This window comes from Balaenoptera physalus, assembly GCF_965194825.1.
Source record: "Balaenoptera physalus genome assembly, chromosome: 1".
NCBI lineage: Eukaryota > Metazoa > Chordata > Mammalia > Artiodactyla > Balaenopteridae > Balaenoptera > Balaenoptera physalus.
Genome location: NC_138882.1, coordinates 192,487,006 through 192,559,094, shown reverse-complemented (window position 1 = coordinate 192,559,094; position 72,089 = coordinate 192,487,006).

Genomic DNA, 72,089 nt, shown 5'->3' with positions numbered 1-72,089 from the left:
ATGCATACACACACACACACACACGAAAGATATCAAGTCTTCTCAAAGTCCATAGGGATATAAAGGACCAAGCTTTAAATAAGGAAGAAACAAAAGGAGTTATGGAAGGCCAGGCAGGAAAAGTCATGAAGGAAAGCTTCCTGATCCTCATGCCTACCACTGCCACTGCTGAGAAGACTATAACACACGAATTTTCCCCATGAGTGAGAAGCACTCAATGTAGATTCAACAATCTGTGATTGAGCATCTGATTGGCTGAGAGTAGGTCATGTGTGCACCAACTGGCATCTGGTTGGCTGAAAATAGGTCACGAATACACCAGCTGCCATCTGGTTGGCTGAGAGTAGGTCAAGAGCGCACCAGCCGGCGTCTGATTGGCTGAGAGTAGGTCATATGTGCACCAGCAGGCTGTGTGGGAGCAGGGAGAGCACTGCCTCCCATCAGGTCCACACTCAATATGGGATTCTTTAAAAAGGAAAATCAAGATCCTACAAGGAAGCCGACATCTATCATGAAACAGTTTAGAGAGGTACCCATCTCAGCACCCAGGGCCTTGTTCCACACATGAGAACCTTGGTAACTTTGGGAACCAGAATGCCTTTGCTTTAGGAAAATAGGAAATATTGAAACCTCACAAATTTGGACCCCACGCATTAAAAAATTCAAAACAAGTAAGGCTTGGGTGTCTCAGCAAAGCAGCCATTCTGATGGGGGCCTGCTGCCAAAAGAGAGCCTGTGGCTTGTTTCCCAAGAACTTGCTAAGGAAACCTTCATTGCTTTAGAAAATGTTCCAGAACATGGTCTCGCTCTCAGTCTGCAAGCTAAGAAACCAAGAACATGCCCAACTTGCAATGTGTATCCTAGTGAACAACGCTTGTAGGTTGTTTGTTTATGACTTAAACACCAGTGTAATGGTTTACAGGGGTAAATAATGCAGATACAGGAAGCAGAATACTCTCATGTCTGCAGGACCAACCCATTCTCTCCCTGGAGGAAGACTGACCAGGAAAGCCAATCATAACCAGAACGTTGTTTGCTGAGCATGGAGTCAGAACAAGGACAAATATGTAGCTTGGGAGAGCCCGAGGCTTCCATCTCATTGTAGAGATGGACTCTCCAAGGCCCTAGAACACCCCAAATCCACCTGGACAGCACATAACAATTCAATCATTTGGAAAATATTTCTTGAGGGCATATCATGTGCTACAATCTGTCAGCCTTGGTGATAAAATGGCATGTTCAGGGGACAGAAAGAAGTCCATATGGCTGGGACACACTGAGATGGAAAAAGAGGGGTGGGGGAGGGGCGAGGCAGGTGGGGGGAGGGGAGAGGCAGGTGGAGGGAGGGCATGCATGACTCTTAGGCCCAAGGAACTGGGTTTGAAATTTATCCTAAGGAAAAGGGGAGCCCACTGAACTTGATTTGTATTTCAATAAATTGAAGGGAAAGCAGGCAGTTCCATTGGGACACTATTAAAACAATCAAAAAACACTGGTTCAGCCTGGGGAGGAAGCCGTGGACAGGTTTGAGATTGATCTGGGGGAAGAGCTGGCATGACTCACTGAGAGATTGGGTGTGGGCTGAAGAGCAGAGAGAGAAGGAAGGAAGGACTTGGGTCTCCGACTTGAACCACAGGTACAAGGTGGTGCCGTTGCTCAAGATGAGAAATGTGGGGTCTCCAGGGCACCTCCCTGACCTGCGTTCTCAACTTATTGAGAAATAAAAATAAGAAGTGGCCGATGGAGGTCAAAAATGTCACTTTGATGGGGGACCATCAGAGAACTGTGCACCCCGGGGTAGAGTGCTCCTGAGAGAAGAGGGAGGATGGGTACCACTCTGAGTTCCTCCCAGATAAGGGAGCCGCCCCCCTGGAGGGACTGACAAGACAGGAGATGCCTGAGCAGTGGAGCTCCCCCACCCAGAGAGAGGCTCTGGAAGTGGGGAGGAAGTGCCCACCCCACCCACTACCAACAAGGAAGATGGAGTGAAACTGGGTGGGGAGGTGAGTCAGACATCCAATCAGAGCCCTCCCTCGAGGACACAGTTAAGTTGGGGCTGGAGGAGGCATCTGGGATGGACTGGCAAATCTGGACTCATGCACACACGGTGCTGTTCCAAGCTGTGACATCAAGTGAGATCCCCGGGGTAGAAGCGCAGAGGGACAGCAGAAGAGACCAGGCTGTTGGAGGAGGCCTGGAGACGGGGAGATGGGGACCCCCCGTCTTCTGTTCCCTTCCAAGCAAAGGAGCCCCATTGGCATATGCTCCCCCTGGCCTTTCTCTGCTCCTCCCTCACTCCTCCCCAGGGCACAAAGTACCTCATTTGTGGGTTTGGGAGGAGGAATGATGTGTATTTACAGCTGTAGCCGTCCCAGAAAGCATGCATTCTGCTCTGCTCCCCAGGCGGCCAGTCTCACCAGGGCCCTGCCCTGCAAGGGATGCCTCCAGTACCTAACACAGCCAAGGGGCTCCAGGGAGAGGAATCTGCCTAATTCTGGGGCTCACACCCAGGAAGCCACCAGCCACACCCTCCAGTGGCCAGCGTGTCACGTCTATAACAAAGACAGCGGCCTCATTCATTCCTGTCTAATTTCTCAGTATTCAGAGCTCAGGTACGGAGGGGCTTGCTATTTATTGGGCCAATGTGAACCCCAACCCAAGCCCTGGTGAAAAGCCACACTGATGGGCCCAGAGACAATCCTATGTCCGTGTCTCTGTGGGGACACCTGCCCATGCCTTGAAGCACCAGCTGTCACGCTCAGCTGGAATTTGGCGTGATTATTAAGGGGACCAGGAAGACATTTCTTCAGGAAGTGTCTTCAGAAACTCACAACAAAGGAATACTGTCAACAGGCTTCTAAGTGGATTGGGACAGTACTTAAGAAAGGTCTTCAGACGTTCCAGAAGGGAATGCAGCCTTCCACTGGAAGTGCTGGTTACAAATAATGGTTATATTCAGTAGCCTGGTTGGAATTACCCTACATACTTGGAAATAATAAAAACTTTGCTTCATTTTAAAGAAAAGCACATTCCACACTAAAATTTTATGAATGCCCCTGTCCCTGCCCTCCATTAAGTAGCTCAAGTTGGTGATGTTGACCATGCACCCTATTTTTGTTATAACATAAATACATATGGGTGCACAGACAAATCATTCTCTGCTTCATGAAGGAATCCACCTTGGGACAAACCTGGTGTCATCCCAGCTCGTTTACACCCTGATTCTTTTTGATCAGAACTTCATGCATTGAAGCCATCACCTGCAATCCCTTTCCCGGAAATAAGCATCCGATGGACTAACCCTTCAGTTGCCTTGTTCTAGAACATTCTCTCACCTTCTTGTGGGCTGGCCTTTCCTCCTCAGCTCCCTCATGAGCGACTTCTCAGAAGTTTTGCCTTTTACTTCTCCTGCATTTCCAGCAACACCTGACGTTGTTTGATAGATGGTTAGTACCCAGCCTTGATTTTTATTAGTATTATCTCTGGAGGAGTCTAGAAAGAAGCAGTTTAGAGCCTGGACTCTGCAGCCAGAACCTGGGGTCAGAACGCTTGGTCTCACACCTGCCAGCTGGATGTCCTCCAGAAAGTTGATCAAATTCTCTGTGCCACAGTTTCCCCTTTTATAACAGAGCAAGAGTAATAGTACCTATTATCACAGAATGTATTATTGGAAACCTAAGAAGATAGATAGATCTCCATATAGCTATACATGCACATAGGTGTGTGTCAGAATACTGACCCCCAAGATGTCCACGTCCTAATCCTTGCAGCCCGTGGATATGTGACCTCGCAGGGCAAGAAGGGACTTTGCAGATATGAAGCTGAGGATCCTGAGACAAGAGACTGTCCTCAGTTATCCAGGTGGCCTGATGTCATCACAAGGATGGAGGGAGCAGGAGCAGTCAGAGAAGGAGATGTGATGATAGAAGCAGATCAGAGACAGAGAGTGAGAGAGAGAGATTTGAGGAGGCTGTGCTGCTGACTTGGATGACCAAGGAAGGGGCCACGAGCCAAGGAAGTCAGCAACCTCTAAAGACTGGGAAAGCCGAGGAATCATTTTTTCCCTTCGTGCCTGCAGAAGCAGTCCTGCCTCTAGGACATCTGACCTCTAGAACTATAAGATAATTTGTATTGTTTGAAGCATATGTTAGTACACACACACACACACAGAACCTGGCACGGAGGCTGGACGCACCAAGCAGCCAACACAAAGGTCGTGGAGCCACCTGAGCACGAAGCAGACATGTGACTCCCGGGACAGCAAGCACCACCGCGGCCTGGATCAGCTGGACAGAGCAGCTGATGGGGAGGCGGAGGGGCTGAGCTTCCCGAGGAGACTAACCTCACAGCCAGCAGTGTGAGCAGGCACGCGCCGACTGAACAGTCTCCAAACCCTCTTCCACAGGTCACCTAAGGAGGGCTCTAACCTGTGTGGCTGAGGCAACAGTTCAAGCTCAGTTCTGGGGTCTGGGTCGTCTGCCGTGAGCACCACACAGGGCATGTTTTCCACCCATTTGGGGAAGGGGGAGGCTTCCACTCTCAGTGCAGTGGTCTGAGTTTGCTGCATTAGCACCTGCTGGGGGTTCAGTCTGTAAATAGGAATTCTCTCTCTCTCTCTCCCTCTCTCTCTCTCCCTCTCTCTCTCTCCCTCTCTCTCACTCTCTCTCTCTGTCTCCCCCCATACACCCAATTCTCTTCCTCACCTCCCACCTCATCCCACTGCAAAGACCCCTCCCTTGGGCCGTGTATGTTCTTCTGTACCCATCTCCATGCTCATCTACTCATAAACAGGAACATCACAGGCATGTAAGCACTCACTTATAAATTTTAGCTGGTTTCACTAAAATGGGATCATACTTGTGCATTTCTCTTTGGTGGACAGAATGTCTAGGGCTGTTATATGTGAGGGGCAGGGGCGACCACTGTGGTTCTGGGGAAAAAGGAGAGGAGGCTGGTGACTGGCCCCATGAGGGTGACCATGACAGTGGGGTGACAGTGCTGAATGGGACGGCATCCCCAGAGGGGTGGCGTGGAAGGGACATTTAGAAGATCCTGGTTTGGTGTAAGAAGGAGGAGGGAAAAGGGGGCGGGGGGAAGGAAAAATAGAAACTGAGCCCAAATCCCCCATCACCATTATGAATCGGTGCTGTTTGCTGTGGCAGAGACAGAAGTGCCCACGGCTCTTGAAGTGAAAAAGGGGTGAACAGCCACAAAATTCACTCCAACAAGACGGACCCAACCCTACAAAGCCCAGCCCAGAGCCCCTCTGAAATCGCCATCAGGGAGTCGCATGCCCAGAAAGGACGGGTTTCACTGTCACGTCCTCGTGTTCCATTTCACATCCTCCCTCTGTAAGCATCACTTTCACACAGTGTTGGGAAGTCAGATAGAGAAAGACAAATACCATATGATACCACTTTTATGTGGAATCTAAAAAAATGATACAAATGAACTTATTTACAAAGCAGAAATAGACTCAGACACAGAAAACTAACTATGGGTACAAAAACGGAAACGTGGGAGTGGGGGAGGGATAAATTGGGAATTGGGGATTAACAGATAATCAACAAGGACCTATTGTATAGCACAGGGAACTATGCTCAATATCTTATAATAAACCATAATGGAAAAGAATGTGAAAATATATATATATATAAAACTGAATCACATTGCTGTACACCTGAAACTAGCACAACGTTGTAAATCAACTATACATCAATTTAGAAAAAAAAAGAAAAGGACATACATGGGAGGGAGGCTCCAGTAGAAGGGACATGGAAGTGGGTGTGTCAATTTGAAGGGGAGGGAGTCAGTTGCTCTTATGTCATCAATTTAGTTGTTCCTTTTACCAGCAAATTCCACCAGCAGAATTTTGGACGCATTTACTTTATCCCTTAAAAAAAACACAGAGACACATTTCCTGGCCCTGGCCACATGTCCTTCCCTGTTAGTTAGGAAAATAGAAGAGTTTCCTGGGCCAAGCCCATCCAGCCCAGGAATTGGTCTCCAAAATTGGTGCCCCGGGATGATTTGAATAGGGATCGTCTTTCGATTAATTACAGATTTCTCACTTGAGGCCAGTAGGTTGAACTATCAGCATTTGTAGAACAGGAAATTGCAGAAGGCAGCTCTCTGGGCCCTTGGCTCTCCAGCGGGGTCCCATAAGTGGAGATAAACTAGCAGTTGCCCCACAGGCCCTGAACTCAGCATTCCAGCTGGGACTGCTGCTCAAGGCTTTGGCAGGGCTGCCGCGTGACGTCCTCCCGGAGCAGGCGGGCTGGAGGAGGGGTAGCCCCAGTGGGTGCCGGGTACAAACAGAGCAGAAACTGCCCTGATCCCAGAAAATCCATGCTGGGGGACACCCCACTGCACCTCGCTGAGCCCAGGGGCCTGCGTCAGTCAGTTCAGGCTGCCAAAACCAAGCACCACAGGCCGGGGCCCGGAAACAACAGAAATCTATTTTCTCCTAGTTCTGGAGGCTGCAAGTCCAAGATCAAGGTGTTGGCAGGGTTGGTGTCCTCTGAGGGCTCCCTCCTTGGTGTATAGGTAGTGCTCTTCTCACTGTGTCCTTACATGGCCTTTCCCCTGTTCCAGCATCCCTGGTGTCCCTCTTGTAAGGACACTAGTCAGATTGGATTGGGGGCCAATGGATTCATTTTACTGGGTCGGCCAAAAAGTTCGTTCGGATTTTTCTGTAAGATGTTACGAACTTTTTGGCCAGCCCAATAACTTAATCGCCTCTTTAAAGACTCCATCTCCAAATACAGTCACATTCTGAGGTCCTAGGGTTTGGGACTACAACGTATATATTTGGGGAATAGGATTCAGCCCACAACAGGCCTCACCAGAATGGTCCAGCTCTGCACTCAGCATGGGAACCCATCAGCTTCCTTCCTCTCACAACAAATCAGTAGCTACTGCTTGACATGTTTTCTCTCCCCCTTGTTATCTTTCAGAAGAAAGAAGAAGAAAATAGGAACTGACAGGAAAATTTAGCAAAGCTTCCATCACCTGGGAGCCAGCCAGCAACATTCTTGAGTTACCTGGGAGTGGTTTACCCCATCCTGCTTTGGGGAAGAGAGAGGCAGCAGAGAAGGAAAGCCAACTCCAGCCAGAGGGCTTGTTTGAAAAGGGAAATTGCTCAGAGGATGTGTCCTGGGGCCAGAAGAGAAGCAGCCTGAATCCCCAAGACCTTCCACAGGACCCCTCAGGAAGAAGATGCCGCGTCCAGAATGAGGACCTGACCACTGCCGCCACCCCAGACTCCATCGCCATCCTACAGTGGGTCCTCCCTCTCAAGGCAAGGAGGGGAAACCATGACTCAGTGATTTTCCACCATGAAACCGTATTGAGGAGGTGTGCCTCTCCCCCAGTGAACTCCGAGGTGACCAGAAAATTAATGAGGCAGAATCCCCAGTTCCCTGGAATTCCAGGGACCAGAGGCCAAACTCTATGTGATGAGGGATAATTAGAGGCCCAGGGATTAGCTGTGTGTATTGATTCGGATTCCAGGAGAATCTTTGATTTTGTGCTTGCATTCTCCTCCTGACTCGGGCCCTAGCCTTTGTGTAACTCACTGCATCTCTCCCAGAGTGAAGCCAAGGCTTAGTTAATATTTGCAGATAGAAAGGACTCCCTCCAGAATAAACATGAACACAATTACGCCTGGGTCTCCAGCCAGCCTGAGATCCAATTGCAAAGCCTGCTCACCCTTTTGGATGGACGTGGAATAAAGAGAAGGCAGCATCACTTGGGGACTCCGGCTCCACCTCTGAAGCCAGGGCTCAGAGCCTCCTCCGCCCGGAGGGAGAACGCACATGCGTTCTGGAGTCGGCCCTCCGGTGAACGAGGGACACACAAGCCGGGCAAACTTGCTTCAACGCTCCCCCCGGCAAAGGTGAGACCACCAGGAAAAATGTCACCATGAGCATAGTTCTGCCAGGATGGGGACCCTCGTGGGCAACCCAGAGAGGAAGGGGAGACCTCCGGGCTCGGGGCAGGAAAGCTCCTGCTTGATGCACTGATGCTCAGACTTGTGTTGGCAGCCCCAAGCCATGGAGCCCAAGGAAAAGCAGAGAATGCACTGCGAGCAAGTGGGTTTCATTCCTTCGTTCACCCGGCAAACATGAGGCCCATGCCTAACATCGGCGGGCCCGGGACAAGGGAACCAACGAAGGCCCAGGCATAAATCAGACTAGCCAGCATGAAGGAAGCGGGGTCTGACCTCCTACCTTAACTTCCCGATGGCCCCGAAGGCCAGGCTCCAATTGAGACCCCCCACTCCTTGGGGTTAAGCAGCAGAGCACACAGGGAGACACAGGAGAGCTGGTCCTGCCTTGGCTCAGGGCTTTAGAGGCAGAAATTCTGGAGACCCGGGTACCAGAGGATGAGCTAAACTGGGGAGAGGGCGAGGAGGACACACAGACTCCTGACTCGGCTGGAGGAGGTCAGGAGGTCAGAAGGGCCTCCCCAGTCTGTGGCTGGACATGGCACTGGGCCCGGCAGGCAGGTGGGTATCCCTGAGCTGCCTCGGCTGATGGCCTCTTAACCAAGATGTGGCAGAGGGACGTAGAAGCAGCTGTCTCAACTCCCCACAGCAAACCCTTTGGGTACAAAGTGAGATGTAAACAAATTAATAATGAGAACAATGAAAATAACACCACGTTTCCTTGATTCTAAGACATTTTTCCGCCTCTCTTTTTAGCTTGTCTGGAATCGGGATACGTTTTAGAATCAGGATGAATGCCGAATGTAATGGGGTTTCACGCCCTGTCCCGGGAGGCTGTTCTTAATTCACTGGAGCCCCCTACAGTCAGGGGCATCTTAGAATTGGGGCTTTCAGGGATCATGATGGAGCCCTTTTCTGGCCCTGGCTCTGTAGAGTGGAGACCCTCCCTGGGAATGTGAGGGCCAGAGGTGTCAGGTGGGGGCCACTTCGGGGCTGTGAAGGACCTGAGGATCTGGGGGTGAGGGGAGCGGACTGGAGGGACAGGCTAGTGTCCCCCTCCTCCTTTGGGTCCAGAAGACGTCTTACCTGAAGCAGCAGCACCTGCGAGAGATGGGGAACCTGGGTACCTGGGTTTCCATGCCAACCTTACCTCCCACTGGGCGTGCGATGGAGCCACCCAGGGCCCCAAGGCTGTGAGTTTGGTCCTATTTCACCTACATAAATACCATGGATGCGGGGGAGGGGGGAGGGGGGAGTGGGGCTTGGGCTCACTTCACTCAGCGTCTCTTCTCCCCTGGAGCTGACAAGCTGTCTCACTCAGGTAAGCAAGTTCTGCTTCCCTCTGAGCAGTAAATATTCCACAAAGAGAAGGAGTTCATTTCCTCAGAAGCAGGCGGGAGCCATGGCTCACCTTCCAAATAAGTAACTGATTATCTTGCTTGCAAATTCAATTTACTGCCTGAAACCAGCCTTTCCTGATGAGTCCTGACAAGTCCGATGGTCTCGGGAGAATCTGTCAAAAGGAAAGTCCTCCCAGGGCTGGTGGATTCCAGGCGGACCCAGGTGTGGGGGGAACAGGGGAGAGTGGCCACCTGCTCCATACCCTTCTGGGACCCGCCAACCATGAACCCCCGACCCAGGGATCCCCCATCTCAGAAAAGCAGTAGATCCCCCAAATGCCTTCATCTATGTTCAGCTTTCTGCTCAAAGGCCTAGGCTGCAGGTGAGAGCATCATTGAGGGCCCCACCAGTGAGGGATGGTCCAGGGAACTTCTGACTCAGCTTGGCTCCTCCAAGCCAGTGGGCAACGAAGGTTGCAGTCTGGGCTGAGGTTTGGTCATGACGGGTCACTCTGGGTGGTCTTCTAAAGCCAAGGACCAGGAGACGAGGGTAACAGGACCAGCTTCATCCCCTAACAGGGATGGGTGTTGTGAGGCTGCCAGGAAGCAAGGACTGTCTCCATTCATAAAATCACCCACTGATTCACGACCGTCTCCCAGGTCCTATGCCAAGTGCCCTGGACACCGAAAGAATGACCATTCCTTGTCCTTGAGGGGGGCCATACATTCATTCATTTATTTACTTCCCAGATACTTATTTTAAGCCTGTAACAATGACTCTGGAACTTTGTTCGGCTCTAGTTTGGGATGAGGACTCAGTCCCCACCTCTTGAAAAACTCATAATTCAAAACTACCTGTAAAAAAACAAAAACTAAAAGAAAAGAATAATTACCTAAGTCCCTCCATCATTCATAATTCCTGTTAATGTTTATGTTTTGAGGCTTTGGAAACCTAAAGAAATTTAGCTTCCTGTAACAGCATGACATGAATGGGCCTTGCATTAGTTACATGAAAAATTAAACATGTATATGGTTCTCAAATTTAAAGGCAGGATTTCCTTCTATTAAATTAACCAGAGACTTAGAGATCTATTTGGTTATATGTTAAAAAAGAGAATTCCAATTTTCAAACACGTTCCAATTAAGAAACCTTTCAGCAGTCAAGATTTTTATCATTTTTACATGTTTCCAGAAAGGTACAATATTTGTCACGTATCCTTGGAATGAAGAAAACAGACTGAAATGTTCATTGTTTTTCTGACTACGAAATAAAAAAGAGGTCACGAAAAAAAAAAAAAAGCCACAATCCAAGGCAGAGTGAGAAGAGGGTTCCAAACGGGCTATAAAAGGTAAGTTTTCAAACCACATAGCCCAGGACCCCTCAGAATTTGCTCAAGGATTCCAAAAGTGATTTTACAAAATTTCACTGTAATTATATTTGAACTATTTTTAGATGTAATAAAAAATCAGCACATTCAGCAAGGTGTTAAATGGAAAGTTTCACACTTCAGGGACCAGCAGCCAGTTTCCCGGCTGACAGGTTACCTCCTTCCTGGGGAGGACTTGGAGCAAAGTCTCGACCGCCCTCCCTGTGGCTGCATCATTGATTAGGTGTGTCATTGACTAGGGAGGTTGCAGGTGTGATGTATTTGGGAAATTAGTCCACACCGGCAGCACCCACATGTGGGCTTCGGTTAATGCCGGGTGGGGGTCAGGATCAGGGTGCAGGGCTCATTCTCATTACAGATAATAACCAGGGGCATGGGATGCAGGGGTTGCTACCACTCTGGAGATGGTTAAATTCTTCCTTAAACCCTGAAGCCTTCCTCTCCAACTTTGGTCTTGAAAATAACTGTAAATCTGTCTTTCAAGACTCAGTGCCAGTTTAATTGAAGAGAATCTTGAGACTGCAAGGTGGACTTGAAAAAAATTGTTCTTTTTTATAACTACATTCCTGGGAGAATCAAGACTTTCCTGTCAAGGTCCAACTGAGAAGCTTCTGAAATAAGTTGGATGCTGGACTACCTTCCATAACCCCCAATTTCACATGTCCCAGGCATCAGTATAGCTTCATTGTTCAGATTTGATAAGTAAATGTGATGAATCTGAACTATTAAGATCAATTGATACCAATAAAAAACTGATTTCATCTTTTATTTACTTTTTCTTATTTTTGTTATGAAAACTTTCAAACACACAGCAAAGTACAGGGAAGAGTAAGATGGACACACACATACCCACAAAACTGGATTTAACCCCTGGGGCATTTGATCAACATGACAGCAGGAACTCTGTGTGTTGTGCCCACTGGCAGATCCCCAGCAGTTTAAGTGCACAATGACTTTGTTGAATGAGTGAATAATTTTAACCACTATTACCATTTTATGAAGGAAAATGGGGTAATGTTGACAACCATGGCTGCTAGCACCATGGGTTCAGATCCTGCCTCTGCCACACATAAGCTGTGTGACCTGGGGCAAATCCTGAACCTCTCTGTGCCTTGTATCCAATGGGCCCATCGTTGACCATCTTCTCCTGAATCGATTATTCCACTAGGGATTGAAATATGGTCCTTTTCCAGTTCTAACAATCCTTCCACATTTATTAGCTAAGATTCTTCTCTTAAGAACTGTCATCAACCAGGGCTAAATAATTCTTATAGGGAAGGAAGGATACATATTTATTTCCTTTTAATTGCTAGTTTTCAGAGTAAGAATTTTGTGCTTCCAATGGCTGCCAATACACTGTCCACCTGCCTCTCTCGCTCTCTCCCTCTACCTATACTTATATCTCTCCTCTATCTCTTTCTCTGACACTCTTGTTTTGTCTTGTTCCTCTTTCTCTCTTTGGAATATCATTATAAACTTATGGGTTTCTTTTAAACATATTCCCTGTGTTGTAATCAGTATTTTTTAGGCTCAAATAGTCCCATTTTCAACAACGGGAGTCCTGTCCTGTTGGCTCTTCTGTTCTTTGACAGAACACCTACAGTCTTTGATAGCTTCCTAGCTTTGGGCCACAACCAGCTGTTCTAGGGCAGGTTCATTTGTATATTTCCTGCCCCAGACCAGGAATCAGACAATTTTTTCCAGAGCCCTGGTTCCTATTCATGAGGAATGAAGTATAGAGACCATAAATTGATTGCTAAAGATACTTTTTGCTTCTGGGCAATTTTAGGGGACAGCAACAGCACTTGCATTTTTTAAAAAACAAAGATCATAAGATCATACTGATATTTCCAATTCAAACTTACCGTTATATGGATTTTATTTAATCCTTTGATTTCATAATGGTGTCTCTTTTTTTAAGCTGAAAATCTTGGGCCTTAACAATATAAACATAATTCATGAACTTGCTTCATTTTCCTATATACTTTTTAAAGACTAATACCAATATTACTAAAAATAATGACTTTCAAAATGAAATTTAATATTTTTTGCAGCCCTACTGTACCTTGAGTATATCAGTGTATCAATTAAGGATGTACAATCACAGTACTGTATTCTAAAGCAACGCTAAGTAATTCTTTTCACTGTGTTGTTTTTTTTCCCAGCTCTATTGAGACATAATTGGTATTATAAGTTTAAGGTGTACACTTTGATTTGATACCCTTATATATTGTAAAATGATTACCACCGTAGTGTCACCTAACATCTCCATCATATCACATAACTATCATTTCTTTTCCGGGAGTACATTTAAGGTCTACTCTCTTAGCAACTTGCAAGTCTACACTACAGTGTAATTAAATATGTATTAAGAATTACTAACTAATAGTACATGCTGTACTATATAGTTCTTTCACTTTTTTCCAATTTACATTTCTCTTGGGATTTTAAATTTTATTTCCTTATTTATAAATTTAATTTTATAAATTATACCAAAGTAGAAACCTAGACCAAGATAAATTCAGAAAAGTATCACTTCCATCCTGTCACTTCCTCTGTCTTCTATCTGTCCTTTGAGAGGTAATCATTTGTATTAGTTTTATTCAAAAATTATCTGACTGTGGACTTCCCTGGTGGCACAGTGGTTAAGAATCCGCCTGCCCATGCAGGGGACACGGGTTCGAGTCCTGGTCCGGGAAGATCCCACATGCCACGGAGCAACTAAGCCCGTGCATCAAAACTACTGAGCCTGCACTCTAGAGCCTGCGAGCCACAACTACTGAAACCTGCGCTCCTAGAGCCCATGCTCTGCAACAAGAGAAGCCACCGCAATGAGAAGCTCACGCACCGCAATGAAGAGTAGCCCCCGCTCGCCACAACCGGAGAAAGCTCACGCACAGCAATGAAGCCGCAACTAGAGAAAGCCTGTGCGCAGCAACGAAGACTCAATCCAGCCAAAAATAAATAAACTTATTTTTTTTTAATTATCAAACTGTGTATACAGATTTACACCTTGATTTTTTTCCATTTAACAATTTATCCTGGATATCATTTCATATCTGCAAATAGATATCCCTCTCATTTATTTTAATTAAGGAAAAATTTAAGTTCAGTATTTTGCACAGATCTTAAGCATAAAATTCAATGACTTCTGACAAATATATATGCTAATGTTACCAACATCTGAATCAAGATATACATTTTAAAAAATATATCAATCAAGATTAATATTTATATACATCATCTTAGAAAGTTATATTGTGCCCCTTCAAGTCAATCCCCATCATCACTCCAACAGGCAACCAGAAGTATACTTTCTATCACCAGATAATTTTTGCCAGATGTTAAATTTCATACAAAATAGAATCAGCACGGAGTCTTGTTCAGTATAATGTTTTTGAGATTCAAATATGTTGCTACGTGTATCGGTAGTTTATTTTTTATTTCTGAGAAGTATTCCAATGTGTCGATATACTACAGTTTGTCCGTTCACTTATTGATGGATATTTGAACTGTTTCCAATTTGGGGTTAGTATAAATGAAACTGTTACTGACATTCTTATATGCATCTTTTGTGAACATGTGTTTTCATTTCTCTTGGGTGAATACCAAGACTGGAATTACTGTATCATATAGCAAGTTTATATCTAACTTTTTGATAAACTGCCAAAATGTTTTCAAAAGTATCTGTACCATTTTGCACTCCTACCATTAATGTGTGAGAGTTCCAGTTCTACATCCACATCAGCACTTGGTATTGGCAGATTTTGCTTTTCCTTTTTAACCATTTTAAAAGGTATGTAGTGGTATCTCATTGTGGTTTTAAATGGCATTTCTAATAATAACTAGTGATGCTGAATCTTTTTCATGTGCTTGTTTTCTTTCCACATATATTCTTTGATGTATCTGTCAGATCTTTTGCCCATTTTTAATTGAGTTGTTTGGTTTGTTTCTATCGAGTTTGAGAATTCTCTACATATTCTGAATATAAGCCGTTCATCGGATAACTGACTTGCAAATATTTTCTCCCTGTCTGTGGCTTATCTTTTATTTCTCTTAAGTCTTTCTCAGAGCAGAAGTTTTCAATTTTGAAGAAGCCCAAGTTATCCTTTTTTTTTTAATTGATCACACTTTGTGTCATATTTGAAAAAACTTTGCTTAATTCAATGACACAAAACTTTCTCCTGTGTTTTCTTCTCAAACTTCATTGTCTAATATGATAGCCACAAACTACATGTGGTTATTTAAATTTAAATTAATTAAAATTAAAGAAAATTTAAAATTCTTTGGAAAGCACAGATATAGAATGTATACCCATTGTAGATGGGTATGTTTTATTGAACAGCACTGTTCTAGAAATTTTAAAGCTTTAGATTTTACATTTAGGGATCTTAAGGAGAAAAGTATGGATTTAGGTTAGATTTGTTTATTTGTTTTTGTTTTGTTTTGTTTGTTTGTTTTTGGCACACAGATGTCCAATTGTTCCAGCATCATTTATTGAAAAGACTATCCTTTTTATATTGAATTGTCTTTGCACTTTGTCAAAATCAATTGGCCATATATATGTGGCCTATTTCTGGACTCTGTAGTCTACACTATCCTCCAACATAGATACACACTGCTAAATATAAAATAGATAAACAGAGACCTTCTGTATAGCACAGGGAACTATATTCAATATCCTGTAATAACCTATAGTGAAAAAGAATCTGGAAAAGAAAAAAAAAATAAAGATTATTAGATCTTGGTGAATGTACCTCTTTATAATTATGCACTGTCTCTACTCCTGGAAGCATTCCCTGTTTTGAAGTTTACTTTGTCAGGTATTAGTATAGCCATGCCAAGCTTTCTTTTTATTTGTTTTTGCATGAAATATATGTTTCTATCCTTGTGCTTTTGATCTATTTATATTTGTATATTTAAAGTGGATTTCTTGTGCATAATATGTAGTTGAGTATTATATTTTTATCCTATCTGACAATCTCTGCCTTTCACTTGGAATACTTAATCATTTACATTTAATGTGATGATTGATATGGTTAAATTTAGGTCAACCATGTTATTATTTATTTGTTGTTTATCTTCTCTGTTTCTATTTACTTCTTCTAATTTCCTGCCTTCTTTTGGACTAGTTTAGTACTTTGCAGTATTTCATTTTAGTTTCTCTATTGGATTATTGGCTATATCTCTTTGTATTATTTTTTAGCGTTTGATCTATGGATTATAGTATTTTTACCTAACTTATCATGGTCTACTTAGAATTAATATTTTTGTGTCAGAGTTACTCCTCATCCTTGCCAACCCTTAGTATGGAGAGTCTTTTTAATTTTAACCAGTGTGGTTGGTGTGTAGTGACATTTCATTGTGGTTTTAGTTTTCATTTCTCTGTCTAATGATGTTGAGCATCTTCTCATGTACTTATTTGCCATTGGTATGTCATCTTTGGTAAAGTATCATCTGTTCAAATCTGTTGGTCATTTTTTTTTTTTTTTAATAAATATGCTATCTTATACACATTTATTTTTAAGACAAGCATTTTTAATTTTATTTATTTATTTAGTTTTGGCTGTGTTGGGTCTTCGTTTCTGTGCAAGGGCTTTCTCTAGTTGCGGCAAGTGGGGGCCACTCTTCATCGCGGTGCACGGGCCTCTCACTATCGTGGCCTCTCTTGTTGCGGAGCACAGGCTCCAGACGCGCAGGCTCAGTAGTTGTGGCTCACAGGCCTAATTGCTCCACAGCACGTGGGATCTTCCCAGACCAGGGCTCGAACCCATGTCCCCTGCATTGGCAGGCAGATTCTCAACCACTGCGCCACCAGGGAAGCCCTGTTGGTCATTTTTTAACTGGGTTGTTTTCCTTATTACTCTTGAGTTGTATAGATTCATTATCTATTTGGGATAGAAGAGCTTTAGCAGATACATGTTCATAATACCTTATTATCTACATAATGCTTGTAATATCTGCAGATTTCTTCCCTTTTCCTTTTTCATTCCTCATATTGGTAATATGTTTTCTCTCTTTTGTTATTGATCAGTTTTACCAGGAGTTCATAAGTTTTACTGGTCTTCTAAAATAACCTACTTATAGGTATAGAGGGAACTTACCTCAACATAACAAAGGTCATATATGACAAACCCACAGCCAACATTGTTCTCAGTGGTGAAAAACTGAAACCATTTCCTCTAAGATCAGGAAAAAGACAAGGTTGTCCACTCTCACCACTATTATTCAACATAGTTTTGGAAGTTTTAGCCTCAGCAATCAGAGAAGAAAAAGAGATAAAAGGAATCCAAATCAGAAAAGAAGAAGTAAAGCTGTCACTGTTTGCAGATGATTCCCTATACATAGAGAATCCTAAAGATGATACCAGAAAACTACTAGAGCTAATCAATGAATTTGGTAAAGTAGCAGGATACAAAATTAATGCACAGAAACCCCTTGCATTCTTATACACTAATGATGAAAAATCTGAAAGAGAAATTAGGGAAACACTCCCATTTACCATTGCAACAAAAAGAATAAAATACCTAGGAATAAACCTACCTAAGGAGAAAAAAGACCTGTATGCAGAAAACTATAAGACACTGATAAAAGAAATTAAAGATGATACAAACAGATGGAGAGATGTACCATGTTCTCAGATTGGAAGAATCAACATTGTGAAAATGACTATACTACCCAAAGCAATCTACAGATTCAGTGCAATCCCTATCAAACTACCAATGATATTTTTTCACAGAACTAGAACAAAAAATTTCATAATTTGTATGGAAACACAGAAGACCCTGAATAGCCAAAGCAATCTTGAGAAAGAAAAACGGAGCTGGAGGAATCAGGCTCCTGGACTTCAGACTATATTACAAAGCTACAGTAATCAAGACAGTATGGTACTGGCACAAAAACAGAAATATAGTTCAACGGAACAGGATAGAAAGCCCAGAGATAAACCTACACACATACAGTCACCTTATTTTTGATAAAGGAGGCAAGAATATACAATGGAGAAAAGACAGCCTCTTCAATAAGTGGTGCTGGGAAAACTGGACAGCTACATGTAAAAGAATGGACTTTGAACACTCCCTAACACCATACACAAAAATAAACTTAAAATGGATTAAAGACCTAAATGTAAGGCCACACAATATAAAACTCTTAGAGGAAGACATAGGCAGAACACTCTATGGCATAAATCACAGCAAGATCCTTTTTTACCCACCTCCTAGAGAAATGGAAATAAAAACAAAAATAAACAAATGGGACCTAATGAAATTAAAAGCTTTTGCACAGCAAAGGAAACCATAAACGAGATGAAAAGACAACCCTCAGAATTGGAGAAAATATTTGCAAACGAAGCAACTGGCAAAGGATTAATCTCCAAAATATACAAGCAGCTCATGCAGCTCAATATCAAAAAAACAAAAAACCCAATCCAAAAATGGGCAGAAGACCTAAATAGGCATTTCTCCAAAGACGATATACAGATTGGCAACAAACACATGAAAGGATGCTCAACATCACTAATCATTAGAGAAATGCAAATCAAAACCACAATGAGGTATCACCTCACACCGGTCAGAATGGCCATCATCAAAAAATCTACAAACAATAAATGCTGGAGAGTGTGTAGAGAAAAGGGAACCCTCTTGCACTGTTGGTAGGAATGTAAATTGATACAGTCACTATGGAGAACAGTATGGAGGTTCCTTAAAAAACTAGAAATAGAACTACCATATGACCCAGCAATCCCACTACTGGGCATATACCCTGAGAAAACCATAATTCAAAAAGAGTCATGTACCACAATGTTCATTGCAGCTCTACTTACAATAGCCAGGACATGGAAGCAACCTAAGTGTCCACTGACAGATGAATGGATAAAGAAGATGTGGCACATATATACAATGGAATATTACTCAGCCATAAAAGGAAATGAAATTGAGTTATTTGTAGTGAGGTGGATGGACATAGAGACTGTCATACAGAGTGAAGTAAGTCAGAAAGAGAAAAATAAATACCGTATGTTAACACATATATATGGAATCCAAATAAAAAAAGGTTCTGAAGAACCTAAGGGCAGGACAGGAATAAAGACGCAGACGTAGAGAATGGACTTGAGGACACGGGGAAGGGGAAGTGTAAGCTGGGACGAAGTGAGAGAGTAGCACTGACATATATACACTACCAAATGTAAAATAGAAAGCTACTGGGAAGCAGCTGCATAGCACAGGGAGATCAGCTCAGTGCTAGAGGGGTGGGATAGGGAGGATGGGAGGGAGACGCAAGAGGGAGGAGATATGGAGATATATGTATATGTATGGCTGATTCACTTTGTTATAAAGCAGAAACTAACACACCATTGTAAAACAATTATACTCCAATAAAGATATTAAAAATAAATAAAATAACCTATTTTTGGCTTTATTGGTTTTCTCTATTGTATATTTGCTTTGTATTACATTTATGCTTTTATCTTTCTATTTCTTCTCTTCTATTTGCTTTGGCTTGATTTTCTTTTTCTTGCTTCTTGAAATGAAAGCTTAAGCTATTGATTTTTCAGCATATATATAATCTACAAGTATAATGATATGTCTTCATTATCATTCAGTTTAAAATATTTTCAAATTTCCAAATTTCCATTGTGATTTCTTTTTTGAACCGCAGGTCACTTAAGTGTGTGGCTTAATTACTAAGCAGTTGGAGATTTTCTAATTATCTTTTTGTTATTGATTTCTAGCTTAATTGCACTGTGGTCAGGGAACATACCCGGGATTTTTTCAATCCTTTGAAAATTGTTAAGGCTGGCTGTAAGAGCTCCTGTATGGTTGGCTTTGGAAATGCCCCATGTTCATTTATTCAAATGAGAAGAATGCACGTTCTGTCTTTTTTGGGTGCAGTGCTTTATAAATGTCAATTAGGTCAGTTTGATTAATTGTGTTGTTAAGATCTTCTATATCCTGACAGATTATTTTGTCTGCTTGTCCTATCAGTTCCTGAGAAATACATCTTAATGTCTCTCACTAGGATGGACATGCCTTTGTAACTTTTCCATTTTTATATTTTTCTCAGTTATGGGTCTGCCCTTGAAGTATAAATTTACAGAGTCATCCTGACCAGGAGTCCAATCTTATCTGCTTTATATACTGGAGTTCGTGAAATATTCCATTTGAAAAAAAGTTTCACGGCTGATAAAGAAAAGTGTTTGAAACTTGGCAGAGAGGGTTTCAAGAGAGGAAACATTGATAATGGAGTCTCTCCAGCCTAATAACTGAGAATAGCATAAAGCACTTCGTGTCCCCAACTACCTCTCCACTGCTGCCTAAAATGCCATCTCTGGGGAAACATTCCTTTAGAAAGCCTAGGATTTTGAGCTAGAATGCTTCCTCTAGCTTCTGGAAGTGGAAATTAAAATGCAAATGAGTCACGCACTAAGTCTATCTTCTCTCTTTGTCAACTGAAATTGAGAGAGAGATGTAAGTTGTCTGGAAAGAGATGAAAATTTCCGAGGATCCAGAGCAGGGAAGGAAAAGCTGGCAAAGGCAAAGGAACATGACAAAATTACTCCATGACCACAGACTTTCAAAGAGTTGGCCATGCAAGGTGGAGGATCGAGGGTTCGCCTATATTTGGAATAATCTCCCCTATATTTGGAATAATTTGGAATAATATTCCTGCCTATATTTGGAATAATCTCGCCTATATTTGGAATAATCTCTCGACTATATTTGGAATAAGCTCAGACCCCAGGATATGCATCTTTGGCTCTTCATGCAGCTAAGATCTCTCTCCAAAAGAAAGGGACTTCTCTGAGCAACAGTGACCCTGACTTGGTGACTAGGGGCAGGTGACACCATGGTTCAGTGACATATAAGCAGGCCAAATGAATGCTCTCTTGTGTAGAGCTGTTCCCCTGGGGCAGGGGTGGGAGCCAGGTTTGTCTTCTCATCACTGTGTCAGTGAGTCTAATTATTAATTATGTGCAGAACACCAGTCACATGCCCAGGGGCTACTGGGGAGGGACAACACAGCTCTTGCTCTGGAAGAGCATGCAATCCAGTTGGAAAGGCAATGGACTCATGAACAACCAGAGAATAAGGCAAGGTAACCCAGGGAAACTCAAGAGTCAAAGCATGTACTATAGAAACTCAGGGATGATGGGCTTAGGGAAGACTGAAGTCATCAGGAAAGGCCTCACAAAAGGGGTATGCTTCACCGGACCCTTGGAGGATGGTCAGGACAGAGAAAGAACAAGAAGACACCATCCCAAGAAGTGGGGACAATGTGATCAGGGCAGCAGGGGAGGCTGAAACAGACTTTGTGGTCACTGGTCAAAGCAGTAAGCAGGAAAGTCTGCCAGACAGAAATCTGCAAAGGAAACCTTCTATTCTTGGATGTTCAAGGATCTCTTTTTGAGCTTTATTGAGTTATAACTCATATGAGATACAATTTACCATTTAAATTGTACATCTCAATGGTTTTTAGTTCACTGAGTTGAGTGACTATCATCACAATTTATTTTAGAAAATTTTCATCACCCCAAAAAGAAACCCTGTACCCATGTTAGGAGTCACTCCCCATTTCCCACCAACCTCCTCAGCCCCGGGTTAGCACTAATCTGCTTGCTGTCTCTTTGGATTTGCATATTCTGAACATTTCATATAAATGGAATCTCTTATGGGATGAATTGTATCCTCCCCCCCAAATCCATATGTTGAAGTCCTAACCCCCAGTATCTCTGAATGTGATCTTATTTGGAAATAGGGCCATTGCACATGTAATTAGTTAAGATGAGGTCATATTGGGTAGGGCGAGTGCCTGATCCAATATGACTTCTATCCTTATGAAAAGGGGAAATTTATACACAGAAACAGACATACACAGAGGGAAGATAGCATGAAGACACAGAGAGAACGCCATCAACAAGCCAAGGAATGCCAAAGATTGCCAGAAAACCCCCAGAAGGTAGAGGAGAAGCATGGAACAGAAGGAACTAGCCCCGCTGACACCTTGATTTCAGACTTCTGGCCTCCAAAACTGCGAGAGATTAAATTTCTGTTGTTTAAGCCCCCCTACTGTGTGATGCTTTGTTATGGCAGCCCCAAGCAACTAATTTAATATCTGGTCTTTTGTGACCCTCTTCTTTCATTCAGCATAATGTTCCCAAGGTTCATCCATGGGGTAGCAGATGTCAGCACTTCATTCCTTTTTATGGCTGAATAATATTCCATCGAATGGATACACCATGTTTTGTTTATCTATTCATCGAGTGATGGATATTTGAGTTGTTTCTACTTTGGGACAATGGGAATAATGCTCCACATATGAGTTTTTGTATGGACAGCTGCTTTTATTTCTCTCAGGTGCATATGTAGAAGTAGAATTGCTGGGTCATATTGCTATATGACCCAGCAATTCAGTAACCTTTTGAGGAACTGCCAGGCTGGTTTCCAAAGTGGCTACTCCATCTTACATTCCCACCAGCAAAAAATGAGGATCCCAATACCTCCATATCCTCACCAACAGCTGTTATTATCTGTCTTTTATATTGTGGCCATTCTTGTGGTGTGAAATACTCTTTAAGAATCTGTCCTTTGTTTTTTTCACAGCCAGGCTGCACACAGAGGGCTATGATTTTAAGATATATCGTGCTATTGACAATCCTAAGACCTATGTCCTTTCTGACCAAATACTACTTTTACCAAACTCTAAAATCCCCTCCACGCCACCTGAAAATCAACCAAGGGGATGCAGCACCAAGCGACCTTGTCAGCCCCGTGGTCCCCAGGCCTGACCCTTGCAATTACGGGGTGGGTGTGGGGAGCAGCAGAGACACCACCAGCTGTGTCTCACATCCTTCCTTGCAGTTACTATAGAAACTGTCATAGCCACAAGCTCTCCCTCGCCTTCTAGATGTTAATAAACAGTCTCATTATTTTGCAGAAAGCACTTTGGAAAATCAGCAGCCCCACCGTTTCATCCTGGTCCAAATTAATGAGGAAAGACTGTGGGGCTTTTTTGTTTTTTTATCGACCATGAAAAGCGGAAGAGTTACAGCCATTTGTGGACTTTGGCTGTATTTATATTTTATGTATTAGAAAGTGATTTCCACCACCATTACACATCGCTAATGCCCTCGTTACATTAAAGGTATGGACCAGGAATATTTTTTGCCCATCAGACCACCAAATAAATTGTGGTGAAAGATATGATGAAGGATAATGTTTAATGGTCAGGTGGGCTGTGACGCTGGGAGAAAGAGAAATCTGTTTCTCAGCCAAATGTCACTAAGAAGAGGAGGTCTAGCAGTTTCTCTGTAAGGAGGGAGTTGGTTAAGGATGTGGAGACTTACAGGGGGAGCTTTCAGTCTGGACCAACCCAGAGTTCGCCATTAGTGAGCCAAGAATCATGGTAGAAGTCCATCTGCCGTAAATATCAGAGAGTCCCTCTGTAAGCAGAGCAGATGAAAGAGAGAGAGGAGGCCCTGCTCTGGAGTCTTGCACTCAGCTGCCCATCCGCAGGGTCACTGTGGGGACTGAATAGCACACACGTGAAGCTCCTGGTGCATAGCGGGTGCCGAGCAAACCGTCAGTCCCCTACGGCAGGCAGGATGTCACAGGCCCAAAGAGTGGTCCCAGGGAGAAGAGTTACAGGCAGAAGCTGACAAGCTCTTACCACAAGAGGTGAAGGAGGAAGAAAGGATAGGAGAGCCAAGAACTGGCACGGTGTGAAACCATCAGTGGAAACACAGTGTGGCCAAGGTCAGGGGTGCAAGCTCTGGGACCCAGACCACCTGGTTCTAATCACAGCTCCACCATGTACTGTGCTGCCTCTCTGGCCCCTAACCTGGCTTGTCTCCGTGTCAGCATCTAAAAAGCATCTTAAAAAACTAAAAATAGAGCTACCATATGATCCTGCAATCCCACTCCTGGGCATATATCTGGAGAAAAACACGGACCAAAAGGATACATGCACACCAATGTTCATTGCAGCACTGTTTACAATAGCCAAGACAAGGAAGCAACCTAAATGTCCATCGACAGAGGAATGGATAAAGAAGATGTGGTACATATATACAATGGAATATTATTCAGCCATAAAAAGAACAAAATAATGCCATTTGCAACAACACGGATAGACCTAGAGATTGTCATACTGAGTGAAGAAAGTCAGACACAGAAAGAGAAATATCATATGATATTGCTTATATGCAGGATCTAAAAAGAAATGATACAAATGAATTTATTTACAAAACAGAAGCAGACTCACCCACTTAGAGAATGAACATTTGGTTACCAGGGAGGAAGGGTGGGGGGAAGGGATAGTTAGGGAGTTAGGGATTGACATGTACACTCTGCTATATTTAAAATGGATAACCAACAAGAACCTACTGTACAGCACAGGGAACTCTGCTCAATATTATGCAACAACCTAAATGGGAAAATAGTTTGAAAAAGAATAGATACATGTATATGTATATCTGAATCACTTTGCTGTACATCTGAAACTAACACAGCCTTGTTAATCAACTATACTCCCATATAAAATAAAAAGTTAAAAAAAGTGAAGGTTATTGTGAGGACTAAAAGAAAAGGTGTATGTGCAGGGCTGGCACATAATAAATGCTTAGAGGTTTAATAAATGTTAAGTGACAGTGTTCGCGGTAACAGCAGGAGCCGTGGGACAAAGGTGGTTTTCAAGGCCAGAGAAAAATGGGCCAGGAACCAACAGCCCTCCGCAGCCTCTGGAAGGCTGCCGTGAAAATGTCACTGATGGCTTTTCTGCAGCCCTGGGGACGCTGGGCATGGCGGCAGGCTGTGTTCCTTCTGTGGGCATCGGTTCCAGAGCTGGAAGTATCCTATGTGAGAAAGCCTTCCTTTGCTTTATCTCCAGCTTACCTGTCGCAAGCTCTCGTGCTCCTAAGCCTAGACCCAAAGATTTGGAGGACAAATTACTTTCCTGCCCTGCCAGCCCGGTGTGTGCCTTGCCTGAAAATTCTCCCATGTTTTCATGGAATGTTAACCAACTGCTTCCACGTATATTCCCTCTTGGAGTCTCACAGAGGTGGATGGGTTTGCACAGGTAGAGTCTGGGAGACCACCTCAGGGACACGCTCTGGAGAAAATAATGACCACAGGGAATCAAAGAAAGGAGAGGGTGATGGAAGGAGGAAGCTGATTCCAGAGGAAACAAAGGCTAGAAGAGCCAGGACTTGGGAAACCATGAGACGTAGCAGGGAGCAAAAGAGAAGATTCCAGAAAGACCTTCCAAATTCCAGCCTGGGGTCCATTCACGGAGACAGGGGAGGGGTTGGGGGACAGAAGGGCTCTAGGCAGACAGAGATGGAGGTGTTGGCAGGAAATCGCAGGAGTGAGGACAGATTCTGTGGCATCAGCTCTCAGGACAGGACGGGCCACCAGGATGATTTGGGGTGCACCATTGGAGGGGTGGGGGCTCACCCTGCATGCTTAAGGTGAGGAGCCCATGGAGGAGACCGACCAGTGAGAGAGGGTTGGCGTCACAGGTTGGGAGAGTCAAGCTTTGCAGGTGGCGGTGATCCCGAAACACCAAATACGCGGGGAAGGAGCATTTTTCCACTGGATTTGGGAGCAACAGAGGGTAATTTGTGTCTCCACCTAAGAGTGAATGGGAGCTGAGGATGTGAGCAGTCTGACCACATGGGGGGAGGAACGTGCTGGTGGTGTAGCCAGAAGTCAAGGGCAGGCGGCCAAGACTCTACTGGATGGTGTTGATCTGTTGAAGAGAAAGAACCTAGAGCATGGGGGACTAAAGATGCCAGAGGAAGAGCTGTGACGTGTAGGGAGGCCCAGGCCAAGACCCTCTGCCTGGCTCTGGCCACGAGTCAGACCTCCAGGGAGGGGACCTTGGAGGGGCATGACTGAGGGCATGATGGGAGTCCCGGAGGCCATGGTCCACATCCTCAAGGGCGCTGGCCTGACTCAGGTCTGGGAAAGGCCACCAGGATGGGGACTGAGGCCGTGCACGTAGCCCCACCGCTCTGACTCCCAAGACAGACGTCCTCCCTGTGGAAACAACAAGGCCATAGCTCAGATGGCACAACCACAGACCAACTAATGCAAGAGAGGGAACAAATGGTGACAGGACACAGCCAGAGTCTCCCAGCCTCTCCTCGTAGCCACGCAGTGAAACGAACAGTTAAGACTCCAGCAGAAGGAGGGCCAGCAGCCTGGTGCCCACAAGCTGGAAAACCACCTGGCAGCAACAATCTCTCCTTCTCCAAGAATCTGAAAACTGGTCCATGGTTGAGGGTTTTCCACTTTTTTTTCCTTTTCTGGGCATTTCCTTACCCCAGAGCCTGCAGAGCCCACAGCTCTGTGGGCAGGATTGCCAGGTGCTGGCGTGATGCTGGGCTGGCCCCTGTGCAGGGGTGGTGGGGCGGAGAGGAGAGAGGCCCCAGCAGGAGCAGAGGCTGCAAACCTGCTCATTCAGGAAAGAGCTACTAACACATTCGGTCATAAACATCCGTGGTGCCAGCTGCCCTGGTGCCACAGAAGCAGAAAGAATGAGGCTGAGAGGAGATGTATTAAAATGGACAGATCATGACTCAGAACAGAACAAACCTCAGGCCCCAGGAAACAGTCAACTGCCTGTTTTCTCCCTGGGTCAATATCTCCATCTTTTCATCTCTGCACCGTGTGTGTACAGACGTTATATAACGCACTCATCCTCTCACTCCATGTAGAAACTATGCATATACAAAATGCAGGCAACTGGCATGCATTTACTACTGCTCCCAAAATACTGGCGTCATCACTGCTTTGGGATGCTGCCGACCCACCTCCAGGTAGGAGCTGTGACCTCATCAGGTGGGCAGAGCTGGACTCAGATTGAACGTGGGGTTGACATTGCTCTTGGGACCTGTCACGGGCTCAGGAGCACGTGGGGCAGGGCCGTTCAGTGCAGGGAGGAGAGGGTCTTCCTTTCGTTTGCTCATCAGGTTCCTGGTGAGTCCCTGTCGTCCTCCAGGGTGCTTCTACGCCAGTGGGGAGAGACAGTCAAGAGAAATACATCACACGCCACATGCTTTGGGGAAAATAGATGATGGTAGGGAGGCTCAGGGGTGCCTGGGGGGCAGAGGGAGGGACATTTTAAAAAAGGGAGGGCGGGGCGGGGCTCCCTGCAAAGACACCACTTGGGGAGACACCTGAAGGAGGTAAAGAGGTGGGTAACGCAGACACCTGGGTAATGGGCTTGCAGGCAGCCCACCTGCGGCACAAAGGCCCTGCCATGCGAGGGTGGCCGGAGGGCTTGAGGGACAAAGGCTGGGACAGTGGGGCGACAGCAGAGAAGGCTGGGGGGAGAAGAATGACGAGACTCTGGGAGCTGCCCGGGGCTGCTGCTTGGGGTCTAGAGGCCACTGGAAGGTTTGGGCTTTTCTGTAAGTCCACTGGAGACTGTATTTATTTCCTGTGGTTGCTATAACTCATCGTCACAAATTAAGTGGCTTAAAATAACAGAAATGTTTTCTCTCATAGTTCTGGAGGCCAGAATTCCAAAATCAAGGTGTTGGCAGGACCATGCTCCCTCCGGAGGCTCTAGGGAAAATCCGTCCTTGCCTCTCCCAGCTCCTGGGGGCTGCAGGCAATCCTCGGCGTGACAGACACACATCTCTCAGATCTCCACTTCGTCTTCAGGGGATGGTCGCACACCTCCACCCACACCCCATGTGACTCCATCTTCTCCTCTCCTCGTAAGGACCAGTCTTTGGACTTAGGGCCCATCCTGATCCAGTATGACTGCACCTCGATCCTGAACTAATGACACCTGCAAAGACCCTATTTCCAAATAAGGCCACATCTTGAGGTTGCAGGTGAACATGAATTTTTGGACACTACAGGAAACCCCTGGAGGGTTTTGGGAAGAGGCATGATGTGACCTGACTTGGGTTTTTAAAGTGTCCTTTTGGCTATGTGGAGAACAGGCTGTAGCAGCAGAGTTGGAAACAGGGAGTCAAATTTGGATGTTTGCTGCAATCATCAAGACAGGTGATGGGGTGGCCTGGTGTGGTGATAGCTGTGGAATTGAGGGAAGTGGTTGAATTCTGGGTCAGTCTTGAAGGTAGAACCGAGAAGGCTTGCTGACAGATTGGATTCCTTTGCCTGCTAGCCCAGGCTCCCCACCAACTAATTTCTGTGCTCTGGACTCAAGTCATTCCCTCCAGCTACTCGGCACCCCTCAAGGCTGCATATCGCATGCCATTAGCTCTCCATCCATCAGCAGGCTGCTGCAGTGGCTCGCTGCACCCCAGGGGTCTCTTCTCTTCCATCATGGTCATTGGTCCACATGGCTTAGTCCCCTTGCCCTCTCCGTGGTGGGAGCCGGCAGCCTGTGTCGCTCTGGCCAAGGCGAGATGGCAGATGTGCCTTGGGGCCCGAATTGAGGTGCTGGTCCCAGAGCCCAGCCTACCTGTTGCTTTTATGTGGCAGGGCACATTGTAATCCCCAGTGGGGGACAGTGGTCTCTCAGTGTCCTCAAGGCCCCCAGGGTAGCTGAAGTCCTGATACTTCATGCCCACTAGAGAGTCATGCTTCATGGGGCAAGAAATAGTAAAACACCTGCCATGAAGCTCCTTTGAATACCTGGCACCTAAATCTCGTGTATCCGGGGGCTCCATGGAAGACATGTTGACCACGGACCACTGAGGAGCCCTGATACATTGAAAATGGTTGTCCTCACCAGGTGTAGAAGTTTGGATAAGAAGCTACATCCAGTAAGGAGCGGATGTTGCCTTGAGAAGAACACTGGTCTTCTTTCAAGGGAAAGAAACCGTACAGCAGTCATGGAGGCTGTGGGTGTTCTAGAGGCGGGTATAGAGGGATTGGAGGAAACACAAGGGGCAGGAGCCCATCAGTAAGTCAATGTCCTAAATAAGTAACCCCGAGTTCAGCTGAGGTTCAAGGAGAGTCTGTTTCATTACTTCCCCTGTGCAGGCCTCTTGGGGAGCCAATCAGGAGCCCGTGGTCAACTCTAAAGCCATGTTAATTATGTCTTAGGCCCATGTCAAAGTCAGGGCACAGAGCCTTAGGAGCTGCACTCCCTGCCAGGCCACTAGGGAATTTAGAAAGGGTCCTCCCACCCCCGCCCTCACCCCCTTCAAAAAAAAAACTCCTGGGTGATTTTCAAGACTCTCAGTTAGGACTGGATTTTCCACTTCTGCCAGAGAGCTGAGTTCCCCAGATGTGGGTGTTCAAGCATCGTCACCCACAGGCAGAGCAGGTGGCAGCTCCAGTGACTCAAGAAGCAGCCGTGGGCGAGGACCCTGCTACCTGCAGCTCCAAGGGGAGTGGAGCTACACCTGCCTCCAAGCAGCTCAGCCAAGAATTTGATGCCCAGGCCTAACCCACCAGGCATCAGGCATGTTCAGCGCCCCCTCTCTCTGCTGGAGCATCCATGGGCATCGCCGGGCAGGATGAAGGTGCCGGGCAGGCTCTCCGAGACCCCATGTGTGCACAGAGCCTGCTCCCTGCAGGGCCCCAGAGCAGAGACGTTTTGTTTTGTCTTCAGGCAGACAAGGGGTTTCCAAACCTGTCTGCTACACAGACCCCTCAAGGAGGCACAGGACCTCAAAATCATCTCATTGCCGTGGAAGAAAAGACCTCACCAAAATGAATGATGTTGCCTTTTCCCAGATGCCACTCGGTAAAGAAGAGAACAGACCGTTTTCTAGCTAATATTTTTCCAGATGTGTGTAACTACAGAAATATTTGCGCAGCTTGCCTTAAATTCTCTTTTGGAACAACTTCAGTCTCAATAAATAACAAAATAATAATGTATTCATATAGTTAGAATCATAGGTTACCTGTGTTTTGATCCTACCTTTTCACTTCAAGTTAAGGCATCAGTATTTCCCCCATATTATTATGGATTCATAAGTCTGATTTTTATGTTTCTTCAAGCACTATAATTAACCGAAGGCTTTTTTCTGCAGTTGGTCTTTTATTTCCAGGGTTCTTATGTTGTAAATGTTTCAGTGAACATATGGAATAAGTTATTAATTGTAAAGGCATCCACATTTCCGCTTTGCCAGGTCTTGTGCAACTGGGCTCGAGGATGAGGATCTGGCACGGTCTCTGTCCTCTAAGAGTTTGCAATTTATGGAGGGGAGGGTGGTGGGGGAGCGGGAGGAATAAATATCCAGCAGTGAAGGAAGAGCGCAAAAGCACATATAAACAGGAGGGAAAATGTCGGTGCAAAAAATAAAAAATACATGGATAAAAATATCGGGCTTCCCTGGTGGCGCAGTGGTTGAGAGTCTGCCTACCAATACAGGGGATGCGGGTTCGAGCCCTGGTCTGGGAGGATCCCACATGCCGCGGAGCAACTGGGCCCGTGAGCCACAATTACTGAGCCTGCGCGTCTGGAGCCTGTGCTCCGCAACAAGAGAGGCCGCGATAGTGAGAGGCCCGTGCACCGCGATGAAGAGTGGCCCCCGCTTGCCACAACTAGAGAAAGCCCTCGCACAGAAACGAAGACCCAACACAGCCATAAATAAATAAATAAACAAATACTTTAAAAATAAAAATATTTAAAAGGTAGTGCCAACCACAAATAAAAGTGGGAGTGGGTATGGGAGTGTGTGTATCACACACTAACTCCAGAGAAACCTAATTCCCCAGAAAGACTGACAGATGTCGGCCTGATGTAAACATCAGTCACAACAGAGCCACTGAGAAGACTCTCTGGCCATACTTTGTGCGTTGCAGGAGAACGCTGTCCAGCCTGCATCTTTTGTACCGAGATTCCTAGGAGCCATTGATGCCTGGAAGGGATGAGAACAGCGGATAGACCAAGGCTTTCACTGCACCTGTGTCTGATCTCTCTGAAGCTACCCGGCCCAGGGAGGAAGGTGGAGGTGGTTATCAGCAGGTAATGACTCGTTCCCCACGTGGCCCCTACACTGCAGGGTCAAGGACATACCTGGCAGCCGGTGTTCCCCTGCTGCGGGTTGATGTTCACAGTGCCGGGCAGGTTGCCCTGCTGGCTGTTAAGATTCACAGCTGTATACGGAACACAACAGACTGTGAAATGTAATAAATCTGGAGTTGCCTCTCAATTTCACCAATAATAATTAGAAAATTAAAATGGAAATGTCACCACAAACCCATAAAAATTCTTAAGTACAGGATGGAAAGCTCTCTCAGGAACAGAAATGGCTTTTGTCTGTGCAGTACCCAGGGTGGACGTGTCACTGCGTCCAGATAGCCCAGCTTGGACCTGATGAATCCCAGGACCAGCTGTCTTTACGTGTCAGCAATCTAACATAACTGTGTAATCTAGCCTGCTTTATGGAGCCTGTAATACGTGGATGGGGGCTGAAGCCATTGCTCTAATAAGGCAGAGGGGAGCAGAAAGCATGCCAGCCACACCTCGGCTTCTCCTTGGCCAGCACCCTGGCCACCACGCATCCGTTTGCCCAAACAAAGGGAAGACTGGGAGATTACGAACAAATTGTGTACCATCTGGCTTGCATTTTGGAGAGCTGGAACCAGAGGATGTGCACCGCTCAGGGCAGAGTTCCACCGTGGGAGTCCTCTCTGGCCGGCTCTGACCCTCTGCCCCTGAGTGCCGGCCTTGTTACCTCACGGTGGCCATGAGTTCCCTCACAAGGTAACCTAACTGAAAACAAACCCAAACTTACCCCAAATCAGCAAAAAATGGGGAAACTATCCACATCATTGTGAAATGATTATTTGTGTCAATAAACAACGATATTTAGCACTTTTGACCAAAATGGAGTAACAGGGACCAGGTTTACCTTCCTGCCTGAAACAAACAAAAAGTTCTATGAGTCAGGTTCTCCAAAGAAACAGAACCAATGGGATGTGTATACAAATATACACGTATATAGAAAAAGAGTTATTGTAAGTCTTTGGCCCATGTGATTGCAGAGGCTGACCAGTCTCAGGATCTGGAGGCTGAATCGGCAGATGGAGACCCAGGAGAGCCGATGTGTAGTTCAAATTTTAAAATGATCGAAAATATTCAGGACTTGGACATCAGCAATGAAGCAATGCCTGAGAGATGGGAAAGAGGCAAGCCCTACAATTGCCCCAGCTGACTGCCTCGTGTTTCCAGGCCGTGGCACAGACAGAGAATGGTGGATGTCCATCTTCTCCCTGAGTGGAGAAAGCTTAGCTGAGGGTCTCGGGAGACCAAGGCAGCAGTTTTCAGGTCAGAGCACCAGAGAAGAGAGAGTTGTACAGAGATGGAGAACACTGGAGACCCACAGATTGTCCCTGAGTTTTCAGCTGAGTACTGGTCAGCACACATGTGTGAGGAGATTAATCAAGTCCACAGAAAGACCCATGCAAGGATTAGAGGGAACAGAATTCTGTGCTCACACAAGGCGGGGCTGCTGCCAATACCCCAGCTGGACCAGAAAACCTCATAATTCAAAGGGCCTTGGGTAGAATACACAGACTACACAGATGGGCCTTGCCTCAGTCATGGAGAATAATTATCCCTAGACTGAGCACAAATCAATGACCTCAGCTTCCACTTCAAGAAACTCGAAAAAGAAGGAGAAATTAAATCCAAAGTAAGTAGAAGAAATGAAATAATAATCAAAGCAGAAGCCAGTGATATAGAAGAACAGTGGAGAAAATCAATGAAAGAAAAAGTTGGCCTTTGAGAAAACCAATAAAACTGGTCAACCTCTAACCAGACTGATTAGAATAAAAAAGAGAGAAGACACAAGTTACCAATATCAGGAATGACAGAAGTGGCATCACAACAGATTCTACAGATGAATAAGTGAGTTTAGCAAGGTTACAGGACACAAGATCAGCATACAAAAGCTAATTGTACTTCCATATACTGGCAATAAACAATCAGAAATTGAAATTTAAACTAATAACATTAACATAACTTCAAAAATGAAATACTTAGGGATAAATCTAATAAAAATGTGAAAAATCTGTACACTGAAAACTATAACACATTGCCGTGATAAATTAAAGAAGATCTAAATAAATTGAAAGATATATGGTGTCCATGTGTCATAATATTCATTATAGTTAAGATGACAGTTTTTTCCTATTGGATCTAAAGGTCTAATGTGACCCCATTCTAAATGACAAGCTTTTTGTTAGAAATTGATGAACTGATTTTAAAATTCATATGAAAATGCATACAAAGGACCCACAATAGCCAAAACAATTTTGAAAAATAATTAGTTGATTTCAAGATTTATGATAAAGCTACAGCAATCAAGACAGTGTAATGTTGGCATCGAAACTGACAAAAAAGTCAATGGAACAAAATAGAGAGCCCAGAAATTAACCCACAAATATGTGGATAACTGATATTTTCACAAAGATTCAAAGGCATTTGAATGGAGAGAGGAAAATCTTTTCAATAAATGGTGCTGTAACAGTTACTCATACGCAAAAAAAAAAAAAAAAAAAAAAAAAGAGCATTGATTCACACCTGCACCATATATAAAAATCAACTCAAAATGGATCAGCATTCTAATTATAACACTTAAAAAATATAAAACTACAAAACTTCTAGCATAAAAGCTTTGTGACCTTGGAGTAGACAAAGTATTTTTTATATGACACCAAAAGCATGATCCATTGAATTGTAAATTAATAAATTGGACCTCATAAAAATGTACAGCTTCTGCTCTTTGAAAGATACTGTTAATGAAATGAAGAGACAGTTACAGACTGAGAAAACAGTAGTTGTTTTCTACTGATAAAGACCTTGTATCCAGAATATATAAAGGACATATTTTTTAAATGACCCAATTTTTTACACGGCAAAGTAGGTATCTATTTGAATAGATACTTCCAAAGAAGATATCCAGATGGCAAATGAGTACATAAAGATGCTCATCATTATAAGTCATTAGGGAAATGCAGATTAAAATCACAAGGAGATCCCACTACACATCTATTAGAATGTTTAAAATCAAAAATCCTTACCATAGCAAGTATTCATGAGTATGTAGAGGAACTGGACCTCTCATGCACTGCTAATGGGAAGGTAAATGGTACAACTATTTTGGAAAGCAGTTTGAAGTTTCTTTAAAAAGTTAAGCCATATGATTTAGCCATTCCACACCTAGGTATTTAAATTTACACAAGAAGAAAGAAAGCATATGTTCATACAAAGAGCTGTATGCAAATATCCCTGGGAGCTTTATTTGTAACAGTCAAAAAACTGGCAACAACTCAACAGTCCACCAACAGGTGAATGAATAAATGTTTCATGGAATACTACTTAGTAATTTTAAGAAGGAATGAACTATGGATACATGCTACAACATGAATGAATCTCAAAATAATTATGCTGAATAAAAGAATCCAGACCACCACTGCCCCCCAAAAAATGATAGTACATACACTATGATTCCATTTCTATAAAATTCTAGAAAATGCAAACTAATCTATAATAACAGAAAACAGACCAGTGGTGACTAGGAAAACATGGGAGGGGGCACAGGAGTGGTAAAAGGAAAGGATTTTAAAGCACCGTGGGGAAATGTTTAGGGTAGCAGATACGTTCATTATCTTTATTGTTTTGATGGTATATTAGTGTGCTAAGGTTGCCTTAATAAAGTACCACAGACTGAGTGGCTTAAAAAACAGACAATTATTTTCTCTGGGGCCTGGAAGTCTGAGATCAAGGTGTCAGCAGGGTTGGTTTCTCCTGAGGCGTCTCTCCTTGCCTTATAGATGCCATCTTCTCTCTGTGTCCTCACATGGTCTTCCTTCTTTCTGTGTCTGTGTCCTAATTTCTTCTTCTTATGAGGACAAGAGTTATATTGAATAAGGACCCACCTTAATGACCTCATTTTAACTTAAATGCCTCTTAAAGGCCCTGTCTCCAAATGCAGTCACTATCTTTGTTTCTGGGGGTTATGACTTAAACATGTGAATTTGTGGGGGGGCTCACCATTCAGTACATAAGACATGGTTTCACAGGTGTACACCTATGACAGATTGTTCACCTTAAAAATGTGTGATTTATTGTATGTTAATTTTATGTCAATAAAGCTGATTTTAAAAAAATACATTATCTCAGGTTTTGTTTGTGTTTGTTTAATAAAGAACTCTTCCGTTGCATAGGATTTAACTCATCAAAGTATGGTTTGAGCACAATTGTTAGGAATAAAATAACTTCATATAATAAGGCCTGCCTGTGTGTTTCTTTTCCCCATTTCTTGTAACTTTTCATGCTTTGCTGTACTAGCTTCACCCTGGAGACAGACGACCCTGTAGTCCACATAAAGGACAAACAGGGGATGCGACGCTCTCCGTGGTCCTGAAAAAGACCGATTGCGGGATGAAAGCAGCCATTTCCAGGCTCAGCTTGGGCTGGCAGGGCTCTCTCTTGTTAACCTCTCACTTTTATTTCTCAGAGGTTCTGGTAGCTAAACAGTCTCCCTGAGAGTCTGCCTGGGCCCAAATGAAGGACGTATTGCTTCCCCGTAAGCAACTGGCAATTCCTGGAGAGAAGAGCTAAGCTTGCCATCACCCTCAGTCTGTCCACAAATGTCCACATGTGCATGACGCCCCAAACATTTTCAAGAAAAGACTAGTGCTTTACAGATTTCTCTTCTTCTATCCATCCTTCCCAGAAGATGTCTCTTCCCCCTAATTTGTCTCGGGGCATTCGTCTGCCCAGGAATTGCTGGACAGAAGCTCCTGAAGGGCCTCTTCTCAGGCAGTTCTTGAGCTTGCTTTAGTTCAAATGACACCATGGCTTAGAAAAACAAGTAAGCCTGGGAAGGAAGGGCCACATCCAATTCAAATATGTAAGTCAGGGAGGACAGGTCTTCCTAAAGCAGCCTCTACCCTGTTCTCTATCTCATTAGTCTGTTTATTTCCTGCATAGTATTTAACACAAAATGCCGGTGTCACTCACTAGGATCCAAGCCCTATAAAGCATGGGGCTTGTTTTTCTCATCTGTTGCAGTATCCCAAATATCTAACAAAACCTGACATATGGTAGGTGCTCAATAAATGTTTGTTAAATGAATAAATTGGGGTATAAACTCTTATGGGAAGTCCTGAGCTACTGTAAGGCTCCTGCCTGGAGCAAACCCCTTGCATGGCTTCCCCTGTATTTATAATAGTGGGCTAATATTTTGCTTTAGGAGCTGCCTTGGATGCCTGCACAAGGGTGGGTACCTGTACCTTTCCCTTACCTCAATCAGAGCAATTCATTTTTGCCATTTTAATATGCTATGAGTCCATGAAAAATTTTGTCTAGAAATCAAAGGATATCATTATTTTTAAGTGTCTACAAATCACTGAGCTAGACTTAGGCTGAGAAAGAAATCATGCCATTTTAATTAGATGTTTTTGCAAAGCCAAAGCAATGACACCATTCAAGAGGATATTCCCTTTAAGATCTCACAAATGGAGTCTGCAAATATTTTCAATATCACTGCATGTTACAAAAGTTTTACAGACCACAAATTTGTTGATTCCAAAGTCTGAGGTTGGACCAGAGCATGTCTATCTTGTTAAATTGGCACCTCTCTCTCCTTCTCTGCTTTCTTCAGAAGCTGTGTGAGGCAGGCATAATGCTGCCCAGATAGAAAGCAAAAGAAACTGAAGGAGCAAAAGAGGTGGCAGAGGCGGCTGAGAGGAAATCTGGCTGCCTGCAGGATGGGCTGGAAGGTGGTAGTGATGACAAAGTATGTGCAGGGTGCCAGGGAGCCGGGAATCAGGCTCTGATGCTGAGAATGGAGAGAAGAGAACTGGAGTCTTCCTCCCAGTACAAATGCTTCTGATTTTCCATCATCTTACTCTCCATCAAGAGCAATTTGAACCTTTCCAAAGGGATCATTCCATCCCGTAACAGCTCAGATCAGGTTCACTTTCTGGAAGATGAAACCTACAGCTACAATGGGACATGGCATCTTGCACAGGACATGCTACTGACTCACCATCTGGGTGATGATGGGGCACACCTAGACCATGACTCTTTCTCTCTCATCCCATCCTCCTGGTGGACAGTGGCATTTACACATAGGACAAAATACAGGAAAGATTCTAAGATTGACTCCAAGAAAACATTACAAAGTGGTGAATTCAGTGTTGAAAACGGAGTATGAGCAGCCCTTCTGAGATGTCCTTCCCCTCACAATGAACGCAGGGGTTGTAGCGTCCAGATGGGGGCTTGGTTCTGCAAAGGTCAGAGCCTAGTCTTCTGGTGGAGAGTGTCTGGCTACCTGCCGAGTTTTATCACCACATGAACATCAGCCTTTGCAGCCCCATTAAAAATTACAGTCTCAGGACAGTCATGACCATTGGGCAGAGAAACATGTACTAGAGTCACACACTTTATTCCTATTGGGAAAATGCTGGAAACCTGCCCTTTAAAACTCTCAAAAGAGAATTTCCTGTGCCAGTGCTCCTAGACCTCAGATCTTTCTATGTAACCTGGGTAATGTTTAATCCATTTTCCATGGCCCCATCAAGCATTCACCTGCATGAGTCTTACCTTCATCAACCCAGCCTCTACTGGGACAGTCCTAGGGGCAAGGCTGTTCATTGCCTGACTGGGTGGCCCTGTTCAACTTTGAACAGCTCAGACTTTGAGAAGCTCCTTTCTTTCATCAGAAAAAAACCTATTTCTCTGAAACCTCAATTCTGTCCTCTGAGGTCACACAGAGAAATGAGTTATTTCCCGTCTACGGAAATACCTATCCAACATTCAAAGGCAGCCGCCATGCCAAACACCCAACCTTTCTATTCCAAGATAAACATTACTTGTTGCTCAACCCCCTTCAGAATCTGTTTAGATTTATAAATAATGCCATCAAACACTAAAGGCATCACAGGTAGGTCTAGCCAATATGGAATAGAGTGAGACCATGACCTCTCAGGTTCTGGACACGGATTCAAATGCTCTCTGGCCTGTAGAGTTTCTAGAATCTGCCATTATCCTCATTTTCAAACTGGAATTTTCTTATCTCTAATTTTCTGGAAGCTGTCCCATTCTCCAAGATTGCCAAGTGCTGTCTATAATTAAGCTTCCAGCCTCCGTGCTAGGATGGAATTGAATAAGCGCTGGAGACATGAATCTGCCCAAGCAAAGCACTAGACGGTTCTTTTTCCTGCTTGATTCAAAGCGTCATGCACAAGTTCACTTTTTTTCCACATCAACTTCATTATGGCAAATGCTCTCTCCCATTTTACTGATAATAAAAGCAAGGCATGGAGTCATAAGTGATACCCCAGGGCCCAAAGCCAGTTGGTGGTGAATCCTTGATGCTACCCCAAACCTTCAAGCTCCCTGCTCTGAGCCTCATTACTAGTAAGAGTGATTCTTCACTGTTCTGGAATGCCCTGCTCATGGGGACAGCTGCAGAGACCCCGAAGGCTGCTGTCAATCATGATCTCCATCCTTTGATGGGGCCAGTGAAAGATGTGGTATCACCAAGGGGACATTTGGAGGCTGCAGATAAGGACTGAGCCTGAGGGTTGTGGACTGGCTTCTGCTCTCTGAATTCTTCCATGCCTCACTGCCCCTGTACCTCTCACCAAGAGCCAAGAAATTTCACTCCTCACAACACACGGGAAATATTTACTTTCTCTTGGTAATGGAATCCTAAAGGCTGTCCCAGCCTGTCTCGCCCTGTGCTGGCACAGAGGCGGGAGGTCTGATGACAAATGCATCCTGCTGTAGACTCTGAAATGGGGCCCGAAGGTGGCAGAAACTGGGACTTTCCAGTGACTTTTATGTTCCATTCAGAATGGCTGTAAAGAAAACAAGACATAAAATACCTCCCCTGTATAATTTGCTGGTTTATAGGCGGTTTCATCACTTTTTCAAAATGGCTATCCAAAGTGATCTTTATGTTTCCCTTATGGCTGGGACCAAAAGCTCTGAAAAAGCCAAGAGAGCCAAGGAAATAGGGACACCTTGGAGAAGGGTGCCCACTCCCCTCCCCGCGGCCAGGATGCTGAGGGTGGGGTGAGGGCAATGGACCGCGCTCAGGACACACACCTCTGCCTGCTCAGAACCTTCCCGCAGGCACATTAATGGGCCTGAGGCTTGATGGTGCTTCCATCCCACGACACCCAAAAGAGGAGGCCAGTGGGGCTCCTTGGATTTGAATTTAGAGCCGAAAGGACTGTATACACCTACGACCACAGCAACACAAATAAGGTGAAGGTGGCGGTGGGATTATCCTGCCTCACCTTGACCACCTGGTAATAGAGCAGCTTTCTCTCACCCCATCCTTTATCATCTATCCCAGAACTATGAGCTGCTTCTTAGCACTTATGGGAAGTTGCCATCATTTTGTTGATTTTGTGTTTCTGCAGTTATTCTTTTTATATAATTAGGGATGGAAATCATCTAAAAACTTTACCAGTACATGATTTAAATATTTAAACTACCTGCAAGCATTTGTTTATTGCTATTTGTATTAATTTATTATTATATTAAATTTATTTTTCATATTAATTAAATCGAATTAAAACAAATTTACTAAATGTTCAGAAATGTATTAAATGTTAAACTATTAAATTATATTTACACTTGACATAATTATAGGCTCACAGGAAGTTGTAAAAATAGTACAGAGAGGCTCCAATGTGCTCTGGCCCCAGCTTCCCCCCGCCGCCCCAGGATAACATCTTACATAATTGGAATAGAAAACCCAATGCAGGAAATGAGCACTGTATATTCTACAGACATGATGAAGATTTCACCAGCTTCTCCAGACAGCTGTGTTGATGCCTTCATGTGTATGTGCATGTATGTGTGTCTGTGTGTGTATGTCTGCGTGCACGTGTGTTGTGTGTCTGGCCGTGTGTGTCCACCTGTGTCTCTGCGTGTGTGCACGCACATGTGTATGTGTGTATGGGCATGTGTGTGGCTCTACATAATTTTATCACGGGTCAACTCTTATAGCCACCATAGTGCAAATGCAGAAGAGTCCCATCTCCACAAAGACCTCCACCCATGATACCTGGTTACACTTTGTGTATTTGTTTACTCCAAGCCTGAGAGGACCACTACCCTGCCCATCCAGCACTGCACGGCCACCTCACAGGACACCTCCACCAGGCAGGCCCCCCTGTGCTCTGAATGAGTGATCTGCTACACCAGGAATTCCTCACCAACCTTGGGCGTGGAAGACTCTGAAGGTAACACAGGGATGGAGAACCTTGTTCTTAGTGTGCGATGAGGTGAGGGTGATGCAGGCTGCAGGCAGCCTTCTGGAGCTGACTCACGCTGGACTCCTCTGACCCCACAGTTGTCCCCAGAGCGGTCCCCAGAGGCCACCCACTCCACCCCACCCCCTCCCCCACAGTCCATACTCCCCCACCCATCCCACCTGCCCCTCCAGTGATATAGGATGAGAGGGATGCTTCATGACTGGGGAAGGCTTTCCCAGGTCCAACTGTCAGGTACAGAAGATTATGATGACCACGAAGTGACCCATCTCTAGGGGGGCCTCTAGCCTTTTGACGAGTGACCAGGAAGAAGGAAGGCAGAGACTAAGGAAGCGGCAACACTGCCGACAGCCCATGTTGCTTCCCTGTGAATCCTCCGCTGCCAGCATAAAGTGGCTGGAGGGCCCTTCCCCACCTCCACACTCTGCAGTCAGGCAGCCCTGGGGGAACCACCTCCTCTCCTTCCTTCAGAGGTGCTCTGGGAGTTCACACCAAAGCAATGCCACCTGGACTATAGATTAGAGAGTCCCCTAGGCGTTTACAGGGCATGGCAACAACATAGCCCATTCTCCGTGAGCCTGGACCAGAGCCCAGGGCTCCTGCCTCCAGGCCTAGAGATGGCCCCAACTCCCTTGATTCCTTTTGCCACTTTCTTGAACCTTCCCAGGACCCCAGCTCACATCCACCCTCTCCCAGGCTCCCCTATGAGCACGGAGGTCACAGCTTCTCTCTGGGGCTTGTAGACGAGTTGATGGCTCTCAGATCCCCATGGCCATCTGCGTCCATGGCAACAGCAGCTCTCAGCCCTCCCCACCTCAGCAGTCCTTTCTCATCCCAGTTTCCAGAAGGAACAAGGCTCACTAGCCTCCCCTGAGATCACAGCTCAGTGAGGGAAGCAGAGGCTACTGGCAGAGCAGCCAACAAGGCTCAGAAAGCTGCCAGCAGGATGTCAGGTCTCAAAGGCACACAGACGATGCCAGAAAGGAATCTGAGCTCCAAGGTGGGAACAGGGGAAGGAACACGTGTGAGTTTTTAGAACGCGGTTAAAGCAATACAGCAAGGGCTTCATCCTTGGTTGGGGGTGGCCATGTGGGACCTTGCCATCCAGGCAGGCTGAACAGATCTGGGCTCTGATGGCCATTTCTAGAAGGACCTTTCACTCCATCTGTAGGAGCTTAGATAGGGCAAGACCAACAGAGCCTAAAGCATCACTAGCAGGGTGGCAGGGGTGGGGGTGGTTACTGTAGCAGTGATGGTGACCTTATCCGTGAGAGTTACTGCATCTGTGAGAGTTATGAGAAGCTGGGCCTCTAGACAAGGTCATGGTCAGAGGTACCCTGATCTGCAGCCCCCAGGTCCCTATCCCACCCCAGTCATAGCACCTATGATTCCAGAAGCTTCTTGAGAGCCGAGACCATGTTTTGTTTTGCTCATCACCATGCCCCATGTTTGACATACAGAAAGCTGTGAGTTAACAGTACTGTATTGTGTGCTTTAAAATACATTAAGAGGATAAATCTCCTGTTGTGTTCTTATCAAAACCACACACACACACACACACACAAACATAAGAACATTTTTGAAGGTGATGGACACGGTTAGTACCTTGATGGTATCACGAGTGTTTGCATATGTCCAAACTCATCAAAATGTATACACTAAAAGTGTGCAAATTTTTCGTATATCAATCACCTCAATAAAGCTAAAAAATGTTCTGAAAATGTACTTGTTGAATGAATGAAAGAATTAGTGAGTCAATCAATTAGTGGACTCAGTTGCTGAATGTTGGGACAAAAATAAGCCCTCATGGATATTTAGTGGATGTTTGGGTGCTTGTTTGCCCCACACACACCTCGTAACATTCACAATAATGTCCAGGAATTGGTCTCTGTCAGGTGGGAATCTCCAGTCTCTGCAGGAGGCAGGCACTGCTTTTCCAGGACACCCAGTGCATTTGGGGACACTGGTCATTGTAAAGCTGTTCTTTACGTTAAGCCAAATCTAATACATGGAGACTCAAAGCCGCTAAAGTTCACGGGAGACATAACTGTGTCATTTGATTTGTTCACCAAAGAGCAGGTCAGATGGGAAGGTTACTGTCCTCTTAAAAATATTCTGACAACATTTTTTAAAATTTTAATGTTATCATTTTGCCTTTTCAGAGAAAGGGTTTCTATTTATTGGCGATGTGTAAATGCTCCTGAAATCGGGGATTGCGGACTCTGACCTTCTTTTTATCAGCAGGTAATAAAATGAATGGGCAGATGACAGAAATGTAATTTGAGGATTACAAAATTTATGAGGAGACAGAACACTGAGGAAGAAAGTGATGACAACGTGAGCAAGAGAGAGAGAAGGGGGTGGAGGAATGGAAACCTAACAAAAATGGTTTCCCCTGGACTCTCAGCTTTGGAAATGAAGACGTCGGCCTTCACACCCTGTCCACTCCCCGGCACAGGGCAAGAAATACTAAATGTTTTTTGAATCAGGAAGTCGATAGGTGAAAGGCTCCACTGTGGGGCAATCATGGGGATTAAATGAGATGATACCCAGAAAACGTTTAGTTCAGTGCCTGACATGGGGCCGTCACTCAGTAAAGATTGGATATTTTTATTTTATCATCATCATCATCATCATTTCACCATCACCGTCAGTCTCATCACCTAATGACACTGTGTATGAGAACAGAAAGCCCTGTATAAGCTGTATATGTTGTTCACCATTAAGTCTTTCCTTTCAAAGTACTGCAGATGCCTGGTTACAAAGTGAAGCCTCTCTCTCATTACCATTTTCGCATCCATCAGTGTTGTGGGTTGACTTGTGTCCAAAGAAGGATTTGTTCAAGTCCTAACCCCTGGGACCTGTATACTGGCTTTACTTAGATGTAGGGTCTTTACAGATGTAATCACGTTAAGATGAGGTCATACTAGCTTAGGTTGGGCCCTAATGCAATGACTTGACTCCTTAAAAGAAGAAGGAAATTTGGACACGGACACAGGCACAGAGATGCACCCAGAGGGAAGAGGCCATGTGAAGACAGAGCAGAGATTGGAGTGATGCCTCTACAAGCCAAGGAACACCAAGGATGCCGGCAGACAACAGAAGCTGGAAGAGGCAAGGAAGGGTCCTCCCCCAGGGCCTTCATACAGAGCGTGGCCTGCCAGTACCTTGATCTCAGACTTCTGGCCTCCAGATCTGTGAGAGAATACATTTTTGTCGTTTTAAGCAACCGGTTCATAGTTAATTGTTATGACAGGTGTAGGAAAGGAATACAATAGGCGATTCAGTTGATATGTTGGCATCTACTGTGTGCCTGGCACTCTGCAGGGCATCAGGATGGAGCAGGAGAGAAAACACAATAGTCTCTGCCGCCACACCTGTGTGCTGTGTGCCAGCTGCGCTGGGTATCAGGAACAGAGACAAGGTCTCAGCCATCGTGGACCACACAGCAGGGGCAGAAAACAAATACACAAATTTATCCATGTGACTTGGGATCAGTCCTCTGATAGAAGCACAGGTGAGAAGAGGTGTTGGGGGAGGGAAAGCCACATTCCAATTGGATGGGGCAGCTGTCACTCACTGTGTGCTGGGCTGTGGTCCTCGGGGCTTCTTTGGAGGCGCAGTTGCCCCTGGTTTCCCTAACGACAAAGGACAGCAGTCACCATGGGGCCTTGTTGGGTTTCAGGGGTCTCGGGTAGGATCATGCTTCGTAACATTGAAAGCCTGCTTCCTTGCAGGTTAAACTCCCTTCCTTTGTGGACAATCTTTCTCAAAGTTCTTTAAACCCAGGACTGTTTTGGCAAACAAACTCTCACGGTGTGTCCCACTCTCCACCTGGGGTCAGGACCCTGGCCATTCACTCCCCTAATTTCCGTGTTCTTTTGCACCTAAGAGGACTTTGCTGAGTAATTTTCACAGACTTGGTCACTTCACATGAGCAGCTCTCCCAGAACCCAAAAGCCTCGTCAGGGCTTTCCCCATCTAGCTGGGCAGGCTCTGCTCCACCAGCCCCCGTCTGCTACCTGAGCAGGCTTCCTGCATCACTGTTGTAACAGGATTAATGAAGCAAATAGCTCAAAGGTTTCCAGTATAGAATACAATTCCTCAAGGCTCATTTTAATATTTCAAATCAAACAGGGAATCAGCTGTTGGATTTCAACCCCCAGATCCTTATGAGAACGTGTGCGGGCTTGTGGCCCTGCGCGTCTGTGGTTATAGTCTCTTTTTCCATTGAGATTTCCCTTGTTCACAGCCAGGACCTCAGATGATGTCTCATCGGTCCAGGTAGCTCTGCTCCAAAGGCTCAGGCAAGGTCTCAGGTAATGGGGGGAAGTGTCCAACCCTCAACCAGGATTGGGGGTTGGGGTAACACACACTGCTGGGGGAGTACATGATGGAGTCAACAAGTATTCATTGAGCGCCATGCCTCTGGGGGCTGCAGGCAGAACAGTAAGCCAGGCAAATGAAGTCCCTGTCCTCACGAAGATTACACTGGAACGTCAGTGCCCTTGGGAAAGGAAGGACAGAGCCCCACACTGCATATGGAAACCCTTTAAAATAAAGGGAAAGGAAAGAAATCTAGTTATTTGCATATTGCACACCACAGGGGAAAACTTGTATGATGTCTTCTTGGCTGCTGAGACTAATGAGGAAGAGCAATCTTCCACCTGGAAGGCACTGCAGAATGTCTGGAGTGCGGGAGTGGTAATCAGATCTTTCTGTTTGTTATCAGTTCTGAACAGGTGCTATATGCGCAAGGGAAAGTGTTCCAACAGAACCAAGAGGGAAGCACAAGGAGGAAGTTTCTTGTGTATTATTCTAGATGAGCAGTCTTATATCCATAAGCATATATGCATGCACATGTGTCTCTTTGTAACCTGAGAGCAGCATGCCACGGTGTCTGTGTTTTACCCACCAAGGGCTGTATCTTGAAGATTGTCCAGACCTGAATGTCCAGCTCTGCCTCTTTCTCTGAAGGGTTAAGGTCAGGGTTAGGTTTAGGGTTAGGGTTAGGGTTAGGGCTCAGATGGTTCCATTGTAAGGATTCACCACAATGCATGGATCTAGACCCCAGCTGGTGGACACATGTACCTTCCTATTTTTTCTCCAGTGTTTATTCTTGTGCATACAAATTTGTGCACCTGTGCAAATATACCTGTAAGGTCAAACCCTACCCGGACTTGCTGAAACAAAGGGCGTGTGTATCTTAAATCTTGATAGAGGTCAGCAAATTGCCCTCCCCTCAAAAAAAGTTACTACAATTGACCTTCCCACCACAAGAACAACTGTTTCCTTACCAATGTTGTCAATCCAATAGATTTAAAAATACCACTTCAGGGAGGTTTCAATACTAAGAGTGAAGTTTCTCATTTTTTATACACCTAACAGCCATGCTCTTTTCTTTTTTGTGAAATGTGTCCTTGGATGATGGCTTGAAGAATCGAGACACCTGGTCCATCTGCCTTCCCTCTGCCATGATCACACTTCTCACTGCAGACCCAGGTTTGTCACCACCTGCCCTCCTGCATCCAGAAATTGTAGGGCGCCTTTTGAAAGTAAATCGTAACCAGCTCTGTTGTGATGATTTTGTGCCCTCCTCAAGACAGCTGACAGCCCGCTGGCATTTTTCAAGGCGAGGATTTGGGCCAAAAGGTCTGGAGATGTCACAGGAGCTAGCTGGGAGAGGAGGGGCAGAAGGCCAGCAGAGGGCGAGGAGAGAGGGCGCTGAGCCCCGACAGTGTGTCTCCGAGGGCTGCACTGTAACGACAGCCTCCCCGCAGCCTGCTGCCTGCCCAGCTCGCGGCTGGCTCCTGGGCTGCGTGCCCTGGGACCCACAGCTGCACCCCTCTGGCAGAGCACCGAGCCATCTGCCGTTCAGGTAGAGGAGCAGTTGAACCACGGGCAGCATGCTGATGTCTGTGGGCTGCCATGTACCGCTGCAGAGCCCAGACTGCTGGCTGGGGCTGCTTCCTGAGCGGATGCTGGCCTAGAGGGTGGCAAGTCTTCTGCGCCCTACCTGGTGGCAGACGGCTCTGAACCCTACTTGTGGGTGGACACAGAAGAGCATTTCTGGATACCTGGGCTGGATGGCTGGGCGGGCAATACCCTCCCCCCTGCCTGCTGTCCATGGTTCTGAATTTGTGATTCAGTGGCCAGGCCTGACCTGCTCTCAGGATGAGGACAAAAGACTCGGCAAAGCCCAACACAACGACTGAACCTAATGTGAACTCTAGGTTTAGGCTTTGGTTATAAAAGTGCATCAGTATTGATTTGTCAGTTGTAACAATGTCCCACACCAGAGAAAGATGTTACTAAGAGAGGGAACTGTGGCGGAGCAGAGGGGGGATACATGGGAACTCTCTGTACTTTCTGTGTAATTGTCCTATAAACCTAAAACTGCCCTAAAGAAATAAAGTCTAAAAAAAGACTCAGAAAAAGTTTTTATCTAAGATGTGCTTTCGTCTCCTCTTTGGTGTTCAAGGCATTGTGTTGGAGTACTTGTGCCCCTCCTTGGGGCAATCAGAGCAGGTTTCACTGGGGATGGGACCGAGGGTAGGATACTGAACACCTAAACTCTAAGGCCCATACAGCCAGCAGGAGCAGAATGAGAGGTCAAGGTTATAGGTCAAACAAGAGCAGAAACGAGGAGGTGAGAACAGACAGCCGATGAGACCAGACAGAGCTCAGAAGTGATGGGGGTGATGCAGGCAGAGATGTGCTCTGGGTGGCGAGGGAGCTCTGAGACGTGATACCCAGGTGCCTGGAGCCCCCTCTCCACATCTGCTCAGTCACCCTAAGAAGGACAAAGGCCAGCTCCCCCTCCAGACCCCCTCCTATCCTCCCCATCCAATCACCCTGCCTGGTGCTTGGCCCCCGGACTTCGCCTTGCACGGGGAAGAAAAGAGCTGTGGAGGTTGTGGCTCTTGCATTGCCAAGCACTGACGTCCCCGCTTTCCTTCGTCCACTAGCAACAACTGTCACATGCCTAGGATGCGCCCGGCCCAGGGATGGGTCCCCACCCCTGTGGCTCTCAGAGCCTGTGGCTTTGAGTAAAGGACCTGTCAAGATAACTCAATCTGACGGTGAAGGTGGGTGGGAAGGGTGTGCAGGCCAGACACATCAGGAGCCTCCTGGAGATGCACGCTGGACAGGCCAAAATCAGATCCAGGGTCCCGGCCCCAAGAGACCTGAGGACACTGCCTTCAGGGAGCCTGCAAGGTGGTCAGGAAAGGAGCTGTTGAGACTCGAGTGAGAGGAGAGTGAAGCAGCCTCATGACCTCACCCCGAGGACGTGAACCCAGGGATGGAGAGGGACACAAGGAGAAAGGGCTTTGCACCCAGGTGGTACTTGCTAGCACACTGCTGGCATGAAGGTTTCTTTAGGCCTAAAGATAGGGAGTGGAGCTGCCTCCCCATTCAAGAAGGTCACGATCCAGCTTTCTAGTTGTCATAGAAAATGCCCCTTTTCCAAACCCACACGTCCCCCACTCTGCCTGGCCCCAAGTTTTTTGGGGGAACAGGCAACAAGATCAGTGGCCAAAACCAAGAGCTGCACAGGCAAGCCTCCCAGGCAGCCACCCTTCCCAGGAGCACCCGCTGAGCCCCAGCCGCGCGGTGTGGGAGGACGGAGGGAACAGGCTGTGACGCGCACTGAGCGGGGAATGCCCGGGCTGGGGATGGGGGACCAGGCCCGCACTCATCACAGCCGCGCGATCCCTGCAGGTCACTCGCTGTCAGCCACAGGGACACTGCCTTCTGCCGCCTCCTGGCACTGGTCCACTTCGGGACTCCTTCCCCCAGGGAGTCAAGTGCCAGCTCCGCTTGCTGACTCATCCAGCACTTACGGAGCCCCCTTGCTCTCCAAGGAACTCCTCCACCCACCCCCGCCCCCCTCCCCCACCAAAACTTCAGTGAGCTCCCTGCCCTCCTGGAACTTACCCGCCTGCAGAGAGATGTGTTCCCTGGAGGACCCACCACGCATGCGCAGCTCTGCAAATGCCAAATGGGCTGCAGACCTGGAGAGGAGAGTCTGAGGAGGAGGAAGGGGCAGCTCGGCTCGGGGGCAGGGGCATGAAGGAAGGCTGGGCCAGCTGGGAAAGACAGTGAACGCAGTCCAGGGAGGCTGGACAGGGCCCCACAGCCCACGGGGAGGGCCGCTGTGCAACGGCATGACCCGAGAGTTTATAGGATGGACGTGGGGAGGGGGAGGAGGCTTGTGAGTAAGCAGACTGACACAGAATCCCACCAGGAGGAGACGGAGGCTCTGCAGAGGCAGGAGAGCGCGAGGGTGGGGCTGGACCAGGGGGCAGACAACCGCGGAGTGAACAAGGCGGGGGTGGGGAGTGGGAGGAGCTGGAGCCAGAAGGTGTGAAGCGTGTGCACGAAGAATTTTTTTTAATTTTTATTGGAGTAGAGTTGATTTAGATGCTGTGTTAGTTTCAGGTGTACAGCAAAGTGAATCAGTTATACATATACATATAGCCACTCTTTTTTAGATTCTTTTAGATACTGAACACCTAAACTGTAAGGCCCATACAGCCAGCAGGAGCAGAATGAGAGGTCAAGGTTATAGGTCAAACAAGAGCAGAAACGAGGAGGTGAGAACAGGCAGCCGATGAGACCAGACAGAGCTCAGAAGTGATGGGGGTGATGCAGACAGAGATGTGCTCTGGGTGGCGGGGGAGCTCTGAGACGTGATTCTTTAGATTCTTTTAGATTCTTTTCCCATATAGGTCATTACAGAGTATTGAGTAGAGTTCCCTGTGCTCTACAGTAGGTCCTTATTAGTCATCTATTTTATAGATAGTAGTGCACTAAGAATTTAAACAGCCCAGAGACAGGTCTGACCTTTGCCCTTGTCTCCTGGGAGATGATCCCTAAGATAAGAGCATCTTTGTTTACCTGGGGGGCTAAGCTACCAGACAGTCAACAGTGTGACTGGGGAGGGGGCTTTGCATCACGAGGTATCAGCCTGACCTCAGCAGGGGCTGGAGCCTGCGGTCAGTCACGTGGGTGACCAGCCAGGTCTATGTGACTGGATGGGCCCCCAGTAAAGACTCTCGATGCCGAGGTTCGGGGGGCTCCCCTGGTTGGCAGTGCCCTGTGTGTTATTGTCACATGTCATGTCATCGCTGGGAGGATTCAGCACTGTCCAGAAGACTGCGTCAGAAGACGCCCTCCTGGACGCTCTGAGGTCAGCTTATTTCCGGTGGCTGCAGGGCTGGGATGCGAAGGAGCGCCCAGAAGCCCCAGAAGCCGAAACTTGCCAGCACCTTCCTCACCGCGCCCCAGGCTGGAGCATCTTCACTCCCAACGAATCAGATAATCAATAAACTCTCTAGAGCACCCAGGCAGTAAAAAATAGAAAAATATCTTCATGCCCGGAGAACTCAGTAATTAACCGGAGCATGGAAACCAGGGTTTATTTGGCCGGATGTAATTGGCTTTTGGAAGGAAGGGTAGCAGCACTGACGAACGACCGCAATCTCAGCCCCGGCTGGGGAGGCACTTGCGTGGGACCCCAAGAATCAGGGGGTCCCGGTTCTCTGCTGGAGTGGAGGCTCTGGGCTCCCAGAGCCGGGAGAGGGAAATTTGTCTCTGACAGAGGCAGAAACTGGCTATGCTGGGTGAGTGATGGGCATCTCTTGCACTGCACATACACCATTAATCTAGCAGCCGGCTTGGGCTTAGGGGATGATGGGAAGGTTCAGGACAGCTTGGGGTCACCTTTCCCACCCATCACAGAGCCCTCGGCCACCCTGGGGCAGACGCCACACAAGCCAGTCCACCTCTGGCTGAAGGTCAAAGAGAGCACAGTAGCCAGGATGGCTGGGGAGGCTCAGGGGTGCAAAGAGGGAATGGGCTGCATGTAGGAGGGAGAAGAAGAGGGGGTGATTGTGGTCGAAGACTCAGCCCCTTCCAGTGCCCCAGGCTCGGCACTTCCTGACCTTGACAACAACCCAGCAAGCAGACACCATCACCATCACTTTGCATGAAAAGAAACTGAAGTTCACGGTAGTGAGGTACCCGTCCCAGGTTACTCAGCTGGTAAGTGGCGAGGCAGAACTTGAACACGGGTCAGTCTGGCATGTCCAGTCCACATGCCAGGTCTCAGTGGAGGACACCACGCAGGGCCACCTTCATGGCCCCCAGTTGACTCTCAGAGGATGCAAGGCAGGGGGTGAGGTCAGGACACCAGGGTTACCAGGCAGGCCCCTGGTGTATCGTTACAAACGTCACGACCTTGGCATCCAAACATACAGGAATGCGAATTCAAGCACTGATACTTGCTGGTGGGGTGAAGAGATAGTCCGGTGACCATGTAATGGGGCAGAGCTGTGAAAACATGATAGAGCCTGAAACGCTCTTAGCACAGCCCCTCGGTTGCGCCCTGCTCTGTCCAGGCTGCGGGGAAGGGGAGTAGCTGGGGTGGGAGAGAACATGACCCAGCAGTGAAGGCTTTCCTGGCAGAGTGAGACATGGGCTGGGCCTCACAGGGAAACGTGGACCAGAGGGCGTTTCCAGCCGGACACATCGCCCGTAGGGGCGGGCAGAGGTATGAATGAGCTAAATTGGCCTAGAAATGGGCAAGACTAGCCCAGGGCTCTGCCCGCTGGACAGTTGAGGAGCCAGAGTTGGAGGAAGAAGCTGCTCTACAAACCAGAGTGACCCCACGGTCAGGCAGCCCCTTGTGGACAGGAGACAATTTCTCCAGTGGTACCCGAGGAAAGGATTTAGGCATCAAATGCATGCAAGGGGGCAGCTCCAGACGCTGGGAAATGTTGGTGGGAATCCGGACTATGATTCAGAAGTGGGGGCTTCGAGTGTTAGCCCCAACCTGGGAGCCATCTCTGCAGAGGAGCTCCGTTCCGGGTGGGGACCAGGACGAGGACACCTTCACAAGGGCAGCTAGCTGCCTTTTTCTGAGTGTTCTCTGCGTGTCAGGCCCCAGGCTCGGCACTTCCTGACCTTGACAACAACCCAGCAAGCAGACACCGTCACCATCACTTCGCATGAAAGGAAACTGAAGTTCACGGTAGCGAGGTACCCGTCCCAGGTCACTCCGCTGGTAAGTGGCAAGGCAGAATTTGAACACGGGTCAGTCTCACAGACTGTTTGCAGACATGCATGCTCTTCTCTTCCCAAGGAGGTCCCGACCTTCCCTAAGGCACCAAAGGTAACTAGGTTGCAGCATCACTTTATACTTCAGACCAATAAGAACAGCAACTAATCACTAATGTAAACGGGGGCTTATCGAGTGCTGGGGGCCAGTCTAAGCACCTCTCCCTTATTGCATCACAGAATCCTCATAACAACCCTCAGAGATGTGTAAGCATCTCCATTTTGCAGATGAGGAAACTGAGGCAGAGCTGTCAGGTCTGTGCCCAAGGACACCCAGCTTGTCAGTGCTCGAGCTCCTGACCACGTGCCCCTGCCCGGAGTGGAGGCCACTGGAGCACAGGGACGGCTGAGGACCACTCCCAGGCGTCCACACCTCCAAGTCCAGCCTTTGAAAAGGTATGAACCAGAATGAGCAGACATATCAGTGGGGCCCTGAGAAAATTATTAATGTGACCCAGGCTGGGGACATAAGGGGAATAATGTACTGTCCGAATGCACTGCTCCCTGCTGGCTGTGGGGTACAGATGACACAGGTGCATCCAGGCCATAGGATACAGGAGACACACCCCCACTCCGCCCATCCCTGCAGCTCATACAGCTGGGCTAGGGTCCGGACAACACTCACTCCACTTCCACCAAGATAATCACTGCAAGACCTGCTCCAGAAAAACCACATGGGTTCACTGTGGAGGGAGGCTGCTGGAAGTGTTGCTAGGAGACAGGAGGAGGGGGCAGAGGGCATCAGGACCAGGGGCTCCACGGCACATCAGCAGGCATTGCAGCTGGGTCCAAGAAGCAGGAGCATAAGTGATGGACATCAGTCTAGGCATTTCGATGGGCTGGATCCTACCTGACAATGACGAGGGCTCAAAGGAAAATTTGAAATCTAATTGCTGGGTGTTTTGATTTGGTATTAGGGCCGTTTCACTGGTAAATATCAAGGAACTGGATGCTTTCTCTGAGACTCTGGACAAAGTTTAGTGGCACTGTCCTGGCACGCAAAAGCCAGAGACAGAGAGAAAGAGGATGAGAGAGAAAGACAGAGAGAGGGAGGGGGAGAGAGGGAGGGGGAGAGAGAGAGGGAAAAAAGAAGGAGAGAGAGAGAGTGCTCCCAGGAAGCGGGCTGGTGAAGGACCCGCCAAGCCAAGCCCCTCCAAGACATGTCTCCCCACGTAGTCATAGCCTATGTTCTCTACGGGAAACAAATATTCCAAGGGCCTGGTGTCATGGTGGATCTCTGCATCTGCCTTGCTCACTGACCACCCCAGCCCTGCAACTTAGCACTCACCCCCCTGGATGAAAAGATGGGGAGAGACCCTGATGGAAGCAAATGTGTTACTTCTTGGGCAGCAGGAGTGTGAGGGGGCAGCCAGAGCCTGGAGAACAGGGGTGGGAGTTAGCTTTATGCCCTGCCCGGGGAGGAGGGGAGAGGGGATTTGTACAAAATGTCCCTGGTAGGAAATAGCTCTATCAGATTCTCATCTTATATAGATCACCCAGGAGTAATCTGAAAAAAAGAAATAAGAAAGTTGGATCCTTACCTTATACCTTATACCAGGGGAAATAACAGATGAGTTAGAGTTATAGGAAGGAAGGAAGGACAGAAAGAAGGGAGGGAAGAGAGAAAGAAAGAAAGAAAGAAAGAAAGAAAGAAAGAAAGAAAGAAAGAAAGAAAGAAAGAAAGAAAGAAAGAAAGAAAGAAAGAAAGAAAGAAAGGAAGAAAGGAGGGGGGGAAGGAGGGAAGGAGGGGGGGAAGGAGGGAAGGAGGGAAGAAAGAAAGACCATTAAAGTATTTGAAGAAACCATGTGTTTTCTTTTTTTTTCAAAAAAGGAATAATCCCAGGATGGCGAAAGACACTTCTAGCAAAGATACAAAATCTAGGAGCCCCAAAAGATAAATGTTAAAACAACCACATAAAGATGAACTATAAATAAAAAAGGCTCTTAAATATATGAACATATGACCCACCTCACTCAGAATAAGATAAAAGCAAATAAAACCACAGCAAGGTAACATTATTCGTTCATCATCTTGGCAAAGATCAAGAGTCTGATAAATCATTGTATCAGTTGGGGGGATATAGAGTTGTTCATCTGTTGCTGCTGGGACTATAAATTGGAACAGATTTTATCGATTGTGATTGAATGTTAGCTACTAAAATTCCAAATGGACATACTCTCTGGTTCAGCAGTTTCAGGCTTCCCTGGTGGTGCAGTGGTTAAGAATCCGCCTGCCAATGCAGGGGACAAGGGTTTGAGCCCTGGTCCGGGAATATCCCACATGCCGCGGATGTAGGATCATTTTTTTTTTTTTAAGTTTATTAAAATAGTTTATTTTAAAGACTCTCAATAGGACTTAACATCTTATTTTCAGATATACCAAGAACATAATCAATATGCTCAGTACATTTTAATCCATGATGAAAGTTGCTCCAGATCTATTACTATTAGATCTACACATACTGTTTAACTGGGTGGTGTTCAAAGTTTTAATTAAATACTACATAATTGGATCCAGAAATTTACCCTGCAGATACACTCCTGATATCTGAAATCATGTGTGAGTAAGACTAATTAGCAGACCATTGTTTTAATGAACAAAAATCTGGAAATCGCCTGTGTCGTTCAATAGAAGACGGGTTATTTAAATAACGATCATCCATATTAGCATCCAGAATAAGATGCAGCTTGTTTTTTTTTAAAAAAAAAAAGAATGAAAAAAGAAAGGACACTCCAAAACAATGTCCAAGACATGTTGTAAAGTAAAAATACCACGTGCACAACTCTGGGTAAGATATTCCTCCATTCCTGTAAGATAGGGGTGTATAAATGCATGGAGGATCTCCATTAACTGATAACTCTTAATAAATTAAAAATTCAATACAGGCAGTACCTCTATTTCTTAACAATAAAAACCCAAGGAATCTCACAACATTCGAGGATGTCCCAACACATGCCAATCTACCTTTGAGCTTACAGATTCTTGGAAACATAGTTCATGGAAAATTAAGTATTCATATTCCCAGCCACGCTTATTTGGCATATGATTAGAATGACCTGTTCTTTTAAAGTTTGTGAAACTTGTCCATACACCCGTCTGGGCCTGGTGCTTTCTTTGTGGGAGATTTTTTACTCTTCATCTTATTTTCTAAATGTTATAAAACCCCTCAAGGTTGCTATTTCTTCTAGATTCTTGAGTCAGTGTGGGTACCACTTAGAACCACACAGGGTGTTTGGGATCAGGACACAGTCAGAGAGACCACTGTCAAGACAGAAAGCCACAGGCTTCTTGTCTACTGCCTTCCTCGGCCCCGGTGGTCCTGCCTTGTAGATTTTCTCTTCCTGCCATGAGTCACACTGTCCAATGTTCACTTCTCAGAGCAGTCAGAGACCTACGTGTGGCCTGTCCATTGAAACGCCAATCCAAGGATGGACCATGGCTTCAGCTACTGGAACACAAGTCTCAGCCAATGTATTCATGGCTGTTCCCTCCCAAATACTCCATCAACCCCCATCCCATGAAGAGTGTTGGTCCCTGTTACCAAGTTCATTCACCTGGGGTCCATAGTTTCATATGACATTGCTATGAGGGTCGACCTCCATTTTCCTGCTCTACCAGAGGTCTCAGAGGGTGGTCCAAGGCCGAAATACAGCCCAAATATTTTGTATTTGCCCTCATTACCCATGTTTCCATACCCACCTACTGTATCACAGCAGGTTAATTCACTCATTTATGTGAGCCTCTGGATCCTGGAAGGATATGCACTTGAGACCCTGGGCAAGGTTACAAGCCAAGGACGGAAGACTGACTTAAGATGGGAAATGGGATGACTTTTCCGTTGTCTCTTGCTTCAGGATTTATCTTCAGTCTTGGGCTATGGAGCAGGGACTCTGTGGCCCTTGATTTCATCCAGCTGGTTTTCCACACATCAGTGTCTCTAGTTTACAAAATCATCATCGTCCTTTCTCAACACCCCTCATGGGACGTTGAGGAGCTGACAGTGGTTTAGCAGAGGGAGCGACAGTCAATTCCTAAGTGGCATTTCAGAGACTCTGCAGGTGGGACTGAGCCACATGGGGACCCAGAAAAGAGGAGACACTGGCAGAGGCAAGAACAGGGCTGGAAGATGAGTCAGAGGCAACGCAGCAGAGACCAGGTGGCCACTTCACCTGTGGGAAAGTCGTGGCTGGGGTTTTTGATGCCCAGACCGTGATGGTTGAATAGACGGCTCTGGGACCAGCCCACCTGGGTCCAGGGCTGGCTCGGCTACTGCCTGGCCGGGGAATCTTGGGCAACACACCCACCTTCTCTCTCTGAGCCTCATTCTGCTCATTTGAAAAGTGGGGTAACCATGCTCTGTACCAGGACTGTTCTAAGCACGTCACATGCATGAATTCACCAAATCCTCTCAGCGCCCCAGTGAGGTGGGCACTTTTCATCACCATCGTCAGGTGAGGAAAGAGACACCGAGGGACCTTCCACGGCCACAGATCCTGGCAGAGGCTGGGTGGTGGTTCAAAGCCAGCAGTCTGGCCCCAGGGTTTCTCTGTTCTTCCACTGGCTTCTTTCCTTCAGTGCAGGGTTGAACAAAATAAGCCTTTAGGAAGGGGCATGGCACACACGGAGCCCCCCATGAAGGGTGAAGGTTATCACTCTTTCTAATGGTGGAGTCCTTCCTCTCTACCTCTTGGGGAAATCCTTTCTCTCTGAGCTCCAGGCTCTTCCTGGCCAGCACCCACCCTCCCCGCGCAAGGCCGATACCCACGGGACTGACCATCAACTCTAGGGCTGCAGAGGCCTCCTCAGCCCTGCAGAGCCACCTGTTCACATGCTGTTCTTTCTCCCTAAAATGCTCTTCCTGCAGGTCTTCTCACAGCTGCCCATCCTGGCCGGTCCAGGTTCACACACGTGGACCCTCCCTCTCCTGACCTCACAAATTCCAGGACTCGGCTGTGTGTTCCCCTGAGCACATGTCACTTGCTGAAATTGTCTCAACTTTTTCATGATCTTCCTCTCCCACTAGAGTGGAAACTCCCAAGGCCGGGGTCTCATCGGTCCTAATCACCACTGTATACCCAGCACCCCGAACAGTGCCTGGCACACAGCAGGTGCTCAGCGAAGGCTGGCTAAGTACATGAATGAATGGTCAGACATGTCCACAGCCCAGAGGCCAATTGCACCTGATATCCCATCCCCCACACAGGGCCCAGGAGGTCCACTCACCTGGGAAGTCTGTCCTGCGGTTCTAAGGATTTAGCTGAAACTTTTTTTTTTTAATTTTTAATTGGAGTATAGTTGATTTCCAATGTTGTATTAGTTTCAGGTGTACAGAAACATGATTCAGGTATACATATACATATATCATTCTTTTTCAGATTCTTCTCTCATATAGGTTGTCACAGAATATTGAGTAGAGTTCTCTGTGTTATACACTAGGTCCTCTTGATCATCTATCTTATATATAGTATTGTGTGTATGTTCATCCTAAGTTCCTGGTTTATCACTCCACCCACCACGTTTCCGCAATCAGGAAATGGGCAGAAGATCTAAATAGACTTTTCTCCAAAGAAGACATACAGATGGCCAAAAAGCATATGAAAAGATGTTCAACATCACTAATTATCAGAGAAATGCAAATCAAAACTACGACGCAGTATCACCTCACACTGGTCAGAATGGCCATCATCAAAAAATCTACAAACAATAAATGCTGGGGAGGGTGTGGAGAAAAGGGAATCCTCTTGCACTGTTGGTGGGAATGTAAATTGGTACAACCACTATGGAGAATAGTATGGAAGTTCCTTAAAAAACTAAAAATAGCAGAAACTGTTGATGTGGACAGGAGAAACAAGAGGCCTGCTTACTGGGAGACGCATGCGGCTCTGTTCTGGCCAGGCAATTACCCGAGGAGAGAGCATTGATTAACACATTAATAAGTAACGTGGCTATTAAAAGACAGCCTCCGTCGCTGGGGGATAACTGCCTTGGGCAGGGATGGCCTCTGTCAGCCTCCTTCCTGCTGCCTTCCAGCGCAGTAAATCTCCCTGAATGTCCTCTGTGCAGCCCTGGCTGCCCCAGGGAGGCAGGAGGCCTAAGCTGGGCCAGTAACAAGGACAGAAGGACTGAGGGGGATGGAATCTGGACCACCTCCTGGCATCCTGAACCCAAACCTCATGAGGAGGGGCCTGGGCCTTCCCTTATTCTGCTCTCGCCCGGCCATGCCGCAGTAACAGTGCCAAACTGAGTGACTTAAAACAGCAGAAATGTATTGTCTCCCAGGCTGGAGGCCAGAAGTCCAAGATCAAGGTGTCCCTTCTGGAGGCTCCGAGGGAGTGTCTGTTCCAGGGCTCTCCCCAGCTGCCAGGGGCTGGCTGGTGAACCTTGACGTTCCTTGGCTTGTAGATGCATCACCCAGGTCCCTACTTCATGTTCACACGGCGTCCTTCCTGTGTGTGTGTCTCTGTCCAGATTTCTCCCTATTACAAGGACACCAGTCGTGTTGGATACGGGCCACCCAACTCCAGTAAGACCTCATCTTAACTAATTACATCTGCAATGACCCTATTTCTAAATAAGGTCATGTCTGAAGTGCTGGGAGTTGGAACTTAAATGTATGAATTTGGGGGAAGACACAATTCAACCTATAACAGACAATAGCTCCAGCGTTGTCCTCAAACTCACCTGGAGGCTAAACTGCTGACCTGCTGCCTTGACCCCTCGGCCCTGCTCCACCTGCCCCACCCCCACAAGTCCTCCAGCACCTGGCCCTTGGCTCTGAATGCCAGCCCTGCAGTTGGACCCTCTTGTCTCAGGTGGCCTCCTATTATCTGCTGTGGCCAGATCTGTTCCTGGGAGAGGCAGGTGACATGGTGTAAGAAGCTCAGGTAGACACGGGGGGAAATCTCACCTCCTCCACTTAGTGGGGTGTGACTTTATGTGAAACATCCCACTTCCCCTGATACCGACCAGGGATCTTGTCTTCCTTAAGCAACAGAAATTGATCAGAGGCCAGACAAGCAATTCAGGCAAGGCTTTACTGGGGCCCCTGATGCAGCAGGGGGAAGCGAAAACAAGCAACAGGTTCCCTTGTTCGCTCGCTCCCCAAGTGGCAGGGAGCTGCTTCCTTATATGGGGTGAGGGTAGGGGCGGGTCCAGGGGTCAGGCGGTTGCAGGGCGGCGGGGGGCTTAGGTGGTCTGCCCACCCCTTTGGTGGTGTTGTGTGCAGGGGAAATGCACAGTACCCTGCTTTTGCTCCCAGCTCTTCAGAAGTGGCAGTTGGGGTTTTTTTCTTTTGTTTTTTTTTGGTCTTTTTGTCCATAATTTGCCATAATTTGTCCATAATTGTCCATAATTATTCTTTCTTTTTTTTTTTTTTGGTTGCATTGGGTCTTCGTTGCTGCGCGCGGGCTTTCTCTAGTTGCGGCGAGCAGGGGCTGCTCTTCGTTGCGGTGCACAGGCTCTAGGCGCGCGGGCTTCAGTAATTGTGGCACGTGGGCTCAGTAGTTGTGGCTTGCAGGCTCTAGAGCGCAAGCTCAGTAGTTGTGACTCACGGGCTCTAGAGCGCAGGTTCAGTAGTTGTGGCGCACGGGCTTAGTTGCTCCGCGGCATGTGGGATCTTCCCGGACCAGGGCTCGAACTTGTGTCCCCTGCATTGGCAGGCAGATTCTTAACCCCTGCACCACCAGGGAACTGGGCATGCACACAGTTATTTTTAGTCCCTTACATTTTCTTTGTATTTTGTTGCTGGCAGAGACGTTTGTCCAGGTGCAAGCATTGCAGCACGGCAGCAAAGGGCCCCAGGTCTCAGCCTGTCTCACTCCGAGCTTCAGAGTCCCCAGTGGACAGTGAGAAGCCCCCTCCTCCTCATCCTGACCCCCCAGGACCTGTTGCTCAGGTTCATCTGGGCTGGACGGCCTCTAACCACACCTCCAAACACACAGGTCGGTATATGCCCCTTTATAGAGCAAACACACACATTGGTGCATCTCGGGGAACATTCTGGGCTCCTGCTATGTGCTTGGCAGAGCCCAGAGCCAACTTCTGCTTCCGGCCACCTCTGTACCGGCGGTCAGAGCCTCATGGTGTTGGGGGAAGTGGGGAGTCTTTCCCGAGAATTTCCCATCCATGCAAAGCTGTGTGGAGTGGGAGCCCATACAAGCGCCCTCTCTCTCTCTCCCTCTCTTTCTCTCTCTCTCTCTCTCTCTCTCTCTGATAAGCCTGCCTCCTCTACATCCAGGGAAATTTAGTCAGCTCCCCACCCCATGCCGCCATGTGTATAACAGCCCAGTTCCTGCCAAAAGCCACCTCCTACTGGGCACCCAGCACTGCCTAACCACCCTGTGACTTGTCGTGTGCACACACACGCATTAAACGCAAATGAGCCTTCATGATTATTGTTATCACCGTAATTACTAAGGAAATTGGTGATCACAAGCTGCCTGGAGCCCCACCCTGGAGACCCAAGTGCAGCCGGGCCTCAGCCCCGCCAGGCCCCCTCCCCACCCGGACAAAAGAGCCAGCCAGGCCCCTGGGCTCCAGCCCCACGCTACCCACCCTCCTCTAGCCCTGACTTGCAGGGAAAATCAGGCAGGAGGACGACCAAGGAGGAAATCCTGGCTTCTGTGTGACGAGTGCGTGAAACCAGCCTAGAGGGGTGAGGAGAACCATGACCTCCGTTTACAGATGGGACCCCCCACCCTCTGAGAGGGTAGGCAGCTCACTCTCAGGCGGGACCCAGCAGCCTGACCCCAAAGCCCTGTTCTCACCTAGGACCCTTGCCTGCCTGGCTGTCAGGACAGCCCTGCAGGGCAGATGGTCTCCCACTTCTGAGAGCCCTAGAGCAGGGGACTGTGGCCAAGGCTGGGTGATGAACCAGCCCAGAGCAAATGATTCCAAAAGCCAAGACTAGGACCCGGGGCCTCCCTCTAAAGTCTGGGCCTTTCCACCCACCCATTTCCTGAGATGACAAAATGTCCCCCTGTCCAGTGCCGTCACCCCCCCGCCCAATGTCTCATAAGGGCTGCGTGGCAGGTCCCATTCACACAGCCCAACCTCCTGAGGCCCCAAATAATTCAATTACAAACACCTCTCGGATGCTTACAACCACATATTCGGAGCACTTCATCCTGGTCCAGCCCCTGAGGGGACATCAAAGCTCCTTTCCAGCGGCTGTTGACAAGGCCCAGGTCCTGCCACCCACGTGGGCTTTGCGGGCTGGAGCACAGCCCTTTAAGCTCCAGGATGGGGAGGCCCAGGTGTGGGATTTCAATCACTCACTCACCGTTATTCATAGGCTTGACAGGTGACATTATGCCAGCTAAGGACAGAGGCACCTGGCCAGATCTCATCCCAGCCCTTCTCAGAGGCTCCCTGGGCTGGCCTGACAGCGGGAACTCAGAGAAGGGCTGAGAGGCACATGCAGCCCCTGCCGAGGCAGGGAGGTCAGGCTGGCAGACCCCCAGGCCTCGTCCACCCAGGGCCGGCTGGCTCGGACCTTCCCTGGGGCCCAGTTGTGCGTCATGCTTGGTGGCTTTCACTTGTTTGTTTTCAGAATCTTTGGCTCCCGCTCGAGGAGGCTGTGTCCAGGGAATCTAACCTTCTCGTCGTCACCTGCCTCTCTGGCAGTTTGCAGAGCTGTGGCCTCCGTCCCCTGCAGCCCTGTGATCAAATGGGCGTGGGCAGAGAGTCTCCATGTGGGGAGCAGGAGGCCCGTCCTCCCTGCCCTGCCCCACCCCCAACACACACACACACCTCCGCCCCGGTCACCCTCCCCTGGGGAGACGGAGCAGAGCCCTGACCGCTGGGCGGACACTCCGGTCCAGCCCCTTCCTCCCTGTCTCCCACCACTGCAGAGGAATAAGTGGGGAGGGGGCAGCTGTGAACAGAGGGGCTGCAATCCTCCCATAGGTCTATCCAGGAGACCCCAACTATCCCCATTTTCCAGGCGAGCAAACTGCACACACAGACTAACTCTCTCCCCCAGGGTCGCACAGCCAGAGTGGGGCAGAGCTCAGTGCGGGCTCCGGATCTGTGCCTCACCCAAGAAGCCCAACATCCAGGACACTGAGGTATCGCTGGGTGCTGGTTAGACTTTTCCCAGAAGGGGTCTCCTCCCCCGAGAGCATGTGCTGAGAGCAGGCCTGCTTCCGCCCCACCTCCTCCAGCACTCCTGCCGGACCCTGAGGCTGTGTGTACAGATGAGTGTGCCTGAGCAGGGGCTGAGAGGCCTCCGTCCTCTCAGGGAATATTCTGGTGTCCCTGCTCAGGACAAGCTGCAGCTCAGAGGACCCCACCTTCTGGACTGGGCGTGAACCAGCCGGGGGCACTGCGCTCACAGGGGGATCCGAATCAGCAGGATTCAGCCCGAATGTGCAAACTCGCAGAGGCCAGCCCGACACGGCCACCCCCACAGCTCCCCTTGGCCCTCACAACCTGGGGTTTGACAGCTGGATTAAAACTGCCTATAAAATATGAATGAAGGGTTCAATAAAGCCTGTGCTTGAGCAAAATGTGTTTGTCTACCTCGTGGTGGTAGAAACAGAGGCAGGAAGCAGATGCATCACGGCCCAGAGGAAAAAGTACCCCCAAGGACCAGTTCCCCTTCCCCCAGCCATGAGCCATGAGCAGGGCTGTACACCTGTGTGTGCATATGTGGCAGGGAAACACATGCTAAAGTGTGCACGTGTGTTTGTGTGTGTGTGCACATGTACGTGCATGGGCGTGCACGCATCTCCATTCACACATGGTGAGGGGTAGGCACATGTATCTATCGTGTGCCTCCTTCTTTTCCCTCCCAGGGATCTGCTGAGCCCCCAGCCCAGGGAAGCACTGTTAAACCCCGGCTCCTGAGCTGGCTGCTCATGCAGGAGCGCGTCCTGGAACCACCAGTGATAATCCCAGGTTAACTTTTCAAGTACCTCTTCGTGCATCGTCACATTCAAAACTTCGGTCAAAAGGAATAATTCAGTATATGGATTTATGGTCCTTCTCCTATCTCTGAACGAGAAACATTTCCACCCCATCCACTGAGTCACACATGGGTTCCCAAGAAGGCAGAAAGCAACAGTGACGATTTATTTGAATCCCACTGCAGCGTCTGGGGTTAGACAGACCTGAATCCAGATGCCGACCCCACCCCCCGCTGTGAGAGCCTGGGACAGTCGCTGACCTCGCTGAGGTTCATTTTCTTCATTTGTGGAATAAGGGAAAGACCATTTGTCCCACAGGCTACGCTGAGGATTAAATGGGGTCTCACATCAGTCAGGCTCAGCCGTTTATGCCACTGTAACAAGAGCATCTCAGCTGCTCAGCCAACAGAGCTGACCCCCACTCTGGTCTCGTGTCCATCACAGGTGGAGAAGGGGAGACAGGTGGGCTCATTGTCGTCACTCAGGGGCTCAGAGAGATGGACACCCATCCCAAAGGTGCTTCCACAGTTCCAGAGGCTGAGAAAAGAAAACATGATAAGCCACGTGCCCCTTCTTAAATCTGCCCAGAAGGGATACCCATTCTTTCTGCTCACAAGCTGTTGCTCAAAATGAGTCACAGGCCACGCCCAACTTAAAAGACTCCCACATGAATAATAATTCCATAGGCAGGGGCGCCAAAGAATTGAAACAAAGATTCAGATCATTTATGTCCAATACCAGGTGGTTCCTTCTGGCTTACTCCCAGCCCCTCCTCACTCCTTGGAGTAAACGTTTTCTACATTCACTATCAATGTAGTGCCTCCCATCCCCAACTGCACCTTTCAGTATGAGCAGTGTGATCAACCAGACTCCTTTCAATACTTCTCCTTCGAAATGAGCACAGTTGGGGGCTTTCTTAGTAAAGGAGGCTGGAGAGACTTGGTTGGGGAAAGGGGTGGGATGCTGGGAGATCCCCAGCCACAGACCCGAACGTGATCACTCTGCAGCCTCGTGGCCTCCGCCTGGCGATAACCATTCTACAGCCTCTTGACACAGAAACCACAGGCCCGTGTGATCTGAAGGTCCCTGCAAAGGCACCCAGACTCTCTCTGCACGCCCTGTGCCGCTGTCACATACCCACCTGTGTCCTGAGGGTCCACACTGAGCCATTCCTTCTGCAGGACCCCAAAGGGCTCGTGTGCTTTGCAGCCTTGTGCCCTGTCTGGTCACTCCATCACCCTCCAGAGGGTAGCCTGCAGCCTGCCCAGCAGCTCCAGGTCAGCTCCAGCCTGGCCAAATCCACAAAATTCTCTTATCCAAGGGCTGAACTGCACTGTCTCCAATGATGTCTGGACACCGTTCAGGTTTGTGCTTCCTCAATGCCCTCTTGCAGCCCTGAGAACCACGTAGGGTTTCCTTGTACCTTGTAGCTACTTTTTTTTATCCACTAATAATCCTTTATGTTAAACATCCCTGTTTAACCTACAGTGTGGTTTCTATCTCCTGCTTGGACCCAGACTCCTACACATCCGAACCCTTGCAGACCCACACGGCAGATTCTCCCCATCATTGGTCCAAGATCCTGCTTCCCCATCCCTCTCTGTCCCCCGACTTCCTTCCTTTAAATGAGACCCCATAAATATCTGCTCAAAGCTTCCCTCCTCTTCTTTCTCTGTATTCGTGCCCAGACACGAAAGCCTTAGACTGTGGCAGGCATGGAACGGGGTGGGGAGGGGGGGGCAGGGAGGAAAGGGTTCAGTTTAGGGGGCAGCAGGAGAATTGATTCATCGCCTTTACTTATGCACTGAAGTTAGCATTACTCAATTGTTCAAAGAATTAAAAAACTGAGGCACGGAGAGGTTTGGTGATTGCCCCAAGTTCCCACGGAAAAGTGATGACAGGATCAGGACCAAAGCTCAGGTTTCCCAAGTGTCTATCCAGTCTCGATGCCTCCAGGACACGGCCTCCTTGGGAGAGAAGATGGGGAGGACCCACTCTTGCTGACCACGCAGGGGGACACAAGGGCTAAGGTGGGGACGTGGAAGGCTGAACTATACCAAAATAAAGCCAGACATTGTAAAAAAAATACATTAATTAAAAGGGATTCCCTCACATAATAGATGTGAAAGAGGGAACCATGCCAGAGAAGTAAGAAGCTGATGCCTGGGCAGCCTGAGGAGAAAGAAGGGGAGGATCTGGACAAAACCTCAGCCCCACGTGAGGACAAGGGGCATGACCTTGGGTGTCGAATGGTGGAAGTGTGGAATCAGTCCATGGCAGAGCCTGGAATCTCAAGGTCTCCTCTGGTCTTTATACACCAGAATAAATCTGCCCTCTGGCTCAGGGAATCAGGAGAAAATGTGTCTTCTGAGGTTTGGGGAGGTGAGGATACAATCACTGAACCTCAAGAAGTGGAGAACCCACCAAAAACTGAAGGCAACCACAGCATATGGACATGGGGTCCACCCTTGAACTTTCTTCCTGCGCCTTGACCTCCGGTGTGGCCATGTGACCCACTTCAGACAATGGGATGGGGTGGAAGTGACAGCGTGCGGGTTCTGAGCCCAGAACTTAAGAGGCCTCCGTGCCTCCCTCTGCCCTCCCTGCTTCTGCCTTTGCCAGGAGAAGAATGTGCCCAGGCTGGCCCTGCCCCCAGGAAGGGGATGAGAGTTGCTTGTGACACTGACCAGGGTTCCCGGCCTTCCCCAATCAATAGAAATTGATCAGAGGCCAGACGAGAAACCCAGGCCCCTGCTGGAACAGAGGGGAGCGAGAACAAGTAACAGGTTTCCTTGTTGGCTCCCCGAGGAGGTGGGAGCTTGTTCCTTATATGGGGTGAGGGTAAGAGTGTCCAGGGGTCAGGCCAGAAGGGTGGCTTAGGAGTTTTGCCCACCCCTTTGGTGGTGGTGGTGTGTGCAGTGGGCATGCGCAGTACCCTGCTTTTGCTCCTGACACCCTGCTTTTGCTTCCGGGTCTTCAGAAGTGGCAGTTGGATGTTTGGTCTTTTTGTATCTTGTTGTGCATAATTTGCCCTGGCTGAGCATGCATGCAGTTATTTTTAGTCCCTTATAGTGTCTTTGTATTTTGTTGCTGGAGGAGACGTTTGTCCAGGTGCAGGCACTGCAGCAAAGGGTCCCAGGTCCCAGGTCCCAGCCTGTCTCACTTGGAGCAGAGGACCCTGGCTGCTGCAGTCTGAGCCCGGCTGCCCGGTCAGCCCACAGACTCAGGAGTGAGAAATGCTTGCCTATGATGTACGTCTCTGAGATTTGGGGTCATTTGGTATGTGGCACGAGTTACGAAATACAGATCCCTATTCCACATTTCCTATAGAACAAATAACTAAAGGATTAAAAAATACAACAGAAAAAACAAACTTTTAGAAGAAAATTAGGAACAATGTTTTTATGACAACAGGATAAAGAGGCTGTTTTACAATGAGACACAAAAAAGCCAGCACCATACAGAAAAATACTCACAAATGTAGCTACATTAAAAGTGGAAAATTTGATCTGACAAAAGAGGCCATGAATAAAGTTAAAAGACAAAGATAATGCAGAGGTAGGAAAAACATATTTGTCATGTATTTAGCCACAAAAACACTGATGTCCAGATCACAAAAAGAAAAAAACAACACTTAGAAGTCAGCAGGACAAACCAGAGACCCAGAGACAAAGAAGCAATTCACAGGGGAGGAAGCCCAAAGGGCCAAGGAACACAAGGCAGGACGGTATCAGGGAACCTCAAATTAAAACAAGGAAATATTATTTCACACCCGTGAGCTCGGCAGGATGTCGGAAGTTGAAGATGAGCAAAGAGGAAATTGCACACAGCTGATGAAGCTGCAAAGTGAAGCCTCCATCCTGAAGATCAGCTGGCTGTGTTTCATCAGCAGAACTTAAAATGGGCAGATCCTGAGACCCCAGACTTCACTGGGAGGACCAGAACTTCAGCATCACCTGGGGGAGGGGAGAGGATCACCTATTTATCAGACATGCAGAATTCTAGACTCATCCGGAAAATGTTGGTGAAGGGAAAAAGCAACTTGCAGAAGAATTTGTATGGACTATTTGTATGAAATTTCACACACAAAAAAAGACTACTCATTCTTTATGAACAGGCATACTCAGTATTAAAATGTGGCTGGGAGGGATACACATTGACTTCAGAATAGTGGGGAGGTGGGGGAGGGTAGCAGACTAGATAAAGGACGTATAACTCAAGCATCAGTTGAATCTGTCATATTTTATTCCCTTAAAAACAAACCCTGGATCAAATGTGTCATAAAGCTACCACATATTAAGTTTAACTGGTAGGTCCATGAAAGTTGGATACCATTATTCTGTACCCTGTTCTGTGTGCTTATAAGACTGTGTAATAGTTTTAAAGAGATAATGGGCATGAAAGGAAGCGTGCCTGAATGATGACAATGGTTATCTTTAGGTGGTAGGCTTATAGGTAGGTTCTTTTTTCTTTTTTTCCCGCTCTTATATTATCTTTTTTTCCTTTTGCGAGGATTTATTACTGTTATGATAGAAAAGCATGTATATTAACCCGCTGTGTCATGAGCACGACATGCCCCGGGTTGAGGGGATGGTGGGGCAGGAAGACAGGTATTCACCTGGCCAGTCCCCAGGGCAGCTCTGCAGAGAAAGATATGGGCAATCCTCCCCTGCAGCCAAAGTGTTAAGAAGGTCAATGTGAAAAGGATCATTCCAGGAGACCTAAATCCCTGCCTTATCTAATTTTGTATCCTGAGGCTGATTAATTTAAACTCCAAAATAAAATAAACATCAGCTTTAAGTAAGGATTAAATACTCAGCAGGGTCCTTAGTCAAACAAACTGACATTGTACATTTTATGGCATGGGCCTGGGGTGGGGATGGGGGAGCGGAGCAAATACCCTGAGCTAAGGAGAGAACATGGCCAGTGCTCTGGGATTCTGGAGTGTATTTACCTATGGTCTCTTGTCTGGACACCGGCAGAAAATGCAAGAGCCACAGAATGACAGCTCTTCACATAAGAAGAGGCCTCGCACTCTGTGTGCCCAGCTATCTCCTGTCCCCAAGGGTGAGGGGGGGTAATCAGGGGAGTTAGGTCCAGAGACTGGAAGAAGCACCTGTGCTCTTAGAAAACAACAGAAAAGAGATTCTCCCACCTGGGCATTGCTACCAAACAGCTGCTAAGAGCATGAACTAACAGCAAACATCCCTGGCTCTCTAACTGCAAGAGGGTACCAAGAAGGATAGGGCAGGTAAAGGATGGGGTGGTCTGGGGGGGACCCACACACCTGAGTCAAGGAGGAGGGAAGGCAGCTGATGGATGCTTCCAGGCCTACAGCACAAAGCTGGGCCATTATCCCAAGAATGAGCTCCATCTGCAGAGGGCTCCCCTGTCCCCACCCCTACAGTGGTGGTATCACAGAGCAGAGGCAGACCACTATGAGAGGCCACATGCAGCATGAATACAGCACCGTAGCAGAGCCCAGAAGGCCTGGACCCAGGCCCTACTGAGCCTTGACCAGTTGTGTGGCCTGAGCATCTCACTCAGCCACTGGTCTCCCTACAGGTGCTGTGATGATGAAATCCCTCCACAGATGTGTATTGAGCAGCTTCTTGGTGTGCTATTGGCTGGGGCTTAAAACAAGCCACAGCCCCTTAAAGGTAGGCATTGCCATAGCTGAACAGCAAACTCAAGTTGCTACAGCCAACCCAGGAGGGGACAGGTGTTGGGTAGAGAGGCCAGAAGCATGGCCGAGTCCACCTCGGGCCAACAGTTTATGGACTGTCCCCAAACAGTCATCTTCTCTTCTCCTTCCTGAAATTCATAGCCGTCCCTATGAAGCCTCCCCAGAGATGCAGGGAAGCTGAGAAATATACCATCAGAAGAGAGGAGAGAACAGAGAGAGCAACTTCTTGGCATTCCCAGCCACAGGATTTCTGCAGGAAAGCAAGCAACCCTCCTGGATCCACGGGTGGTGGTTAAATGTACAGGAAGACTTTTGTGAAATCTTCAGTTCATGGACCTGGAACACGTGCAGACTGAGAGGCTGAGAAGCTTCCCCAGCCCAGAAGGCTTGGGTGTGGAAGAACAGAAAGGGATCCAAGTAGGAGGGATGGGGAGACAGGACCAAGAAGGAACCTCTCAACATGACCAACACAGACATGCTCTCTGCCAACAGCAGTAATCACAAGTAGTAATGAGAGCCTACTGGGGCATAGACAGCATGTGTGTTGGCAAGCCTGTGTGCAAGGACTGTTGTTGTCTGGGACACAGAGCTGTTAAATAATCATGCACAACTGGTAGAACATTGGAGAGTTGGGTTTAAATTTGTCATCTCAATATTTGCTTTCTATTTGCCCCATCTGTTGTTTATTCCCTTTTTCCTCTTTTTTGTTTTTTGGGTTTTTTTTTTTGGTCTCCTTTTGGGTTGAGTATTTTTTATTCCTGTTTTGGCATTAGGTATAACTACTTTGTTTGGTTTGGCTTTGATTTTTAGTAGTTGCTTTACAGTTGAGAGTGTACATTTTAGCTTATCATAGGCTACTGTCAAATGATATTATGCTGCTTCACATATAGGACAAGAACCTTAAAATAATACTTTCATCTCCCCCTTTTGGCTCTTGCGTTATTGTTTTCATGCATTTTGCTTCCATATATGCTATAAACCCACACTCCATTGTTGTTGTTGTTTTTTAAACAGTCAATTATCCTTAAAAGATATTTTTTTAATGTTTCACTTTTACCCACATATTTACCATTTGTGGTACATTTTATTCCTTTGTGTAAATCCAGATTTCCAACTGGTATAATTTTCCTTCTGCCTGAAGAATTTCCTTTATCATTTCTTACAGTGGTAATCAGTTAGTAATGAATTCTTTAAGCTTTTTATGTCTGAAAGTCTTTATTTTACTGTCATATTTGAAAGACATTTTTGCTGGGTATAGAATTCTAGATTGACAACTGTTTTATCCTTACATACTTTACAGATGTTATCCCACTATCCTCTGGGTGACATTGTTACTGACTAGAAGTCTGCCATTACTTTTATGTTTGTTCTTCTCTAAGTAATGTATCTTTTTTCCTCTGGCTTCTTCTAAGATTTTCTCTTTATGATTGGTTTTGAGCAATTTGATTATTATGTGTCTTGAGGTAGTTTTCTTTGTGTTTCTTATGCTTGGGATTCATTGGGATTCTTTGATCTCTAGGTTTATAGTTGTCATCAAATTTGAAATTTTTTGCCATAAGTTCTTCAAATATTTTTTCTTCTTCAATTCTCACCACTTTGGGGGACTCTAATTACAAATATATTAGGTCTATTGAAGCTGATTCTCTGTTTATTTTTTTCAGTCTTTTCTTACGTGTTTCATTTTTGATAGTTTCTATTGCTTATGTCTTCAGGTTTACAAATCTTTGATTCTACAATGTATAATCTGTTGTTAATCATCCCATCCAGTACATTTTTTATCTCAAGCATTATATTTTTCATCTCTAGAAGTTCAATGTTGGTCTTCCGTGTCTACACCTAACATGCTCAAGCTTTCCTTTACCTTCTTGATGTGGAAAATCTAGTCATAAGAAGAGTTTTAATATCCTTTTCTACTAATTCTATCATATGTGCCATTTCTGTGTCTGTATCTTCTGATCGACTTTTCTTCTCATTACTGATTGTAGTTTCCTATTTCTTTGCATGCCTGGTAATTTTTATTGGATGCCAGACAATGTAAATTTTAACTTACTGTGTACTGGATATTATTGTGTTTCTATAAATATTCTTGAGTTTTGTTCTAGGATGCAGTTAAATTAACTGGAAAGATGTTGGTCCTTTGAAGACATTCTTTTGAGCCTTTTTAAGTGGGACTAGAGCAGCTTTGTCCTAGGGCTAATTTTCCACAAAACTGAGGCAATTATTTTGAGTACTCTATCCAATGTCCTGGAAAGAATAAGGTTTTTCAACTGTTACTGGTGAGAGTACCAAGTGTGTCTGGTTCTGTGTGAGGTTCAAGCACTGTTCCTTCTGTTCCTGTTGTAGAGTTAGGATTTGAGCCCAAATGGTCTGACACCAGAGACCATTCTCTTAACCACTGGGCCACACTTGTCCCTCAGTCCCACCCTGAGGGTTTCACCAGCTTCCTAGAGAGGAGTAGTTGGGAGTTGTCATCAGCACTATTCTATGTGTTATTAGCAGACGTTGGATGTCTTTATGTTACTACTTAGGAAATTGCCTGTCACTCACTCCATAGCATGTGTCCCATCATTATTAACTACTCTTAGCCCTTCATATCACCATTCCAAATGTGCTGAGCTAGGTCCACTCAGGGTCATTAGCAGTCAAGATCTGGATGTTTAACAATTACGTTAAGAGCTGGTGCTCACAGTCAGCACATCAGGATGGCAGCCCTAATAGAAGAGTCTTAGCAAGACCACTCTCAGCAAGCGCTCCACATGTTGCAGGTCTAGTCTTGAGAGTCTTGTAGTACTGAATTGGGGAATTGAATGTGATGGTTTCTCAGACTTTCTCCCTCAACAGCTATGAGTTTATAATTATCTACATCCCCTCGGGGAAATAAAAACGATGATCCCTGATTCACCAGTGAATTTAGGAGAAGAATATAGATAAGAGTGGAGCAGACCTATTCCTGGAATATGCTAGACAGTTTCTGGAGATTAAAATAATGACCACTAATGGATATACATGTTTAATGTTTCAGTTACTGGTAAAATTAATACCCTGTTTAATATTAATAGAAGCAATGGACGTCTCTGGGGCTGTTAATCTGCTACCGTTCCACTACATCAAGTGTAAAAATAGCTTCCTGTGATTAGCCAGGTGGGCACAGATGGGCGGAGGGTGGGGAAGAAGGAGAGAGGAACTGAGGAGTAATAATGGGATGGTGACAACAGCATGCATTTTAAATGCATTATGACTCATCAGGATTCTAAGGTAGAACATTTTCTTCCAAGTACAGATACTTTTTCAATCTTCATTCATGGATTCTTTCTTATTCACCCAATATTTATTGAATGCTTTCCAGATACCAGACACTGTGCTAAGCTCTTTCCCGTTGTACCTTATTTAATCCTCACAGCAACCCTTTGATGGAGGTGCTGTTATTCCCATTTTAGGGATGAGAACCCTGAGGCTCAAGGTCCTACAGGCAGGAGGGAGGCAGAGGCAGAACTGGAGCCTAGGTCTCTCTAGATCCAGAGCCAGAACTTCTAACTCCAAGCTTTCAAGGCCTTATTTTTCTAAAGCATCTTTAAATCTAGGACCACGTAAACACTACAGGAAATAAATAGGATGGTGGGACAGAAGGTGAGAGAGCTGAGGTCCAGAAGGGCAAGTACTCAGGCCCTGACTCCACAAATGAGAAGAAGACTTGGAAATTTTACTTCCTTAACAGGAACTTCAAAATTTCATCATAATCAAGCAAATATGTGTTGAGTGCCTACTATGTGCCTGGCACTGTGCAAGACACTGAGAAAACGATGAGCAAGACAGACACAGCCCCTGCCTTAAGGAAGCTTGTAATTTATATTCTACTGGGAGAGAAAACAAACACATGCACAGCCATCACTAATAGAAACCAAACAAGTACATAGACATAAAATAAAATAAACACAAGTTGTGTTAATCGTTATTAAGGAAACAAGGAGGACACTGAGGTGGGGAAGGGGGCTGACTTAAAAAAGAAAGTCATCCCAGTCCTCTCTGAAGAGGTCTGTCTGTTAGGAGCCTTTGGACAAGCAAGAAAGACCACTTCCATATGCCTCAGGGTAAAGGGATGTTGTAGGGGCCAGAGTTCAGAGGAGATCAGGAATGGGGTCCTCCAAGGGTCTGGCAGCAGAAACCTCTCCTGGTGAAGCTGCTGGAATGAAGGGCTTACAACCATTTGTTCCCCCTTCCTTTCCTCCCTTTACTCAAGACAGAACCCCTGGGAAGTCCAGTGAAGAAGGGGAGAGTCCAGTTGGCCTGGCTTGTGTCATGTGCCTGCTCCTTGGATGGGTGTCAAGAGGACATCTTAATTTTTGCTGCCCCATCAAGGCTATTCATAATAGGGAGAGGCGGTTCTTTAAAAAAAAAAAAAATCAGGTGCTGTCAGACGTGGAGAATAGATGCTGCAGCACCAGAAAGGTCAACCACAGGAGGAGACACTGCCTAGAGATGAGACTGAAGAATAAAGAAGAACAAACATTTGAAAGT